Raw genomic sequence first — 58,602 nt, forward strand, 5'->3', positions numbered from 1 at the left:
TAAAAAGACCTAAAGCTCACCCTGAAGCTGAGACTCCCCCTAAACAGATGCTATGCAATGAATACAATGCAGGAGGTGTAAGTGAAAGCATTCAGGGATACAAAGATATGAGCAACATCTAGTCTCAAGCACGTGTGCATCCATAAACAAGACCTGCATCTAGCTCAACAGGGTATATCAAATCAGTCTAGAGCTAGGCAAGTTCAGTTTAGGAGAAAAAAAAGCATCACCCATGATCTAGAACTAACAAGTAGGGAATGAACGGCAGTGCTAATCAAACTCGTACAGGTGAGCCAAACCAGCCAAAACAAGTTGCCAACATTCATTTTTCAAGCAAATTTATAGCAATCAATTCTTAATGCCAGGGGTTGAAAACTTGTCATGCTTTACTTAGCAACGAGGCCAAGCCTATGCCAAAAGACAATCAGAAGCTTAAGGCACTCATTTCAGTCATGCACAGCCTTGCCCGGGTTCTCACAAGTGCAAAGTGAGCCGTCCTGAAAGATCGATCAGTGCGACAAGCAATCACATCTGGATCTTTTCAATCCATTTCAAGAACAGTTCAAGCAATTTTAACAAATTGAGAGCATTTCAAGTATGAATTGCTGAACAAAAGGTTACACTAGCATGAATAAGATAGCAAAGCATATCAACACGCCCTAACATGCTAGTAGCCAAGACAGGGTGATCATGTTTTCAGATTTTCAAATCAAAATAGCTTAACTCAGATGATGTCATATACACAGTGGAGCAAGCTATACATGATCAAATTTATCAACTCACACTAGCAGGTACTAGAAGATCATAGCAGTGTATACAAGAATGTTAGTGCAAGAGAGGCAATGCAAAATGCAAACATGTACAATGCATATGTACAATGCAACTAACCAAGCTAAAACTTAAGAGAAAGACAAAGAAAAGCCAAAAGCTAAGCAACTGAAGAATTCAGCAAATACAACGGCTCAAAGACACACAGGACTAGACCAAATGGATCCAACTGAGTACCATGGAAAAGGCAACAATCAGAAAACCACAAGTCTATCCTGAGAGGAAAACGTAGAAGCCGAACGCTCACATACTTCGATGAAGATCTCGCTGGACCTAGAGCATAGCAAGCTCGAGGTCACCTCCCCTGCGTCCTCAGCGGATCCATCTTCTGCTCGAACAGGTTCTTGTAGAGGTGAACGATCGAAGTGGAAGTAGTGGTACTGGATCGTCCTCCTGAGCTGAGGTAGTCGAAGCAGAAGGGGCCGGAGCCTGCAGCCGGCGCAGTAACTTCGGATCATCATCGGCACCTGAGGTAGAGCTCCTCCTCAACAAGTGATACCTAGCACAAGAGAAGCTAGGACACAAGGAAATAGCAAACACCAAAGATCCAGAGCAAAACTCAAGCAAATGGTTAGGTGTTAGTCAAGCTACATGCAAAAGTATACCAAAAGACACTCTAGAACATATCAAGACAGAAGATATTCCTAGAAAAGTCTAAAGGCACTCAATAGCATGAACCAATGTAGCTAGACGATATGAAGGAGATACTTGAGCTAGCAACTAGAACTAAGAAGCAAAAGCTACACAAGCAGAAGGAAACTGAACAAAGCACATACCCTGAGCTAGCAAGAGTCATGACAATATGAAAATCACAAAAACTAGCATACAGAGTGGCTAGTCCTCCATAGCACAAGCACAGACCTAGCAAGCAAAACAAGTAGAGATGTAGAATCTACAACATGTCACACGCAGACAATGTACAAAGAACTCAAAAGACAAACTCAAATGTACAGAGGATACAACATCCATCATGGGCTATCCATCAGCCTTGGAGAACCATCAAGTCTTGATCAAACCTGCATAAGACCAAGATCCATGGAGCACTTGTTCTCCAGGCCTCCAACCTGCATCACCATCGAAACAAAGGAGGAGCAAACGTCTCGACACTGGGGTTAGCAAAGTGAGAAGCAAACCAGTGACGAGCCATTTGCTCTACAGAAGGGTAAGCAACGTCAGGTAAAGCGTATCCCCTGTCCCGTCTACTGCGAGGCTGACGATCACCACCACGAGGAAAGCGTGGAGCCTCAAAACCTCCTCCAAAGCCTCGGTCCCGTGGTCCATAGCCATACTGAAAACGACCAGGAGCACGACCAGCAAAGCGACCACCCGCTGGAGCACGGTAACCACCACCGTCTCCTTGACCTCCACCTACACGGCGCGCCCTCGCATCTTGCCTACTACCACGCTGAGAAGGACCATGCACCCGAGCAGAGTACATGTCCGCATTCCGTCTCTCCTGCTCTCGCCTCACAGTCCACTTCCTCCTGAAGCAAAACTCCTCCAGGTGACCTTCCCTATCGCAGAACTTGCAGTGGTACCTCACCTCGCGCTTGGGAGGTGGAGGCCTAGCCTGCGGACGCGGAGGAGCAGCCTCCTTCTTCTGGGCAACCTGGGCTGCGGCAGCAGGGAGCGTGTCGAGGGAATTCCTCAGCTCATTGGGCTTTGGAACCCAAACCTGCTTCTGCGGAGGTGCTTTCGGTGGTTCTTTAAGCACACCATCCGCGGGGTCAACAAGCGAAGGCTGTGTGCTCGTGCTAGCAGTGTTTCCAGCAGCCTTGCCAATCTTACCATACAACCTGTCAAAGTCTGACTTCGTGTATGTGTAACCGACCCCAAACCCATCACCACGCTTGAACTGCTTAATCATCATGCCCAACTGCGGCTCACTACTAGAAAACCAACTCAGAATCGCCCTAAGATAGGTATTCTCATTCTTCAGGTTGGCTTTCTCTACTGCAAGATTATCCAAATCAGAGATCAAACCAAGGCAAACAGAGTAGTCAATAGGTGGGCTAGACTCTACGACCTTAGTCTTTCCAAAAGACTTGATCAAAGCGTTCTTTTCCTCTATCTCCAACCTAAGCGTGGGACAAAGCTTGCAAGCGCCAAGCAAAGCAGGCCTAGATCTAAGCTCCTCTAGTTCACAAACAACAGTAGCAAACTTGGAATGCAAAGAAGCTAGATTAGACTTGAAGATAAGACACTCATCGCATTCAAGCACATCACTAACAATGGGAGCGTCCTTGACAAGTTCAAACTCATGCTTGGCCTTGGCTAGCTCGTGAGACACGTCAGAAATCAAAGTCTTAGCAACATCTAAGTTCGCGACGTTCTCATCATGCTTGGCACGGAGAGCAATAAGATCATTCATGTGAGATATGCAGCCAGCGCACTCATCCTCACAAGATTTCTCCCTAGCACAAGCCAGCTCAGCCCTAAGCTTTCTACGCTCTCTAGCTGCTTCCTTCAGCAGCCTCTTCTGGTTGTCGAGAGCGGCGTACAACTCCCTAACCTCTGTATCAAGCAGGTCGATCGTGGAGTTTACCTCTGAATCGCTCTCGGATCCAGGAGAAGAGCCGGAGTGTGTCGGTGTAGCATGTCCACCTGAAGACGCACGAGCACCATCGGCTTCGCCCGCCATGGTGCAGAAGCTCTTGTGCCGACCGGCCGCCAAGCAAAGGCCGATGAAGCCGGTGGCTTCCTTGTCCCGCTTCTTCTTCTTCTTGTCGTCGTCATCGGAGGTCGGTGAAGAAGAGCGGTCGGTGTCGGAGCTCTTGTCGAGGTCGCTGAGCTGCGCCAAGAAGGCCTTCTCCCGCTTCTTGGCCTTGTACTGGAAGCGCTTCTTGAGCGACTCCTTGTCGAAGCGTCCTCCCCGGTCATGACTGCGGTGCTTGTGGCGCCGACGCTCCTTGTTGGAGCCTCCCTCGTCGCGGTCGCGGTGGCGGTAGTAGTCGAAGGAGTTGTTCTGGCCACCGCCGGATTTCTTGGGGCAATCGGCGATGAAGTGGTTCAGATCGCCGCAGTTATAGCACCCGGGGTTCTTCTTCCTCTGCCTGTTGTGGTAGATGCGCTGGAACTTGCTGATGAGGAGGCACAAGTCGTCGTCGCCCAGCGTCTCCAGCTGCTCATCTGAAACAGAAGGCAAAGAGGCAAGAGAAACGCCAAGAGCAGAGTTAGCGTTAGAGCTCGATCCACCACCTGGGCCAGTCACAAGAGCGATGCTCTTGGAAGGAGGAGCACCATTGAGCTTGGCTCGTGTCTGGTTATCCACCTCCGTGGCCTTGAGCTTGCTAAAAAGCTCGTTCACGGTCAGAATCTCATAGCCTGCAGACTCAATGATCGTGTTCACATTGAGATCCCACACAGAACGGTCAAGTGCGTAGAGCAACTTGAGAGCCTTCTCGTGCTCTGTGTACTCAAGGGCACCAGTAGATCTGTTTGCATTGACTTTGTTCACAATCGACTGAAAACGACTGAACATCAAGTCAATGCTCTCACCCGGCTCCTGTGTGAAGTTCTCGTATTCACGCCGGTGAGTCTCGAACAGTCTGGCCTTCACCTGAGGTGTACCCTCGTGATAGTTCTCAAGGTATCTCCAAATCTTGTGGGCTTCCTGAAAACCCTGGACGCGTGAGAACTCCGCACGAGAAATGCCAGCGAATAAGGCATTGACGGCATTGGCGTTAGCCTCGTGCTGGGTCACCTGGAGAGGTGTGGTCCGAACAGCAAGCACCTCGTAAAGCTGATTCGTGGTAATTTCCCAGACATCGGCTCCCATGCTCTGCAGGAAGGCTCTCATGCGAACCTTCCAGTAGGCATAATCCTCGCCGGAAAACACCGGGATCTTACCAAGACTCGCCTTGGTCGCCGAGTGGTTTTCGAACCGGTTAAGGTACTGAAAACCTCAACCGAGCTCTGATACCTATTGAGGGACCGAAGCCGGCGACCAGAGGGGGGGGTGAATGGGAGCCGATCAAAATTTCTTTTGAAATTTAAACCATCGGCCTATATCCCGAAAATCACCCAAGCCCTCAAGCATTCTGGCCAAAGTTTGGAGTAGCTATGGAAAAGCTAAACCAACACAAAAGGCCTCGAACGAGCGAGTGAAACCACGAAGCAAATCGGAAGTGAATTGGGAAAACTGCGGAACTGATCTACCAGGATCGGTCTGACCGGTGCACTGGACCGGTCTGACCGGTCGCGGCTGTTCAAAAACTAGCAGACCGGTCTGACCGGTCTTGCCTACCGGTCTGACCGGTGGCACCCAGAAAACCCCCGAAAACTTGGATTCAAACGATGAATCTCAACCAAACGACCACGAAAATTGATGAAACTTGGGGGATAGCTTCGCCCCTACCCCGTGAACATATCCCTAAGAGATCTCATCCTAAAGATCAACAAATCTTGAGAATTCGAGGAGAGATCAAGAAGGATTGGGGTTTTCTCAAAAACTCAAGAACTCCAATTCTGAAGAGCTAGCGATTCCAGAAGGTTTGGCACAAGGCTAGAAGCAGAGGAACCAGTACAAAGAGCTCATGGAACCATCGCAATCGTGTGCACCAAAAACGAAACCAAAATCCATCACAAACGGGCACAAAAACAACGAGATTGGATCGATTCAAAAGCCCAGAGGGCACAAGGAGGATGGGGCCTCCTTTCCCAATCAAATCCAATACAAAGTCTCACAAAACCATAATCAAATTCTACTCTAACGAGAAGAACAGAGGGAGGGAGACACAGGGGCGGCGGCCTGGAGAACAGAAGAGTTCACGAACTGATTACAAAAGCCGCAATTAACCTAACACAAGTGAAGAGGTATTTATACCCGAGGGGCCGGTCAGACCGGTACGCTGGACCGGTCAGACCGGTTGGTTAGACCGGTCAGACCGGTGCCAGGGACCGGTCAGACTGGTTGGCCTGCAGCACCCCCTGTACACGATCTCATCCGACGACCGAGGTTCTTTCTTCGAAACGAAGTCTTCTCCGTGATGCCGACATCTTGATGAAGATCAGGTCCGCGGTTTTGGAGGGTCCGCGAAACCCGGGTAGGTGACCGGTTTTGAGAAAACCGCCAAAACCTCACGCGCGGGAAGATTCCCGCCTCCACGCCGTGGCCCTAGACGTCGTTCCTGCCTCGGCCTTCTGACGGCCCTAGACGCCACCCGACGCCCGTCACCTCCTTGCCCGCAGCTAGGCCCTAGACGCCGTCGACGCCCGTCACCTCCGTCAGTCCCGAGACCGACGCCCGTGCCTCCACGACTTGGCGTCTTCAACCGCCGTCCGCCTCCTTGGTTTTGTAGCGCAAACCAAGAAACCCGCCTTCCGTCGCCGCTTGCACCCTCGATCCAGGAGTGGACGCCACAGCTCCCACCCGGTCCGAGCTCCGGTCCCGGCTGCCCTTCACCGCCGTCCACCGCACGGTCCATCAGCCACAGCACCTCCACGGCAGCTCCCCGTCGACACTCGACGCCCGTGTACCTGCAATCCAAAGACCAAGCGCACGATCACACCGCACGGTTGATAATTCACTTATCACAGGCAGGATAGAGTACTCACATTCCTCAAGAACACCAATCGGTACTAAAACCTACACATTACCAACTGGTACTAAAGTACATCCTCCCCAATACTAATAGAAAGAAGACCCAATACTAATGCTATTTCTTAAATGTACTGATAAAATGTTTTGTTGTATATATTGTAAGTTTAAAGTACGCAGCTCCTTCCATCTCCTCTTACCTTACCTAGGGTTGGATAACGAGCCGACTCGGCTCTGGCTCAGCTTGGCTCGCTATCTATTATCTTATTATTTGGCCAACAAACGGAGCCTTCACGTTCGCTCTCAAGGCCTAGAAATTCCCATGTTAATCGGAGGAAATAAAAAAAATCAAAATTACCCACCACTGCAATTATGATAAAAATCGACCCAAAATATCTATGTGTCTGACTAAATATAGCCCACCATGCCATTATAAAGAAATTAATCCAACCACTATTATTATGATAAAAATCGACCCAAAATACCCCTCCAAAATACCCCTGTGTCTAACTAAATATAGCCCACCACGCCATTATAAAGAAATTAATTCAATATTTAACATAGTAATGAGACTCCAAACAACTAGCGTTGGGTAAGCTAGGAGATTCTAAAAAATTACGATCATGATTTTTAATTTATTTTTTCTACAGGCATAAACATTGATAAAAAAATTCCGGACAAGCTTCAGAAAAATATTTGCACAACATAGCACCATGCTGGAAAAAATAGAGAAGTTGTACCCTCACAGTGTACTGATATATCTTATTGTTTGACCAACAAACGGAGCCTCCATGATGTTCGATCTCAAGGCCTAAAAATTCCCACGTTAATCGGAGAAAATAAAAAAAAATTAAAATTACCCACCACTGCCATTACAATAAAAATCGGTCCAAAATACCACTGTGTTTGACTAAATATAGCCCACCATGCTATTATAAAGAAACTAATCCAATATGTAATATAGTAACGAGACTTGAAACAACTAGCGTTGGGTAAGCTAGAAGATTCTTAAAAATTACTATCATAATTTTTAATTTATTTTTCTATAGGCATAAACATTGATAAAAAAAAGTTTCCGGACAAGCTTCAGAAAAATATTTGCACACCACAGCACCACGCTGAAAAAAGTAAAAAAGTTGTGGCCTCACAGTTTACTGCGAAATACTATCATTTTAATTGAATAATTGTAATATTATTTTTAGCATACCATCGAAACATGTACAGACAAAGTTAATATGTGTTTTATTTACTAACATTTCAGTCAAAAGTCAGGTTGAAACTAATAAATGGCGCTGAAAAAACCAAAAACAACCTTATGTCAACCATTATTTATCTCACTGCCTTAGTCAAATCAGTTGCAGCATATTTGAATTGATTAAATGAGTACCCAAGGCTAAGAGAGGAACAAAATAGGTACACTAAATCCATATTCCATTGGAAACGATAAGGGGGATGAGAAAAAATAAGAAAAAAGGAAAAGGAAAATGAGATAAAGGAAAGGCCATAAGCCAGCGCGGATACATAGTGGACGACGCGTAGGAGTGGAGTGTGAAGTGTGAAGGAACTATTATTTGATTAGGGGCAACAACGAAGAAATGAATGGTTGGGGGTGAATAGGATTCACACGCTCTATCAATTCTACAAATTGAGCTGGGAATGAGAGAGTAAGCCTCTTCTTTTTGTCTCTCTCCTTGAGCAACCAAGATAATAGCAAACAAGAAGCAGCAGCACCAGTAGGTGAGTACCAGGAAGACGCCTAGAAGCTGCCGCAAATCATTGACTTAGAATCCAAATTAAATAAATAAAAATATTATGCTACAACATTAACTGTAATACATAAACCTAAAAAAATACTCAAAAAATTTCTTATGTCAAAAATAATACTACCTACGAATGAATAATAATCTGTTTGCCATTGACGCGATCCTCAAAACAAAACTTTGAGTACTATTAAACAATTTACACTTTAGTGAAACTAAATATTTTTTAATCAACGTATATAACAACAAACTTAGAACTATCTCAAAATGGTATCCAATTCAAACCTAGGAGTATGAAAATAAAATCAAATTATTGATCCTCAAAATAGCTTTAATAGATCTTGATTTTCGTGAAAAAAAAATTGCTTTATGAAAGCTGATTAAAAAAATATAACCTTAAATATATTTACACCTAGCCGCACAAATTATAAATATAAATAATTAAATAATTTAAAATGTAGCATTAGAGATGGTAACATCTAGCCGCGCAAATGTGCGGGTGGCCTTTCTAGTTGTAACAAGCAAGCCTGCTCGGCTCAGCTCTGTCCGGCTTGCGATGAGCTGCTGCCCACAGTTCCGTCGCTGAGGACAGCAGGGTCATCTTCGCAGCCATCTCGCGCCTATTCCTCGATTCGTTACTAGCCGGGGCCGCTCCTTGTCATCCATGGCGCGCTGTGGACTGGTTAGGCTCGTGAGTTCAAACCAGATGACTTTTTGCTCGTTAGTATGCATGGCTTGTTGTTAGGCTCGTGAGCTGGTTTCGTTGTACTAACGAGCAAAAAGTCATGCTTCGCTCGTTAGAATATTGGACGGAGTCAAGCCGAGCCGAGCTAGCTGTGAGCTAACGAGCCACAAGCATTTTTTTCCAACCTACTCATACCATACCAGATCAATTTATTACCCGAATAAGGCTTGGCCATCTACATTCTAGTCTCAACGTGCACTGCATTCAAACACTGCGTCCCTTGTGTGATAAATATGCTCCTTTTTTAGGTCCATAAAAGAGCGACGAGGGAGAAGCAACACCATTGCTGCATGCCGAGTAAGAGCGCCTCCTTCACATTTGTTCGTTTGGTTCAAGATAGATGATGAACGATTCTTCTTGGGCGCCAGCGCCACACCAGCAATCTGTTTCTGTAGTAAGCTTGGGATGCGTCAGGAGCTCTCCTGGTACCGGTACAGATACGTTTGGATATCGGTGATTAGTTGCTTCTTTGACGACGGCTATGCGCGCAGCATGTGGGCGGCGATGGGAATTTAGATGCTCCAAGAAGGAGAAACGAATGCAGCATGTGGGCGGCGATGGGAAGATTTGTAGTTCTAGTATACAGACCCCACTAGGGTTGTCCCATCCATCCGTAGTAGTACTATTATATTCTCAAGATCTGTATCGATAGCAGACTACTTTGATTTAATGCAAAATGAAGATTTGTAGTTCTAGTATACCCCAATAGGTTATCCCGTCCATCCATATAGTAGGGCCTGTTTGGAGTAGGTAAAGTTGAGCGCTAAACTTTAGAGAAGTATTATAATGGGTGGCTAGGCGACTTATATCTACATGGAGGAGAGAGAAATGAAAAGAGATAAGAGAATGGACAAGATGGGTTAAGATTTCACACTGATACATCACATGATCGAGATCAAGTTTTCTTAATGCACTAAAGGGCACGGATGACCAACTACATTTCTGGTCTAATGACAAAGACACTGATGTGTGTGTGTTATTGAACATTTAACTGAGCTGCAGGTACTCAGCAGTGGGTATATATGGAGTCTAATAGTTCACCCTTATGTGATATGGATCTCTCTTTTGAGTCCATATATATAAAAAAGCAGTATGGATGGGAGCACAACACTATTCCTAGCTACGAGTATAAATGATGCTTCCTTTTCAGACATTTATCTTGAAAAGGGATCGGAGAGATGATCCGGTCATGTAAGGCCCTATTTAGTTGGCAAAAAAAGTTTCTATAGTATCCATTACATTAAATCTTCGGACACATACATGAATCATTAAATGAATTTGAAAAAAATAACTAATTATTACACAGTATAACTGATTCATACGAGATGAATCAGTCTAATTAGTCCATGATTGGACATTAATTGTTAAATAACAATAAAATGTGTTGCGGTATCAAAACCTAAACTTTTTCGCCTGAACCACTCCACTGGCTTGCTATAGTAGGTTTGGGATGCGTCAGGATCTCTCATGCTAAAAATGCCTTTATATGAATCTACCCACACACAGCACTCCGTTGAAGATATATGATGTTCCCAGCGAGAGGGAGGCCGGGGACTCTCTAGACTTATTATTAGTTGGTTGAAAAAATATACTGTTATCCACTACAGGACTTCAGGTCTGAATTGAATGACTGCTGTGATGCGTCCATAAGCACCGCTGTAGCTAGTATGTGCATAGTGTATGGAGCTGTGAAACACTGCATAACTGCACGGAAGAATCAAACAGTAGCTAGGTTGATTCCAACTGAGAGTAAAACACAACCATTATTTTCTACAAAGAAAGGACTAAAAGGAGATAATCATGCATATGTCTATCTATAATGAACTTGCATTGCATGTTTAGAGGTTTCAGGTTGTCACTCTGAATCTTTGATATTAGTACAAATTTCTATCCCATCTTGACCCAATAAAATTAGCAGCCCTATTGTTTACACAATCTCCAGGGAAGTGTTCCATTCAAAACCTGATTAAACATTTACTGGCCCAATTGCATTTTCAAATGATGGGTACATTGTACTTGTCCATGCAGTGTTATTAGGTGCATATATAGAACCAGATATTCCATATATGTCGTAATTAAAGAATTAATTTTAACTTGTTTATAGAAGAGCATACGAGGGAGTAGAAGCCAGCGTTGCATGTTGATAGATAAAGTAGCTAACTAAAGATGCACCGGTGGCTTGGCTATGTCAGGAGTTCCTATATTACCATTTCTTCAGTCAAGTAGTTCTTCTTCCCATCTCTGGCTCGCGCTTTTCATCTTTCTAAGTTTCAGCAAAAGTTAAGTCGACCTGAACATGATGGATGTGTTGTCGTGATCAACGCTGATTGTATTTTTCAGTATCACTAATCCGCTAACCTCGAGTTGAGTTTGAAGGCATTAGGTTCTGCTCTGCCTTGATGGGCTTAATTAGAACCTTTCTTATTTATTATAGCACATTTGCTCGAATTTTGAAACTAGAGAGAAGGATAGATAAGAATCCCCCAAGTTCATTTCACTATGCACGTACAAAAAGAAACAGTGTCTGGATCATCTGTATGGCATAAAGTCCTACTTGCACGGCTGTACTCACACGAACTATGTGCACTATACTCAATGTACATGGACTACAATTGTGTTGACAAATTTCAGATACAGAGCTTTCTGAAGTTCAGAACCATCAAAAGTTCTTGCTGATGAGCTTTGTGCAATTGTGATCCTTCTAGTCCTTACATGATAATTAAGGAGCAATTGTGCATAAGGTGTGTATCCGAAAAAAAAATGTACATAAGGCGTCATGACAAATTCACTGCCTAAAATTGTGGTCCTTCACGATGGTGATGGATCCACTCAGGCCTATCAAAATGGCACGCCAATGACGGTCACCATCTTATTCAACCATTAGAGAGGTGGGGCCATCAGGAGTGCAAGAAACAACGTACTGGTCTTCCAGATATGCCCAAAAGGCTTGAAAGCAACAAGACTCAACAAATTGCACTCCATAGGTCCTTTTACACAAAAACCATCATTCTTACATATAGTGCTATACTAGGCGCTTACAGGTGGACCCAATGAAATTTTGTCAGCAAGAAATGTGAAATTTTGGTTACAAAATTGTCTCTTCTGCTGCTCAGAAGATATGATCTATCTTATTCCAAGATATGTTTGAAAGAAACTCTCTTGTTTGGGTGCAGATCAGCCAGCTCAACACCCAACATATGGATGGATTCACCTCCAAAAAAAGTTTGATACACAGCTGCCAAATTTCTGAATGGCTTATTACCAGTCGAATTTTCCTGGCTGCAATTAATCAAGAAATGCTGAGTTAAACAACGTGTCCCTCAACTGCCATTGGATATTTTTGCTAGATGCCATTTGCAAGTGGTGACTTTAGAGCAACCAATAGAAAGAGTTCAGGGGCAATGGAGGAAGCTGAGTAAAGAGTTGCTGTTGGTTGACGTCGCTGCCAAGAATCTCTTGGAGAGACTTGTGGCCACCTTTCCTTTGCCTATTTGTTTTTTTTCCCCCACTCCAGATGAATTCAGCACGTGAGCTTCTAGATGTTGCTTGGTAGATCGGGCCTCTTGTGAGGACCACACCATAGCACCAGCTCCTTATCTCTGAAGTTTGTACTGTACCATTCTTTATTTTTGCAAAAGAAATTATCACCTGTACAGAGCTAAGGTCAGATTCAGAGCACTGAATCAGTTCAGATTCAATACTCATCAGCTGAACTTGTCCATGTGTCCTTTACATGCATCGTGCATGTGCGTAATGCACAAGTAATGGTACTAGTTGCTAGATCCAGCATGTTTTTTTATCGTGTGTGTGTGGGGGTCAAAGTTCATCTCAGCTTTTTAAGGTTCATGTTTTCAGGGAGGAGAGGACTATGAAAACTGGTGGAGGCAGCATATTCAGTAATTTTGGAAGGTTTTGCTCATGTTCATGCTTGGTTTTGTGCGTGGGCTCTTGCACGCCTGTACTTAGGTCCTTGAACCACTGAAATGTTATCTGATTCTCTTTCAAAACATGTCACTTTTGCCGTTGTCAAAACTCACAGTACACAATATATTCTGCCAGCATCACTACAAGATTATCAAGGATTAATTTCCATTCGCAGTCGGTTTATATCATATTTTTATCACAAATTCTTGCCATTCGCAACCGGTTTATATTATACGGCAACCTCTGATTCTTTTCCCATAATCCGGTTTTCCATCATGAGCACTAGCTGTTGGAGAACCCCGTTCTGAACATGATGGTGCATAGCTGCGTATGCAGTAAACATCCCAACGATGCTACAGTTTACTAGGGCTTTTGACTAAGTTCTCACGGATCTGACGTGAACAGATGTCACACATAATTTTATTGATGTACAACAGCTAAGGTCTACTATCTTGAAATGGAGCCTGAAGGGGCAGTGTGAATCCTCTCAAAAGTTCTTGGCTCACTAGACAAACACCGTGTTCGGCTGGTGTGGAGGGGACTGCTTCCGTCTGTTGCTGGCAGCAGCAGCCGTTCGGGTTGCTGGCTGCTGCTGCCGCCGCCAAGAGCAGCGTCCTCCACACCAGCCGAACACGGTGAAAATAACCTTCAACTGAGGGGAGAAACCCAGAAAAGGACATGGAGTCTGAAGCGACAGCGACACCCTTTTTTTTGTGAGGGCAGCGACACCCTGTTTCTGAGGCCACCACCACCACCAACCAGTATGCCTCCACACCGAGCTGGTACAACGCACCCCATCACCATTCACCTCAGCATTTAACTGAAAGCTTCTGATTTGTTTTACTTTTCTTTTACTAAGGAACAGTATCTTTAATTTTGCTCTGCAAATCCCATAATCGAGACTCTGCGAGCAACGAATCACGATATTAGCGACAGTAACATACACCAAACATTGCATTAGGACTAGATTACTTAATTTTTTTCAGAAAAAAAAACAAGAGAGAACAAATTACACCTCTCTAGAGTTGAAGTAATAAAGGCCCTGAAAACTAGTAAACCCTTTTGCTAAAAAAACTAAAAGAAAACTTCTTTTTCAAAGCACCCAATAATTTCGAAAAAGAAAACGGACAAGAGTTGCCGTCACACTCGCTAAACATGTCTAAACAAATCTGACCGATCCACAGTGATTTCGACACTATGCCACAATAATTCCCTTCAAAACCGTTCTAACCATTCGCCAATCAAAGCAGCTCCCTCGGAAATATTCTACTACATGACCAGTCCCTGTTAAGCCTACGCGGACAAGAAATCACACCCTAAGCGGCGGCGGGTACCATGAACATTGACCTCACGAGTAGCTATCTAACACCACCTTTTAATTTATTTATCATCACGCACACAATTAAGCTAGACCCCTGGTAATAACAGGCCAGCGATCAATCATTCGGCTAAGACACAGAGACGGGTTTGCGGCAGAACACGAGTCCTAGTTGCCATCTTCTTCTTCATGCTCTTCTTCTTCTTCAACTCGCTCCCCCGTTCACTCACAACAAGGCCAGAAAGGCAGGGATGGCCGTGTGCCCTGCCGTGTCGGCTCCGCTGCCGCCTCGCTCCAGGACATGGCAGGTCGCAGCAGCTGCCAATGCGAGACGCACACGCGCGTTCACGTACAGACGGCAGACCGGCAGAGATGGGCGACGGCACGTCACTCAGCTCGAAACCCTCTCTTGTGATGGTGTGCGTGCAAACAAATCAAACGATTCTTCTTGTTCTTCTTGACTCTGCTGGCAGGGTCTCCATTTTCGCCGGTCTTGCTTGCTCGTGGGTTGCATGTCTAGGGGTGTAGGGGTTAGGCAGAGGCAAAATGAGCTAGGTTAGGCCTCGTGTGCTGTACAATATAATCGCACGTTTTGCTACTGCAACTGCCACTACTTTAGTACCAAACTATACGCAAATTAACATGTTCCCCTTCTCCAGGCCATCTTCTTCTCTCCATGGGCAATAATCTCTCCTCTTAATTATACGCGGTCATTATCGCGCACCGTACCTAGTGCTGTTGTCGAAAGATTGTGCTAAACGAGATCAAAAGCAAAAGAAAAGGAAAAATTGTGCTAAACTAACCGTGCTTTCTTCAGTCGTTTCAAGGAAAAAAAATTGTGTTGCGGAGACATTACAGTGCTAGCTAGTCTGTATATTGATGCGCATGTTAGTTGTCATCAGGTTTATAAGCTAGATATTGAGCACTGGTCATGGTACAAGCTCCCTTGCGAAATTCTTAGCCCCCCGGCTCGACATACACAGGTGTTCCATCTAATTAATCAAACCCCGCCGATATTTCACCGCCAGCCTCTAAACCGGTGAAAATGGGTTTAGGGCCGGCGGTGAAAATCAATCTGTAGTAGTGCCGGTTCAGTCGTTCAGATGATGCAGTTATTCGTTCTCACGTTGGCCGCAGTTCTCAACGCCAGTGAACTCATTTCCTCGTGCTGTTATCATGTCCTGTGGGTGTGTGGTAGAGAAGGCCGGCCGGGATGGATAGATGCCTTGTTTGGTTTAGCCAGAATTGTAGCGCTAGTGAATAGTAACAAACTTTGACCACTAATTATAGTGTCAAACAAAGTAAGTTTATAAAACTAACTTCAGAACTCCAGCGCTAGTGACCCAGAAGAATCTAATGAGGCTTTTGACCGCGCGATTAAAGGATAGTTACTGTAGCATCACTATATATAATTATCAATTAATTACCGTCATTAGATTCGTCGCGAAAAGTTACACACATCCCTAAAAAGATTTTACAAATAGACTTCATTTAGTGCTTCATGTATGCGAGATTCTTTTTTCGGGATGTGTGCGTGCTAGAATTCTAGCATTGCCAAACAAAGCCATTATATGGTCAAGGTCAATGACTACTCGGCGGTCGCCAGTCCAAGTTTTTGACCAGGTTCATTGAAGGGAATCAAAAACGCCAAAGAAAGAAAGGGAAATCACAGCTTGTAATCATGGAAAATCGCTCAAAATTTAAATAAAATAGTAGAGACATGGGAAAGCGACTCCTGGATTGCTGCCGTCTCGTGGATGCTGCTGGCATATTCTATTATTATTGTTCTAGCTAGCTGCAAGAAGATAGAGATAGCGAGCAAGCAGTGGCATGGCAGCGAACATATTTTGCATGTGCTCGTCGTCATCTTCGCCGGCCGGCGAGACCAGCGGCCGCGCCCCCTTCATCCGTGGCAGATTGGCCGGAATTATTGGCCGGTCAGGGTGCGTGGAGTTACGGCCGGCGGCCATGGTTATCCCTATCCGGATGATGCTGGCCGGATGGCTAAAAGTTTTTTTTTCTTTTTTTCCTTTTTTTTAAAAAAAAGGAAGGATGGCTAAAAGTTGGCTACGCCTGCACGCGACGAGACTGGTGGCTCTGGCGGGAAAAAATGTGTAGGGTTTTTATTTACATTATAAATTTATTTATTTATTTATTTATTATAGGCTTGAGACGTCAACATCGACGATGTTGGCTAGATATTTTTCATATTGATTAGTCGTTTTTTTTTCTGGATTAATATCGATCTGTTCATGAAGAAACAGCTGGGCCATTTTCATTTACTCCCTAGCAAGGAGTCAAAGAACGGAATGTACACAAGCTTATAGCTAACGTACTCACGTACACACCTTTTGTACTCACGTACACAAGCTTATAGCTAACATACACCATTCTTCTGTTCACATTTGCCGATCGAGATTATATTTACGGGTTTTGACAGGAGACGAAAATCAAACTGCTATATACATGGAGTTTCATATCGACCTCATATTAAATATTTATTTACTTTGTATGTACAAATATAATTGCTAGCCTGGTATATACTCTGGTTTCAAAAAATTGCTAGCTCCACCACCATATTAATATTCCTCCAACCAGATGATTGAATTGGCACCTCCATCCCGTACAATGGGGACAGAGCACTAGCGACTTCTCAGTGCAGGGTGCTTGTGGTCTGATCGAGCCCACCAGAAGTTTAACTCTGTTCGGCTGCGGCTGGCCAGCAGTGTTTTTTCTCTTAAATCAGCACCGGCCACCGGTCACTGGCAGCCGAACAGTATTGATGCTCATTTAAATCTTGGGGTACCCTACTAGTTTGGCACACAAACTACCGGCTATATATACATACAGTAATATATCACACATCACCATATATATATATATATATATATATATATATATATATATATATATATATATATATATATATATATATATATATATATCCTGCACTATCATTTTACCATCTTATAAGGAAAGGGAAAAATTTACGAGCAAGCTAGCTATTGCGATCTATATTTGATTTGTTTCCATTGTTTTTATCTCAGCAACTCTAGTTTCTCGATAACTCTCAGTTTTCCGATAGTATTAACTAAAGCAAACAAGGAAGTTGGAGTCGACCTTTAGGATTGTTAATTAAACCCTAGCTAGTTCCATAACCATTTTAAGCAATATTCACGCTTTATGACATATATAGAATCCTCCCCTGGAAGGGTTAGGGTATATAGTAGGATATGTATGGATAGTTTTTTCATACTTGTTTAAATTATAGTTAGTATATTATATTCTGAACTAAAATATAACAGTAACAAAGGGAAAGTGGCTAATAGAAGATGGGGTCCATGTAAAGGCAGTTGGTAAGATGATGTTTGAAATAAAACTCCATGATTCTACCATGCTTGAAAATCATTTTCTTGTGAAAAGTAGGGATTATATACATTGCTTCTGTTGGTTATTTCAAAGAGTTGGTCTACACATTTATGACATCGAAACTTTAACACACTTATGTTTATTTTTCAGAGAAAGTTGAAATAGGTACATTATATCCAAGTATATTTAAGACGGTTTAATCCAACACGATCAGTTATAACTTTCTCGTATGAAATTTGTTAATGATGATGTATGATAAAAGAGTATGTTTAATAAAAATAACCGCAAAGTCACTAGTGATATGACTTGTGTGAATTCAAGAATATAATGGACCTCTCTCAGAGTCCAAACGAGATATACTTTTATTATAATAAGAATTAATTTATGTTTTCTTCTTCTTGAAGAAGTGCATGTTCTTTATCATATAAAGCTCCTTTTTCATTGAAAAGTAGCAATATGCACGTGCTAGCTTGTGCTTTTTGCTTGTATTGCTGAGAGATCACAAAAGGTAGACAAGGTTTATTAACTTAGCTGATTAACTGTATATACATGGTAATCAATGTGCTCTGTGATGCTCTTGGTCCTCTTCCTTAATTTGCTAGCATAAGATTCCTCATGACATGTACTGACAACGTTGTAGAGCAACTTGTTCTATTGTTATTAAGACTCAAGTTGTTATATTGTTCTATTGTTACTTGCAGTGTGTACTCTTCCGAGTTCAAAACTGTTTCCGTGGTTTGTTGAATATGAAGCCAGAGAGGAACGGACAGGTTTTGAAAAAAGGATCTGGATTTTTGGATATCTACTATCTCATAATAGTAGTTGTATATAGTCCGTGACTCCGTGGATGTGAACGGGTCTGCACTAGCTAGTAGCTACTATGCTCGATTATTGCCTGGTCAAAGGCCATAGCAAGTTTGTTGTGATGCCCATTTAATTGCTCAGGTACATACAGGTAGTGCTATAGTTGTCTCTCAATCTATCCCATACTTTGATGTCCTGCCATCTAATCTTGCTCTTCTTCATGATCTTACCACCAGCCAAAAAAAAGTAAACAGCTACTGATATTTCATACATCATATCCATCAATGCATCTTTGCAACAACCCCATGCTTATTTCTGAATATTTTTAATCAGGGAGCTATGCTGCCGTCATTCATTAAAAAAAATGATATGAGGTTTAGAATTATAGGAGGGTTTTGGCAGGTGACTAAATTATGGAATGTGGATATTCTAAATTAACTTCACATGAGAACAAGCTTCGTATCAAGCACAGGCTAGCTAGCAATGGATGGTGATCGGCCAAATAATAATGAGCAAATGCAAAAGCTAAGCTCTGGCTCCAGCCGCCGGGAGAAAAAAAAATGGAGACCAAATAGGAAGAATAATAGGGTATCAGAGGGTGCCAACTGCCAAGCAGAGGAATTTCTCATTTTGCGAGGAAAGCTCTAGTAACAGATAGGAAAAAAACTTTTTTTTAAAAAAGAAGAAGATAGCGAAGACCATCAACCAAAGGAGAACAACGTCCTCTGGCATTTTAACTCCACCTAGTAACACATCACAATTAGTTATTTCTAGAGGGCTAATTTTTAGCCTGTCCCATCGAATGTTTGGATACTGATTAAGGCCTTGTTTGTTTTCGCTTCTCTGGACCTCGTTTTTCTGAGAATCAGAATTCTGAGATAAGCCAGCTACCTAGAGAATCGGCTGTCTGGATAAGCTGAGTGTTTGACAATTATGATTATTTTGACTCGATTCTCTGAGTTGTGGTAAAATATTTGAAATGCCCTCGATTCCCGGTGGCGGCGGCATGATTCCAAGTGGCGGCGGCGGGCCGGGAGAGGTGTGCAAGGCGCGGGGCTCCCCCGCGGGGCGAGCATGGCGCGCGCGACGACCAGTGCATCAAAGCTCCGGGCTCAGGTCCCCGCATGGGAGGCGCACACGCGTCTCCCCCCGACGGCGGCGGGCGGCGCAAGAGGGCGGTGGTGGCGCGGATCCGGTGAGGGGCGGCGTGCGGGAGGCTCACGCGCGTCTCCCCCGACGGCGGCGGGCGGCGAAGGAGGGCGGTGGCAGCCGGATCCGCTGAGGGGCGGCGCGCGAGAGGTGCACGCGTGTCTCCCCCGAGGGCAGCGGGTGGCGAAGGAGGGCGGTGGCGGCCGGATCCGGTGAGGGGCGGCGCCGAGATCCCGGGGGCCGAGGGGGCAGGAGGCGTATCGGTGCGTGGGGGCGACGGGGAAGAAGGGGTATCGGGGAGGGGGGAATCGGCTCGCTTCTCCCGAGCGCGACTTTTTCGACGCGATGGGAAGAATCGCCTTCCCAGTTGTTTCAGAGATTCTCATGGAAGCCGTTGTTCAGATAAGCGAAAAATAACCAAGGTGTTTGGGTGAGATTTTGGATTATTTCCATCCAGAATTGGATTATAAGCAGAAACAAACACGCCCTAAGAGTATTAAATGAAGACTAATGTTAAAATAAATTATATAACTCCTGGACTAATTCGCAAGACGAATCTAATGAACTTAATTAACCCTAGCCTAATTACTGACGGAGCAACTATGGGTATTTTTACGACGACTTAAGACGATCATATAAATTGATACAAATTAAACACAATCCAAAAGGTGTCGGTCCTATGCGTGTAACTCGGTCGCAGTAAAACGTGAAATTCCTACGCTTTTGCAGTACCTCTGGTTCTTTTCCATCATCAACCTGCTACTATTACTTGTTAGATAGACGACCCAATGCAAACCCAGGGCCAAATAACTCTTCCAAAGTAAACCGAGGTAAGGTCTACTTGCTGCTAATATAAAGTGTGGCCTCTTCCCTGGTCTACTCTACTCCCCTGGTGACGACTGACCACTAACCTCTACCGTGTGAAGAAGCAGCAGTGTAGAAGACTCGGCGGGTGGGCCCGTGTTGTCAGTGACCGGGAGCACATCACAAATAGAATTGATAGTGCAACCATTCGTCTCTACTAATTTGCAATTGCAACCATCAGTATCCTTACGACGACTTAAGATGATCATAGATTTTTTTTTTGAACGAACCTCACAAGGTCATGAAGATGTTCATAGAAATTTATTTTGTTCGGCTGGCTATGACTGATGGCTAGTGTTAATTTGTTAGAGAAAAGTATTGTGCTAGTTGGTTGGTGGTTGATAGCTGGTGCTGATTTAGTGTGAGAAAAAAATATTGCTAACCGGTTGGCTGACAAGTGAGCGGAACAGTGATACAACCCCAATCCAAAAAGTGCGGTCTGATGCATATTACTCGGTCGCAGTAAAACGTGAAATTCCTACACTTTTGCAGTACCTCTGGCTCTCTTCCATCATCAACCTTCAACTATTGTTAGACGACCCAATGCAAAGCCAGGGCCAAACTCTTAAAATCCAAAGTAAACCGAGCTAGCTCAGGTCTACTTGCTGCCAAGTGTGTGGCCTCTTCCCTGGTCTACTCTACTCCCCTGGAGATGACTGACTGACCACTAACCTAAACCATGTGAAGAAGCAGCAGTACTGTAGAAGAGAAGACTCGGCGGGTGGGCCCGCGTTGTCAGTGACCAGGAGCGCCACCAGATGGCCAGATCTGAGCTCCAGCCACCGGCGACCCCCTCCCCGCGGCGGTTGACCCCAACCGCCCGTCTCCCGCCCTCCCCGCCTCCCTATAAACCACCCTCGCTTTCCTTTCCGCCTCCCCCGAGAGGCGAGACCACACGCGACGCCGCCCCGGCTTGGCCGCCCTCCCCCACCTCCTCCACCACGCCCATCGATGGCGACCCCTCACTCACCCAGCTGAACAACTCCACCGCGCGCACGCCGGCAGCAGGAACCAGCAGGAAGGAGGCGAGAAGCGAGCGAGCGAGGTAGTAGCTAGCTAGGATTCAGGCGGCGGCGGCCATGGACCGCCTGCTGCTGGAGCAGCTCGCCGGGGAGGCGCTGCGGGAGCTGCTGGGCGCGGTGCGGGGCACCCTCTTCTGCCGCTCCACCGCCGAGCGCCTGCGCCGGAGCGTCGAGCCGCTGCTGCCGCTCGTGCAGGGCCTCGGCCCGCACGCCCAGCGCTCCGCGGGGGAGCTCGGCGAGCTCGCCGCCCGGGTCCGCGAGGCGCTCGATCTCGCGCGCCGCGCCGCCGCGTCTCCGCGCTGGAACGTCTACCGCGCCGCGCAGCTCGCGCGCCGCATGGAGGCCGCCGACCGCGGCATCGCGCGCTGGCTCGCCCGCCACGCCCCCGTCCACGTCATCGGCGGCGTCCGCAGGCTCCGCGACGAGGCCGACGCGCGGATCGGCCGCCTCGAGCGCCGCGTCGAGGAGATCGCCGCGGCGGCCCAGCCGCCGCCGCCGCCGCCGCTCTCCGTCCCCGTCGCGCCGCCGCCGCTGATGCACAAGGGCGTTCCGATGCACATGGACGCGCCGCTTACCAAGGGCTCGGTGGCCGCTATGCCGGTGGACGCGCCGCCGCTCAAGGGCGTCGCTGCGCCCGCCAAGGCCGGGGTGACGGCCATGGACATGGAGCTCGCCGAGGGCCACGACGACGAGGGGATGGTCGGCGGCGGCCTCAAGGTGGCCAAGGAGAAGGTCAAGGAGATGGTCATGAGCGGCGGCGGCGGCTGGGAGGTGGTCGGCATCTCCGGCATGGGCGGCAGCGGCAAGACCACGCTCGCCATGGAGATCTTCAAGGATCACAAGGTCCGAGGTAAGGAGAACAAGGGCTAAATCTCAACCATCTTTTCCTTCAAATTTTTCCAATCTTCTTCTTTTTTTCTTTTTTCTTTTTTGCGCAAAGAAAGATTGCATCTTTTCATGAATTATTATGGGGTGCGAAAATTCCCCAAATTGGGGGCGCAGCATCTTTGGTGGTTGGCTTGCGTGCGTGTCGTGCAATTAGGTAAAGGTGAGGTTGATGCTTTCGTTTTGCTACACACCACTGGCCTGGTCAAAATTGGCGCTTTGACCAGCTAGTGGCAGGAGTACCATTGTGATGGGGTTAGATTGCTTCTGAATTCTCACATCTATAGCAGACGCTCTTAAATTCTGCTTGGACCTGAGTAACCTTGTGTGGCTATGGTGATTACTTACTCTTAAATCGAGATATGATAGCTGCTTAAGGAACTGCACACCATGCATCTATTTTTTTTCGCGACCTTGCATCTATTTCACACAGAGTAAGCACAAACAGCTAGGCCCTAGTGTGTTATTTCCAGATTCAGATCCAACTAGAACTGCTTTCTGAAAAAACAGAATCTGGAGCTGTGCCAATTTTCAGATCCTCTTTTAGTGCAAAGGGATTGGGATAAGCGATGTTGGTAGCAAAAATCAGCAACCTGTGTTCATATCTCCATCGTCTCTGTATTCAGGATGTAGTAAACATAAATTCAATAACCACCATCTTTGAGAAATAACATATTTTACTGGCTGCTGTCCTGAATCGAGATTTTAAGCATCCACAAATTCTAAATTCCTTTTTTGCAAGGTTTTTTTTGGGGGCTTTGTGATTCTGACATGGTTTCTTTCTTTCTTTCTGTAGCCTACTACAACGACAGGATCTTCTTTGAGACAATCTCACAATCTGCAAACTTGGAAACCATTAAGATGAAGCTGTGGGAGCAGATCAGCGGAAACATCGTGCTTGGTGCATACAACCAGATCCCAGAATGGCAGCTCAAGTTAGGGCCAAGGGACCGTGGACCGGTCCTTGTTATCCTTGATGATGTGTGGTCTCTCTCACAGCTTGAGGATCTCGTCTTCAAGTTCCCTGGGTGCAAAACTCTTGTTGTATCGAGATTCAAGTTCCCAACCTTGGTATCCCGAACATATGAAATGCAGTTGCTTGATGAGGAGGAGGCTTTATCTGTCTTCTGCCGCGCTGCCTTCGATCAAGAGTGTATTCCGCAGACTGCTGACAAGAGATTGGTTAGGCAGGTCTCTGCGGAGTGCAGAGGCCTTCCTCTAGCTCTGAAGGTCATTGGTGCATCATTGCGAGATCAGCCTCCTAAGATATGGCTGAGTGCCAAGAACCGGTTGTCACGGGGAGAGGCTATTTCTGATTCCCATGAGACTAAGCTCCTAGAGAGAATGGCGGCAAGCATTGAGTGCTTACCAGAGAAGGTTAGAGATTGTTTCCTTGATCTGGGCTGCTTCCCAGAGGATAAGAAGATCCCTCTTGATGTGTTGATCAACATTTGGATGGAGATTCATGATCTTGATGAGCCAGATGCTTTCGCCATCTTGGTTGAGCTTTCCAACAAGAACCTTCTTACCCTTGTTAATGATGCACAGTACGTATCATCTACCATATACCTGCTTCAAAATATTCAAGAACTGATGTTATCTCAAAGAACAGGTTTTAACCCTTTGCTGCTCTTTTTGCAGGAACAAGGCTGGTGATTTGTACAGTAGCTACCATGACTACTCGGTGACGCAACATGATGTGTTGAGAGATCTTGCGCTTCACATGACTGGGCGTGACCCTCTGAACAAGCGGAGGCGGTTGGTGATGCCAAGAAGGGAGGAGACTCTTCCAAGGGATTGGCAGAGGAACAAGGACACTCCGTTTGAAGCTCAGATAGTTTCCATACATACAGGTACAACATTAGTCCTTTATTGCTCTTTATTTTTCTGGATATATATTGCCAACAATTTATCATCCAACATCTGTAGTGAAATCTGAACTCTTACTGAGATTCGGAAGAAGAGCCATCGTAGTAATAAACAAGTACACAGCATAATGAGACTTCATGTTTGTTCCATGACTGCTAAGTTCGTCAACAAACTTATCATCATCCCTAAAATTCTATTTTTATATCAGTATTGCAGGAACATGGTTTTGTAGTTCTGTTCTGAAACGTTTTCTTAATAGAGTACTAGAAGTAGTTTCTACCATGTGCTTTCTTCCTTGGGACAGAATGGATCTGACCAGCTGTTACCCAAACTCCAGGTGAAATGAAAGAATCTGACTGGTTCCAGATGAGCTTCCCCAAGGCAGAAGTGCTCATCCTCAACTTTGCCTCAAGTGTTTACTACCTCCCCCCTTTCATCGCAACGATGCAGAACCTGAAAGCCTTGGTTCTGATCAACTACGGCACCACCAGCGCAACCCTTGACAACCTATCTGCCTTCACGACACTCAGCGGCCTGAGGAGCCTTTGGTTGGAGAAGATCACACTCCCACCACTGCCAAAGACCACTATCCCGCTGAAGAACTTGCGCAAGATCTCCCTCGTCCTCTGCGAGCTGAGCAACAGTCTAAGAGGATCGACGATGGATCTCTCCATGACCTTTCCTCGCCTGTCCAACCTCACAATTGACCACTGCATAGATCTGAAGGAGCTGCCATCAAGTATCTGTCAGATCAGCTCCCTCGAGACCATCTCCATCTCAAACTGTCATGACCTCACGGAGCTGCCATATGAGCTAGGCAAATTGCATTGCCTGAGCATTCTTCGGGTCTATGCCTGCCCGGCATTGTGGCGGCTCCCACCGTCAGTGTGTAGCTTGAAGAGGCTGAAGTACCTTGACATATCTCAGTGCATCAACCTGACAGACCTCCCAGAGGAGCTTGGTCACCTGACAAACCTAGAGAAGATTGACATGCGGGAATGCTCACGGCTAAGGAGCCTCCCGAGGTCGTCGTCCTCCCTCAAGTCCCTCGGTCACGTCGTCTGCGACGAGGAGACGGCGTTGCTGTGGAGAGAGGCCGAGCAGGTAATCCCTGACCTCCGGGTGCAGGTGGCAGAGGAGTGTTATAACCTGGACTGGCTTGTAGACTGATGTCACGTTCGGGATGCTTTGGGCTTCCAAACTGACCATGTACATATGATGTTTATATGTTGCCCTGTCTAGTGCAGGAAGAGTAACAATCCAAAATGGCAAATTTTGACATAGTCAGTGTTCATGCACCGACTCAGTTTTGAGAATGGCAAAATTGTAAATTTCTCTAGAGACAGAGTTTGAACTCGTCCCAAAACAGAAATGCACTCAGGAACAAGCTTTCTCTTGGCACAAAACAAAGTTATATACAACTGTCATACACCTTTTCAGTTTCAACAAACAGAGACCAAGAAATGGTTCTCAAAATGAACCTGAAAAGCTATCACACGGTTATACCTGGGCTAGATTGTTGCACAGCATACATACTATACTACACAATAGACAGCGGTAGCAGCAGTACAATAGGAATCAACGGTCTGAAGCAGAAATGGCGACAAACCGATCACTGGGCCATAGCTTTAGCTTACGAGCAAATCACTTCACAAGCTCGAGCTGAAACTGAGCCGCAACCCGACAGATTGATTTATGGAAGGCTGCAAATACGGTTTCCACCCAAGCATGGACATGGTTACAGGGCAACCACTACCTCCCCACTGCTCTCGATGTCCATGTCCAGGTCCTCGTCTGAATCTAGATCCTCCATGTTTTCCTCCACGTCAAGGCCGTCAGACAACAACTGGGCCGCTGTGCGGGTTCCAGCAGGTGGTATTGTTGCCTCTGCCAGTATCTGCATGATGCCGTTCATGTTCTGCATCGGCTGATCCGGCTCCTCATAGCTCACTGTGTCATCATCCATGATGTCAATAGGGAGGTTCTTCAGGAACCAAGGATGGCTTTTTATCTGAGGTATGGTGATCCTCTGCAAAGACCACATATATTATAGGAACCTCACATCTGAATAATCAAGTGACACAGCAAAAAGGAAAATATTCAACAACTCACAAGGTTTGGTTCGACGACAAAAATCCTTGATAAAAGATCTCGGCATTCTGGAGATATATGGACATAGTCTGGAACAGCGTACTGAGCCCCCATTATTCTCTGCAAATTGACATCAGCATTTAGCTGACTGGATACAACTGCAGCCAGTGGAACTGCCAAGGTTGGCCAAAAATACCTCAATTGTCTTTCTGAAATTCTTAGGATCTTCTGGATCCTCGAAAGGATACCCGCCGACCAGCATCACATAGAGGGTCACCCCGCATGACCAGACATCCGAAATCTCCATGCAATGACAAATTATTAGCAATTGAGCATTTGAGTTAATGCACTGTATAAAAAGAGTTGCTCCACAACACCAGACACTATTGTTTTTTTTAAGCAAAGACCAGATACTATTTATGCCATCAAAAGATCGATAACGACTTTACAGCACGAAGACTGACTCCTATTGTCGAGCAAAAGGCATAAGTTGGCAGTGGCTGGTAGCAGCATACTCCCTCCGTCCCTAAATAACTGTCGTTCTCGCTTCTCGAGAAATGACTTTGATTAATTTTATATAAAAAAATATTAATATTTATGATACATAATTAATATCATTAGATAGATTTTTTTTCATCTAGTTTTTTAATAAATTTATTTGGAGATACAAATATTACACATATTTTCTACAAATCAAGTCAAACTTAAAGCGATGTATCGTGTCAGAGGGAGTATGTCAGAGGGCAACTTAAAGCACCAAGGGGGTGGAATGGATAATACCTTGCCATTGTATCGATTCTTCATTAGAACTTCAGGAGCAATGTATGCTGGAGTTCCCACAGTGGATTTCGGTTGTGAATGCAGAAGAGATGACTGTAAAAAAATTCAGAAAACAGCATGACAGTAAATCAGGTAAATGAAGTACAAGTAGTCTTGTTTTTTAATAGTTACCAAACCACTACATTACAGCAATGATCAATTGATCATGTCGTGTTGCATGATGTATGTATATCCAGAATATCACAGCAATCAGACACCATACCAGTAACCATAGTACAGTAAATTTGGCGCAAGTAATACCTTGGAATAACCAAAGTCGCATATCTTAAGCCGGGGCGCGGTGCTTCCGTCCAGCAGAGTGTTCTCCAGCTTCAAATCACGGTGGCATATTTGCTTGACAATACCAAGAGAAAAATCATGTAAATAGGACAATTTAGCCATACACAGAACAGGAACTGCAACAGAAGGGATCGGATAACAAGGAAAGGTTTACCATGGAGTGGCAGTAGCTAACCCCAGAAATCAGCTGCTGGAAGAAGAACCGAGCCTGAACACACACAGGAAGGTTTACCAGAGTCAGCCATCGGCAACACAGTCTACGGGGCATGCAACAATTAACAGGACAGTTTTTTTTTTTGAGAAACAGGACAGGTTTTAGAAGGCGAGGGGATGGATCGATGAGATGGGGCGAGCGAGACCTCGTCCTCTCTGAACCGGCCGGCATTGCAGATGCGCGTGAAGAGCTCCCCGCCGGAGGCGTACTCCATGACGATGGCGAGGTGAGTCGGCGTCAGGATGACCTGGGGAAGAAAAGAGTGTCTTTTTTTTACTGACATCGGAAGAAGAGCAGAAGAGAGGCGGCGATCGCCATCGTCGGTCACCTCTTTGAACTGGATGATGTTGGGGTGGCGCAGCGTCCGGTGGTTGATGATCTCCCGCTGCACGTTCTCGTCAATCTGCAAAGAGAAAAGGAAAAAAAAATAGAACACACAGCTCGGCGTACGGACGAGAAAGGCGGCTTTGGAGGAGGTAGCGGTAGCAGGGCACCTTCTGGCCGCGCTCGATGTACTTGACGGCGACGAGGGCGCCGGTGGCGCGGCAGCGCATGAGGCACGCGACGCCGAAGTTGCCGGACCCGATGTCCCGCACGTGCTCGTACCGGTCCCCGTCGTGCATTATCGGCATCTCCATCGGCAGCAGCGGCGCCGCCGCCGCCGCCGTCCCGTCGTCCATCGCCCACCTCCCCCTGCAACGCCGGCGGCGGCCAAGAAACAGAAACGTCCCCCGGCCCGCTACCTCCTCCCGGCTCCCGTTGATCGAGCAGCCAACCCTCCACGGCCTAGCTCTCGCTTTTTCCCCCCTCTTTTTTTTTCTGCTATTTTTTCGCATTTTTAATCGCTGGGTTTTCTTTTCTTATATGGTAAAGACTTTACAACAGCCGGCCGTATTTTCGGCCTCCCACACGGCCGGCTGCATCTACCGGCGCGGCCAGCGGGCCCATGCACTTCTAACCCCGCAGGCGCACGCATCATTAGTAACGTTGATTTTTCATTCAAAACATCGAATTGCGCGCCCGTTCATTTCCCTGCCCTCCCTTTCTCTCTCCCTCTCTCTCTCGTGGGTTCATTTCTTCTCCTCATCTTCTCTCTCTAGGGTTCCTCTCTCTCTTCCGTGGGGGACATTTTGATCACCCGAATCCGCTCATCTGGGGATCTCACGAGAGCACTCCTGGGGGATCGAAGCACAAATCTATCCAGGTAGGTGTTCTCTCCTTTTTCGCACGCCGATTTGATGGATTTTACTCCCCCTCACCGCTCGAGCGTGCAGCGATTTTTTTGATTTTCTCTGATTTCCTTCGTGGTTGTATTTTGGTGGAGGTTATCATCAAGGTCATTTTGGAATCGAGAGGCCGCAGGAAGTGCAGGTGAGTTCATGCCCCCCTCCCCCCAAATCCATGCCTCTCCTCACTCCTAGTCCAAGCACATCTGCGTTTGATTTCTGCGATTTTGATTTCCTGAGGTTTTTGTGCGAGCGGAGGTTATCCTAATCCATTTGTTTTGTTTTGTTTGGTGGAGCTAACCAGCGAGCATATCTGCGGGATCCAAGCGCAAATCATCAGGGGGTTCGTCAGAAATCCCAGACCCGAATCAGGTGAGCAGCTCACTTGGATCCCCCCTCCCCCCAAATCCATGCCTCTCCTCACTCCTAGTCCAAGCACATCCGCGTTTGATTTCTGCGATTTTGATTTCCTGAGGTTTTTGTGCGAGCTGAGGTTATCCTAATCCATTTGTTTTGTTTTGTTTGGTGGAGCTCACCAGCGAGCATATCTGCGGGATCCAAGCGCAAATCATCAGGGGGTTCGTCAGAAATCCCAGACCCGAATCAGGTGAGCAGCTCACTTGGATCTCCCCCTGATTGGATGCCTCAGTCCAAACCCAACCGAAATTGATGCATGTGTGTGTGATTTTTCTAGCCCCGCATGATCCAAGGCCCCACATGTGCTCTGTGTATGTGCTTCATGCATCCGTAGCATCTATAGGCTAATTTGTGTGTATGTGCTCTGAGATTGTTTTAGGTGGCGATTTTGTGTTTTTTGTGCTGGCCCTTTTTTATTTTTTTGGCAATCTAGTTAGTCTGAACATGTGTTTATCCAGGTAATTATATCTGAACATGTATAGTTATTAGTCTTTTTCCCCCCTATCTGAACTAGGCTGCACATTGCCCTGCACCACAAATCTGAACATGTCTAGACATTTTAGCTAACTAAACCTAAAAATGCTTAGTTTCAGACATTAAAATCTTAACATGTCTTCAGTTTTTTTTCTGAAGATGCAGTATATATGCATGGTTACTTGTCTGAATTTTTTTTTGCCTTTTTCTAAGCGCACACCTGTCCTGTTATGCATCAAGTAAAGAGTGCTAGACCGCACATTGCTCTGCTATGGATCAGTTTTTAAATGAAACTAGACACTACATGTGTTTTTTAGACATTGGCTTGCACACACCACCACCACCAGCACCATTACTCACTTATTCATTTGTTAACACCACCACCAGCACCAGTACTTACCCCTTTTATTTTGTGTAATGCGCAGCTTTTTCTCTCTGAAACACACTCCAATTACAATGCCAAGAGCGGAGAAGCAGCGACATGCCCGTGCGACATCATCCAATGCAGTATGCCCCCCTCCCCTCCCCCACGTTATTTCACGCAATAGCCCCAAGTCACAGTTAGGCAATAATTTCTTTTCAGCACAGCAAATTCATGCATCTCGTCAGGCATTTTTTCTGAATTTCATTTGTACTTTTTATTATAATATGTGTGCAGAACCTTAGGAACAGGGCATCCCCTGCTAGACTTATCAAGCTATATAGATACATTTCTGAGGATCAGCGCGAGATGATTGCTAATGTCAAATTTGATGGCTTGTTGAAGATTGCGTGCACCACAATGCCAGTGGACTTCGCCAATTGGCTGATGTCGGAGTGCTTTGATCCGGAATCATCAGAACTAGTTCTCCCCGGGAGGGGTAGGATTTTAGTGACACCAAAGGCTGTGGCTAATATCCTAAACTTGCTAGACAAAGGTGACGAGGTCAAATATGAGTTGGATGTGGATGCAATCAACTTCATCTACAGCAAGTATGGAATTATCCAAGGGCAAGCACCTAGGATTAAAGAAATAATGGAAAGGATCAAACAAAACAAGCGCGCAGATGAGGATTTTCTGAGATCATAGATGATGATTGCAGTGTCAACCTTTTTGTGCCCGCCCACTGGTTTGGGAATAAGCCCCAGATGTTATCCAGCACTTCTTGACCTTACACGCGTGAACAAGCTGAACTGGTGTCAATTTGTTGTTGACCAGCTCAAGGAGGCAGCCAGAAAAATGAACAAGCAAAATTCTGTGAGGGGTTGCATCTTACTACTTGTTGTAAGTCCTCATCCCTTTTTTTATGCACTGTCATTTTACTATCTGCATCTTATCTTTTTTTCTGCCTTCGACATCTTGTTGTAAGTTCTTTACTTTCTTGCATCTTACACCTTTTTTCAGATCCTGTACGTAGATTCATTAGATGTTGGTAATGTGCAAATCCCTACAACCAAGCTCAGGATTGCAGCATGGTCAAGGAAACTTTTGGACCAGGTAATCAAGCTCGATACAAACCGTGATGGATCATTTGGCAAGCTAAAGGTAATGGGCTAATGCACATTATTCACTGCAGTAAAGTTAGGTTCTGTAAATGGCCTCACTAACCTTTTTGCATTTTTTTCTCCAGCTAAAATTATCAGGGAGTTCGGTGGCCCAAGTTTCATTTTTCCAGATGGATGATGTAAACAGATTTGTAGCATTAAAGGCGCCCCCCACACGGCTACTGAGGTGTGTTTGTGCTCTGTTAAAGTAATTTAGGCCCTCCCCTCATGCAGTTTTATAGCATGTATTGAGCAAATCAGTATACACGCACCGGATTCACTTTTTAATGTCTTGCAGAAGAAGAGAAAAATCGCCAATGCTGTGAGTAAAGTTCTGACTGGGGTATCAGAGTTGCTTGGCACCTTCATACAAGATATGGCTGATGCTGAAGAGACTCCCAAGCCAGAATTGAGAAGATCAAAGCGTAGTAAAACTGCACAAGAATCTGAAAATGATGGCGAAGAAGACATAGACGAAGACCCAGATTATGATGATGGAGAGGAGTGGATTAGCAGCAGCGAGGATGGTTCTGATGAGGATTTTGAGAGTGAAGACAATCAAGATGAAGAAGGGGAAGATGAACAAGAACAAGGCGAGAAAGAAGAAGAAGAAGAAGAAGAAGAAGAAGAAGAAGAAGAAGAAGAAGAAGAAGGGGAAGATGAACAAGAACAAGGCGAGAAAGAAGAAGAAGAAGAAGAAGAAGAAGAAGAAGAAGAAGAAGAAGAAGAAGAAGAAGAAAAAGAAGAAGAAGAAGACCTTGTCCCCATTAGTAGACGGTTAAAAAGGATGCAATCAGCCACAAGCCAAGCAGGCAGGGTGCAAACAGCAACAGCTACTGACAGCTCTGTTGGCATTCCTACACTTCAACCAATGGGTAGCACAGGCAGTCTGATCAGCAGGCGTTCCAGATTAATACTGCCAGACAAGCTGACTAATGGAGTGGATGGGATTAATATGGTTGGTGCAACAGATCAAGGTTGCAGTTCTAGGGACCAAAAACATAGTAACAAAGCTACTTCATCGAAGGCGGTTGTTGGTGATGTCAAAGGGAGTTCATGGGATTTCCCCGCCCCCGATTGTGATATTATGAAGTTCATTGTAGATCTCACACCACCTCAGAAAGTATCCAACACACAAGGCCTTGATCCTATAGGTAATGAGTTCATTTTTTCAGCTTTTTTTGCTGCTACTGCATTCATTTTTTTAATGCATCAGGAACCAAGTTCATCAAACCCCCAGCGTGTGTCTAATCATTTCTTTCTGTCTCTCTCTCTCTCTCAGCAGACCCCGGATCTGCGTGGACATTGGATGGGCTGGATGATGATGTGTATGAAATTCTGGAAGCACGGGCTATTCAGATCAATGAGCAAGCAAAGGCCAAGCATAGGGATGTAAAAGTTGCAGGAACAACTCAAATTATCGGGTCAACATCTTATGCTGCACAAGAGGTTCCAAGAGAAGATTCTAGCAATAGCAATTATTCAGGAGCAGCAGTCAAAGTTGCAGTAACACCGCTACCTCTTGGGACAACTTCTTATGCAGCAGCACCAGCAAAACATGCAGACCCCACCAGCTGCAACATATCAAGAGCAACAGCAAAAGTTGCAGGAACATTGCAAGCTGTCATGACAAGCTCCACCGGGACACCATCTTTTTCTACGCCGGAGGCGCCAAGAGCAGATTCAAGCAGCAGCAAGCATTCAGGAGTAGCGGCAAAAGTTGCAGCAACACCCTCTTATGCAGCAGCACTAGCAAAAGATGCAGATCCCACCAGCAGCAAGATATCAAGAGCAACAGCAAAAGGTGCAGGAACACCACAAGACGTCGGGACAAGCTCTCACACAGCAGCACAGGCACCACAAGCTGTTGGAGATCTTTCCATCACACCAGAGTATGCACCTCCACCAAGAAGAGAGCACAAGCTGCCTGCTGCACTACAGTCCCCTTATCTTAATGGTGCAAGGAAGGTTTCATTCAGCTGCAGTAGAGCCGTGACGAAGACTTATAACGCAGTCTGTATGTTCTCAGGAAGGTCAACGAGGTCCAAGAACAGGAAGTATGTATATCATGCCTGCCACTTAGTTTTAAATTATCATCTAGCATTTTTGCATGCTTAAATTATAAATTGTGTTTGTTTTTACTATATTTTTGCTTCTTTGCAGTGTAGTCATAATCAACTATTTGTCCAACTATGCTACACTGGGACATTTAGTTGATTCAGTTAAACCAGGGAGAAAGCTAACCAACACTATCGCAGAGATTGGCATTCATGTAATTAATGGCAAGAAGAAAAAGGGTGCAACCAGATGGGTCATGCCGCTATACATTACGGTGAGTTTCCTCTCTTTTTTGGGTCCAATAACAATATTTTTGCTTTTCCTCTTTTTTTCATGGATTGGACATCTTCTCATATAACCGAACCAAATGACAGACATTCCTGCAAAGTCAACAAATTTACGCCAGCGCGGTCAAACATGCATTCACAAAAAGTAAAAACAATCTAAACCACCGGCAATTGGTATGGTGCAAAGCAAACCCCCCCACCCCCCTCTGTGTTCTACCATTGTAAGTTCCCTTTTATCCAAAATTATCTTATCATTTTTTGTGACATGCATTACACAGGTATTGTTCCCTGTGTTGCAAAGGCTTGTCCCGAGCGATATACATTCAGGGCACTACTTCCTAATTGTTCTGAACCTTCAGAACAACAGGTTTGAAGTCCTCGACTCTATGAGAACACTGGAGAATGAAGCGCTGTCACAGTGCTGCAACACAATCACCAGCGGAATCAAACAGTTATGGAAAATCTACTATGCTCAGACAACCGAGCAAATAGAGAACTATGAAACTGTTCAAATTCCAGTTCCAAAACAAACAAACAAGTAAGCAAAAAAAAATTGTGTGCTTTTCAATGTATGCAATCAGATGCACAACACAGGACACACTAAATTCTTATTTTTTATGATTTTTTCTACATTTTGCAGCCATGACTGTGGGTTCCACATGTTGATGCATGCTCAACATTGGGATGGACGTTTGGTGTGTGAGCTTCATGGAAATGACATTCCTAACATACGGAAGATCCTGGCGCATACATGACTCAGCTATGAAGAAAATGACGTAGACTGGGAGAGCATCTTAAATGCAGAATAGGTATGATTTCTCATTTTTCTCACACAAGCAAATTAGCATAACCCACAAAGCATCTCAAGTGTATTCATGGAGCAATTTAGTAACTAAATTAGAAAGTTCCACCATCTTAAGCAAATCACATTGCCACACAAGCATCTCAAGTGTATTTGAGAAGCATTTTCCTATGGCGTAAAAGCATTTTTTTGAGGTGCATACTATTCAATATAGCCTCACACACACACCCTAACTATCCCTCCAACCCACCCAAAGCTTGGACACACCCAGACTCTGAAACTCTCTCTCCCATTTTTTCTGGACACCTTGCTGCATAATGCTCAGTGGACTTGCAAATGCTGCACTTGTTCTTCCTCTTTGCCTCTGCATTCATCCCTTTTTTCAGTCTTTTTTCCTTCTTACGGCCTTTCACTTTTGACCTCGGGGGATTGCCCACATGGTGCAATAATGCACCAGCACCAGGGTTTTTAGTAGGTAGACCATCACAACCACCTGCAGACAAAGTATTCAATATTCGTCACAACATTTTTTTCATGCCCGCAGAGTCACCAACCAGCAAATTAATCTAGTGCATAGTGTCAGGTTTGATAGTTTTTGATTTTTTTTTCACACACCTGGCTGGACAGTAGGCAAAACATTTGTAGTTGCAATGACTCCTCCGCTACAGGGAGCAGAATGCACACCAATAACAGGAGCTGAAACCGCGGGTATATCCGCAGCACTTTTAGTTGTAACACTAGGCATAATGGTCCCTCCGGTAGGCTGCGTGTTTGCATGGACCCTCTGTCTGCTTGGTCTTTTCCTCTTTTTGATTTCATCTACTGCAGAGCGTATCATTTTGATATGACTATCCATAAGATCATAAGTTTCCCTCGAAACACTCCCTTCAATAGCTAATCCCGCGAACGCTGTAGACAGATTTGCGAACCACATGGTCTTTCTGTTGTTTAGGGGCATACCTCGAGCAATAAAGTCAGCTTGCACATGTGAATTAGCATTAACTCCCCCATTCTCATTCTCAGGGACTGATTCTTGTGTCCATCTTTTCAGTATGAAATGATTAGGTATTGTCTTCACACCCAGCCAAGTCATTATGTTCATTATGTGGCAACATATCAGACCATCTCTATCAAATTTGCTGCACTCACAGTAATAGCTTTCCTCGTCCTCAATCGCAGTCACGAGATATGCCCGCTTGCCATAGCCATAAACAAATTTGTTGTTAGGCACTAGGTAGTATTGGATTTGCCCTTCAGGCTTCACATCATACTCAGCGGTCTTCTCAAATTCCTTTGAGAATCTGTAAAATAGGTTTTTAGTGTAGACAGTAGATGCGTATTTCTCAATAGGATATCTAGACCATCTTCTCCTGTCTCTATCGTCAGTCTTGAAATCTTGCCCATCTTGTGCAACCAAACACTTGTCTTGAATCTTTTGGTATTGCTTAACAAAGTTCAGCACAGACATGTTTGGGTTTACATATTTTTTTAGGACAGCATTGAACCCTTCACTTCTCTGTGTGGACTGCAAAAAGGGGTAGAAGCAGTGCATGTAGTAAGCTGGTGCAAAGCTACTCCTGAGTGCATACAAGCGCTGAAAATGGACATTGTCAGTCAATCCATGTTTGTTTATCATAGCATCCCATTTTTCTTCAAATTCTTGCGGATTCACAGTGTGGTTCATGCATTCTTTGAAGTCCTCTTCTAGCTCCTCATCCCCATCCAAAACAGGCCCAATTGTACCAGTGAACTTGTCCATAATGTGCCACCAGCAGTTTCGGTGATTAGTATTAGGGAATACATGAGCAATTGCACACCTCATAGCTGCATCTTGATCAGTGATAATGCTCACAGGCGCCTTGCCTTTCATTGCCTCTAGAAAAGTTTCAAATAACCAAGTGTAGCTAGGAGTTTTTTCATCCCTTAGGAAGGCACATCCCAACATGAATGACTGCCCATGCCTGTTGATCCCAATGAAAGGAGCAAATGGCATATCATACATATTTGTCATGTAGGTTGCGTCAAAAGACACGGAATCATGGTATGACTCGATGTAAGCATGCCTTGCTGCACCATCAACCCAAAAGAGGCTCTCAACCCTGTGCTCAGCATCAAGTTTAATCTTGTGGAAAAATTCTGCATCTCCATGTTCCAATTCCCTAAAGTAGTACAATGTCTCCTGCATATCTTTAAATTTTTCCGTTCTTCGAATGTTGGAGCGAAAGTTGCCAACATCCTTTGCTTCATATGGCACTAGCTGCGCAGACCCATAGAACTCATTCATTAGCTGCATTATGCGCCCAGTGCTTAAATTGCAACCATGCAACATTTCAATGAAATCTTTCTCCGCCTAAGGGATGCCTTTGTGAGACCTCATGAACTTTTTCAAGGACGGCTTCACAACAAGGTCGTGGTTGTGATCTGGAGCAAAGAAAATCACATGCCATCTATCACCAATTAACTTGACAATCATTCTTGCTTTGCAATCTGTATGATGCATCTTCTTCCTTTTTCTTTTCTTTCCACCATCCATCTTCTTCTTTTTCTCAGCATTTTCAATGTCATTACCTTCATCGTTGTTCTCAGGTTCAGATTCTCGCACCGTAGAATCACTGTCATCATATTCTACAACTGAATTGCCTTCTTTCATTTTCCTTCCACGACCTTCTTTGTTACAAACAAACAGAATCTTTTGTTGTTCCCTAGTCAAACTTGAGAGGCGTGAAGTCCCTGTACGAACTGAGAACCCAATTCGTTTTGCATAAGAGTTGTAGAACTCCCTCGCCTCTTGTTTAGTGGAAAATGTTTGCCCAATGTATGGCACTGGAGGTGTTGACCAGATCTCTTCCACAACTTGCAAATCTTGGGTGTTCTCATCATTCACTTGCACATTCTGGGCGGCCTCATCTACATTGTTGCCAACAGTAGCCAAATAGTTGCCAACAGGAAATACAGATGGATCTTGCTCTGGAATATGCTCAATATCATGCACTGCCCCCACACACACCCCCATCTTCTGCCTGAGTGCAATAGAGCGGATTTGCATCCGACTCACCAAGGAAATCATAATCAAAATCTGGTGGGGACTTGTTTAAATCCATTCTTTTTCTCAACCTCTTTTTTCCCCTTGCAACTCTGCCCCCTGCACATTTGATTCAGTACCAGATCACAAACCTGATTTAGATAGAAGCACCAGACCATTACAACACATTGTTTTTGAACATGCATCTCCTTTTCATGATTTTTTATATGCATCAAAAAGCAAGTAAATATCATTCAGTAGGCAATAATGTATTGTTCAACAGGTAGATCAGTTATTTTGTTTAGCCTATAATTTTCTAGATAACCTCTGTATGTATATTTTGTCTATCTGCATTCAAGCAAGCTAGTTTGTACTTTGTTCAGCACCACAATCAATCTAATCAAGCATCTCCTTTTCATGATTTTTTATATGCATCAAAAAGCAAGTAAATGTGATTAAGTAGGCAATAATGTACTGTTCAACAGGTAGATCAGTTATTTTTGTTTAGCTTATATTTTCTAGATAACTGTTGCATGTATATTTTGTCTATATGCATTTAATCAAGCTAGCTTGTACTTTTGTTCAGCACCACAACCAATCTAATCAAGCATTTTTCTATACTGATTTCATCAGGCTTTATGGCAGCGGCTTCAAAAGTGGTTCTACAACACTGGACCCAACTACAGCGTATTTGCATCTGTATTTTGGGGAGAAGATCTGCTGTTTTTTTCTTCACATTTTTTTCTGGGGATGATGATGCCACCGCATGTGGATCCATGTGGTTACTGGAACCTAGATGTTGGGGCCTTGGGGGAGGGGAAGAATTGCAGATGATCGCAGTATAAAAGACTTCGTTATGTGTGATGTACCTAATTCGATGTGATCTGCTTTTCTTTTGCCTTTTCGTTGATGCCTATCTTTGCTTCTGTGCCGCCGCCATTTTTTGTTGGAGTTGCATCTGCTTCTGTGTGTGCTAGGCGGCGGCGGCAGTGGTGGAGATCCGAGAAAGCAATTTTTCTGGTGGCTGAGAGAGGGAGGAGGCAGGTGAGGGTTTTCATGCAGGACGGTTTTCGTGCAGGAGGGTTTTGTGGAGCCCGCAATAGTTGTAGCGCGGTCCCGACGAGCGTTGGCGCCAAAAAAAAAAGGGGTAGGCAACAAGGTTGAGGCGGGGTTACCGAAACAGAAAAGCAATAATCTAATATAGTTTCCTAAAAAAGGTAGGCCGTACGGGGAGATTAACTTACGGCCGGCCGTAAGTTAGCCGTCCCCTTCTTATATTGCCGGGACTAGCCCAGGTGGGAAAGGACGACGTTATCCACTTGCGCCACCCACTATTCCCACTGCACACCCACTGGTCAGTGGGCCCGGAGAGCAGCCGGGCCCACACGTCATCGGTTTGCTCCGAGCTGAGGCCCGTCCCCGGCGGCGTTCGGACAAGCTGGATGCGTGGCCCACCGAAAAACCGCAGCAGCGACTGCGGCGCGGGCCCGCGGGCGGGGGAGGCGGTGGGCCCATGCTTCAGAGGGTGAACCAGCCGGGAGCGGCGACGCGGTGGTGGGGAAAAAAAGGCCCAGGGGTATCTGGCGGTGGGGCCCAAAAGTGTGGTGTCGGGGCGGGTGCGGAACTGACGCCGTCGCCGCGAGCGGTCGAGGACGGTCGGATGGGGATCGGACAGCGGGGGAGGATTTGACTCGCCTGCGCGGAGGCCGTCGGGCTGCTGGGGATTTCAACAGCTGCCGTAACGGCCAGCCTAAGAATATTTTTTTCTTTTTTTTTGGAAATAGCTTACCGCCCTGCATATCCATTTAAAAAAATAATTATATAGCTTAATAAAGCAAATTGAGTTTCCATGGGAAACCTGTTAAAACCCATGGGGAGTAGCTAGAGGTAATAAAAAGGGAAAATTCGATTCATGCCACCACAACTCCGTGAATTTGGGTTTCATGTTGAAAATCATGCCACTCAATGGCATGGATTTCAACATGAAATCCAACTTCAAGAAATTGTAGTGGCATGGATCCAACTAACCCTAAAAAAAAGGGGCTGAATGGTTTTGAAGAAGAAACAATACTAATAATAAAGGGCTAAAGGAGGAGCAACGTTTCTTCTGTTGCGTGGGTGGGGAGAAATAAATAAAGGCGCAAAAAGAGGAGAAATTTCCCTCCTATTGCGTGAGCGGCAAAAACATACACCGCACCGAGATCGCGTGTGATCAAGGGAACGGCTATGGCACCGACGATAGTTCCGTGTGTCATCCAAACTCATAGATGCAGTGTACATTAGTGTCGAGAGGTTTGTCGCTTCGGATTGACAAGCGTCATCGTAGTTTGTTTTCGGCGCCACGTGTACAATATGCCTCGAACGGAAGCCAAGTGGACGTACGTGGCGCTACCGCAGGCATCCCCAAACTACACATGGCGTCCACCGCTAGCCAGTGGACTACAGATAAACCTGACAATTAAGGTAGTGCCACTATGGCTACAAGCTACAGGTTGAAGTTGAAGCAGGTTGATCCTAGAAGTAAACCTGTAAATGATGTGGAAATTCGCTTATGCGTGGTGCAATCATGTGAGCAAATTTTATTGTAGTTCCCAACAATCATATTGCATGAGTAGCAACAAGTAAATTTGTAGAGGAGAAGAAACAACATGATTGAACCATATAGCACCGCCGATCGCATGAGGGAACATTATCACACTGATGATCGTTCCGTGTGCTATCCAAACTCATGGCTGGAGTATATGTTATTGCCAAGAAGTTGCCTCTTTTAACTGACAAGCATCGTCATAGTCTGTGTTCGGTGTCATGTGTACAATAGAAGAATACCCTAAGAGGACAAATAAGGGGCTAAATGGTTTTGAAAGAAGTAGTAGTAATAATATTGTAATAATAATAAAGCGCTAAAGGAGGAGCAACTTTTCTTGTATTGCGTGGGTAGGGACAAGTAAATAAAGGCGTAAAAAGAGGATAAACTTCCCATGCATGACCGGCAACCACACTGCACCAAGATCGTGCATGATCGAGTAAATGGCTATCGCACCGATAATCATTCTGTGTGTCATCTGAATTCATGGATGTAGTGTACGTCATTGCTAGGAGGTTTGTCGCTTCAGATTGAAAAGCGTCATCGTAGTTTGTTTTCGATGCCATGCATACAATAGGTCTCAAACGGAAGCCAAGTGAACATGGTGTTACGCAGGCATCCCAAAGTACACGTGGCGCCCACCGCTAGCAAGTGGACTACAGATAAACCTGGCAAATAAGGTAGTGCCACTGTGGCTAGAAGCTTTAGGTTAGGGATGAAAACTAGTAACTACTATAACTTTCGCATGTTGAAGTGGGTTGATCCTAGAAGTAAAAACGTAAATGATGCTGAAATTCACTTCATGCATGGTGCAAATTGTCAGCAAACCTTATTGTACTATTGTACCAACAATCATATTGCATAAGCAGCAACAAGTAAATTCATAGAGGAGAATAAAAACAACGAGATTGAACCATATAGCATCGCGTACCGCATGAGGGAACATTATCACACCGACTATCATTCCGTGTGCTATCCAAACTCATGGTTGGAGTGTATGTTTTTGCCAAGAGTTTGCCTCTTTCAACTGACAAGCATCATCATAGTTTGTTTTTGGTGTCATGTGCACAATAGACTCAAATAAAAGACAAATGGACATGGCACTGACATTGGCATCCCAAAGTACGCAAGTTGTCTAAGGCTGGCAAGTTGACTATATATGATCATGACAAATATGTTTATGTCACTATGGCTAGAAGTTGCTGATTAGAGATGACAACTGTTCAGCACTATATATAGCTTCTATCGTGTCAATTGACCGACGACGACTGCGTGAGTGAACCTTATTGTACTTGCCAATGATCAAGCATGCGTAGGTACAAGTAAATGAGTGAAACTAACATGAGTGAACCATATTGCACCGATGAAGATTGCGCATGAATTAACATTATCACACCGCCAACGATCATGCCATGTGTTATCCAAACTCTAAGGTGACTTGGATTGACAGGCATGGTTGTGGTTTTTTTTTGGGTGTCATATGTGCAATAGACCTCAAACAAAAGCCAAATGCTTGTGGCGCCACCGTTGGCATCCCAAACTACATATGCACCCATCATAGCAAGTTGATTATGATGATCCTGACAAATAAGCTAGTGTCACTACTGCAGTTTGAAGTTATGGGTTAAGGATGAAACTTTTCGATGATATATCTTTCGTGTGTCAATCACGTGATTGATCCTAGAAACAAAGCTACAATGATGCGGGGTGTTACCTCTCGCATGAATTGGGCCGAAGACGTGTTAGTGAGCCTTATTGCACCGATTGCTTATCCATGTGGTATCCAACCATTATAGTTAGAATGAAAATTAAAATGCTTGGAGATTTTCCTCTTTGGAGATCGAGAGAACTAGCGTCAGAAATTGTTTTATTTGGTGTCGTGCATGTAGTGTTCCTTGAACAAAAAAAGACCAATAGATATGGTGCTGATGTGGGCATCTGAAAATCACAAGCACCCACCTTCTTCCCGATGACTATAGATAATCTAGACACTATGTCTAGAGAATGGAAATTGAGAAGACAGTTATGAGTATTGTCGCTTCTGCGTGGCAATAACACAATTGATCTTAGAAGTAAAGTTACAAATATGATGTGGGACATTGCTTTTTACGATGCATGTGAATTGCACCAACGGCCGATCACGTGAGAGAACCTCAATGCACCGATGAATTATGATCATTCCATATGGTACCCATCCATATAGTCGTTAAAATGAACATCAGTTCATAGAGGTTTCCTCTTTTGAGTGGCAACTGTCGCGGTCATTTGTTTCAATGTCATGCTTGTTGAAAGCTAGAGGTGCAAATGGGTGCCCGGCCCTTAGGGTATCCCGTATCCATTCCCCTTTTTTAGTTCAAAAATTTGTAGTAATTTTTCAAAATAAACTCTCACTTTTGAAAAAATTGACAAATTAGTAAAAAAATTTGAACTAAAGAGGGACTGTGGATACCCGTAAAAGCACCTATTTGCACCCCTGTTGCAAGACTCGAAAGCCGAGCAAAGGTGAAAATTAGTGTGGGCTTCCGAAACTACACATGCACCCAACCTTATAGATTATATTGGAATGGACAGCCGTGCCTATAGGTTGCCTCTTTAGACAATGGAGTGGAATCAGTGTCATCAAAGTTTTTTTTAAAAAAAAAAAGAACAAGAAAAAACTTAATGGAAGTGGCTAGTTGACCACGGATCATTTTGAGAACATATATAGTCTCAATCTGGCTAGAAGGTACCAGTTTGAGATGTCAAAACTATTGGTATCACTTATGCATGCATGGCAATCACAGGATGTACAAGTTCAAAAGTACATCTTATTGCACTGACAATCAGGTTGGCTGAGCCTCATTGTCCCGACGATCATTCCATATGTTAGGACGAAAGAAAGAAGAACATATACTGTATATCTTTTTATTTTAGGAGTGCCTATACAACCCCTAATTTTAGAGTTTTCTAATATTTTTTTCATCCATCCAAATTTAAGATCCATGAATTAGATTATATCTAATTGGATGCTAAAAAAATAATTTGTTATGGAAGGTTCTAGCACTGTATTTTTTTTTAAATTACACTAACTTCTAAAGAATACACCCCTAAACTGAATGAAAGTTATGTGTAGATTATAATTAACGGTAAGTTTAATGTAAACTAGCTATAACAAGGTATACGAAACATTAATGCATTGGCGGTCTATAAAACACTTGATTCTTCCTTGCAATATGAACACACCATACTCATCTGATTTTTTTTATCTTTTCCCTTATTTCATCGCATAAATGTTTTTTATTGTTTCTATAGTGTTTTGGCGCCTTACTAAGCGGTTTTTTCTTTTTTATATTTAAAAAAAATTAAAATTTCAAAAATATATGTCCGTTTAGGAAATTTTCAAAAATATACCCCGGTCGCCCTATGGGGGGGTGACAGGGCTCAAATGTAATTTTTTTTCTTGAAATTTGCAACGAAGTCCCTGGAGAAAAAAAAAAGAGGGGGCCTGTCGCCCACCCCAGGGGCGACAAGGTCCCTATTTCCCTTTGTCATTTGAGCCTAAAAATTCAAGAAAAAAGAGAGGGGTAATGAAGCATCGAAGTATAAACATACCATCTATTGTATGTAATGGAAAATACGAGAGTGATCAGTGACGAACGTAAGTGTATAAATAAGCGGTCCACAGCTATCTCATTACAAATAAACATCAGAGATACAAACATCAGATATATCTAACCACCCCTATGGCGTCGGACCCTCTTAGGCCTCTGCTGGGCACGGACATGGCCCTCGGAGCTTTTCATGTCACTAGAATACTAAAAAGCACACATGTAATTAATATAATGATAAGAAATAAGAACTAAGAAATGTATTACGTAATGTGAACTACCAAATTTTACATCATAATACAATGATAATGAAACACACATCACACATGCAGTGGCATGTCAGAACCCGTTGCAAACTACGGTAAACAGATTCCGAACTAACCTAACATGCCTTAGGTAATTTAAAAAAACAGAACAAACACAACGATGCAGCATGTCACTAGCACTAGGGTAGTCCTAGTAGCCGTACCCCCACGTAGCAAACTGCGTTGAGCCTTCTCCGCAGTATCCACCCATTGCAGGTGGTGCAGGCGGTGGTGCCGGAGGCGCAGGGCCCTTCTTCTTGTGACAAGGGCAGTTGCAGTAAGGAATAGTGCATGGTTCATCCTGTGAACCGGCTACATTGCTGTTATCATCAACTTCGTCGTCTTTGTTACCCTCGCTCACTTCCTCATAATGGTTCACCTTGCATTCCAGATCAAAGATCTTTATCTGGAGGTACTCGATGAACTCCTGAACAGAATCAATTGGTCCAGGATCTACCCACCTAGTAAAACCACAGTTTTCTGGAGCATCGGAAGACTGCAAAACAAATTTCATGTAAGGTGTCTCATTGAAGATAAAGAAATGAAACAACCGAGTATTACCCATGCGTGTGGACATTTAAAGAAACGCCGACCGCCATCCATCCCGTCGGTGCACATCTGCACTAAGCAGTCCTCACCATGTCTGCATTTTGGCCACGGTTCTCTACGGTTATCGTATTGTCGAAGAGGAGTTTCATTGGTAAATTCACTCTTGTGCTATGGCGGAAACTCAAGCACTGGTTCCGGAAAGGAATCAGGTCCAAGAGGCCCCTCCCATATTATGGGGTCTCCCTTTCTTCCCCCTTTTCCTTTCCCAAAACCATAGTAATTCTTCCCGCTAGACCCACCTCCAGACATTGGGTATACAATGAGGTTTGGTGTTTGAGTTGTGCTGGGAGTTCACAAACTTGGGAGTATTTATAGGCGCACAAAGGTCTGATACCCGGAGTGTGGAGTGTAAATGCACCTAAAAAACCTATATGACAACACAGTGAAGAGGCTAGCTGACCTAACACTGAAAAGGCTAGATTCGATTCTCGAAATGACTACTCGATGCATCTCTGTGCATGCAGACTCACATCACTGCATTGCTGCCGCTCGGTCGATCGCGCCTAGATGTCGCCTTCCCCACTACACGCCACAGACCTTCGCTATATAATGACAGGTCCGTCATCCTCGCCAGAGAGACTGCTTTGAAGGTGAGCTGGTGTGGTTGCCGTGTTGTCACATCTTTTTGAAATGGTGGAAGAGCACTGCTATTGGGTTGTCGTCTTTTGTCACGTATGTCTGGGCAAAGAATGCGACATTTGGAAAACCCGTGATCGCCGTGCTGAGCAGTGGCAACCTGTGATCTCTTGGGATCTCTCAGCAGCAGACACCGCAGCCCCTTTCGCGTCCTGAGTGACAGGTGAGGTCTCCGGATGCTTTTTAGTATTCTAGTGTCATGAAAATGTGTGCTTTTTAGCAGCAGACCCCGATGTATTTCTTAGTTCTTAATTCTTATCGTTATATTAATAAAATGTGTGCTTTTTAGTATTCTAGTGACATGAAAAGCTCCGAAAATATTAAGGACAAGTTCAAAGATTTCATAGACTCCTGGCTACAACTGCAAATTAATGGTAAAGGCTACAACACACAGAGTTAAGCTCTCAACTTAAAACATAAACAACTAATTGCAGTGGCATTGTGCACGTGACAAGATAATTTCTTGTTGCATCTAAACCTACCATGCCTTATGGAATGTAAAATGCCGATATTACATGGTACTACTCTACTGAGTGCACCTAGGATATTTGCCCTTCCTAATTGCTTCGGGCCCGGCTTCCTTCGCACGACGTGCCCTCTCTCGCTTTCTCTCCCTGTCAGCTTCACGTTCGGCCGCCGCCTTACGATCCACCTCCTCCATCCTCTTGCGGATCTCTTCTTGCTCTATCTTGCGCTTCTCCTCTTGCTGTTCCTCGTGCTTCATTCGGCGCCAACGTTCTGCAGCCCACCTTGCTTTTTGTTCCACAATGTCCTTTGCCTGCTGCGACTGCACGGTGTCGAACCACTGCATAAAATCACAAAGAGGCGGAGGAGACTTTGTCCAACACAAGTTAGAATCATAACTCAATGTTAGGTCACAGAGAAAAATAGCGTATGTTGTCCTGCTACCTTGGCCCGGTCTTTGCCGTATCGCTTAGGTGGATCATATTCGTAGTTCTCACACATAAAGAATCTCATGCCGTAGTCATCTCCTAAAACCTCAGATTGCATGAACTTGCATAACGAACCGCAGAAGCACATTGGCACATCAATTCCTTCGCGTATGGTGGCTTTACACTTGCTCCACAGAATGTAGGTTGATCCTGACGAAGACATTGGCGCTATAGTATGGTGCGCCAAATAAAAAACAATGATTTAAGCAATGCACATATCGTATACCAAATCGATGCGTGAAAAATATAAGTACTTTCATAATTCTATTGTCTTATACTGCAATATCAATAAGGTACTGTCATAATTATATTCTAAAGTATAATTATTTTATTTGAAAAAGTCTGTAATAGTACTCAAATTGTAATACTAAACTAGTGTTTTAAAGCATCAAATCTAATTCAGCTAATCTGCTAATTAAATTAAATTGTTATACAATATCAATGTATTTATACGGAAGTTACCGGTAGATCACAAGTGCGGAATTCGGCAGAGCTTCGCCGCTTCCCTTCTCCTCACCCCTCTTTTTTCTGGATTTTTTGTGGATTTTTTGAGGTCAAATGAGGAGGGAATGAGGGGGTAGGCCTTATATAAGGGTGGCTTGACCCGGTCGCCCGCTGGGGGGGCGACAGGCCCCCCCTGTCGCCCACAGGATGGGCGACCGGCCCCCCTGGCGCCTGTAGGCTGGGCCGCCTGGTTGGTCGCCTGAGGGGTGGGCGACAGGGGCCTGTCGCCCGTTGGGGGGGCGACAGGCCCCCTCTTTTTTTCTCTAGGGATTTCGTTGTAAATTTGAAGAAAAAAAATTATATTTGAGCTCTGTCGCCCCCCATAGGGCGACCGGGGTATATTTTTGAAATTTTCCAAAACGGACATATATTTTTGAAATTTTAATTTTTTTTAAATATAAAAAAGAAAAAACCGCCTTACTAATCCGGGCCATCATGGTATATGGGCCTGAGCCTGGCGGAGTGTAGAGTAGCACCATCTTAGCGGCTTTTTTATTTTTACATTTTTTAAAAACATTTTTTTACAGAAATATATTTTCGGTTTCACATTTTACAGTTTTATACCCTTACCGCCCGGCAGGGGGCGGCAGGGACCTACATGTAAATAAACATAATTTTTTTTGCGCGGAGGCCCCTGGCGGGAGCCTGCCGCCCGGTGGAGGGGCGGCAGGCAACCCGCCCGCCCGGCAGGGGGGCAGCAGGCTCGCCCCCAAATATAAAAGCTGAGCCCCTTCCCTCGCACCCTCATTTCCTGTCCACGAGATCCAGAGAGGGGAGAGGGAGAGAGGAGGGGTGAGGGAGGTAATTCCACCGGTGAAGCCCTGCCGGATTTTGAATCCGAAACGCAGGTAACCAATATTTCTCAACTATTATAGACTTGTTTCTAAAATAATTATGAATTAGAATAGATTTAGTTTTTGGATAGTGAAATATAGAATAGTAAACTTAGAATGACAGTAACTTATTGCTATTGCAGCATAAGGCAATGGCTGCCTCCAATTCTGTTGGATTTTCATGGACCGAAGAAAAATCTAGTATAATTTTTGAGATCATGACACATCTTGTAATCAGTAAGAAGTTGGATCCATTAGCGGATGGTACGATAGAGATGGTGTTGTCTAAATTAGTAGAGTTTAAAGATTTCACATTTTTTCGAGGTATTACAACGCAAGATGTAAAGGGACACCTGCTAGAACGCCGTAAAATGTATATGAGGGTATGTGAACTAGATAATCATCCTAATGTTATTGGTTTCGTACAAAGTACTTCTACGATATGGATGCGGTCAGAGGTGTATGAAATGCACATTAAGGTAACTATCATTCGGATCTAATATCTATAGTCATTTGTAATCCATATTTCGTAAATTTTAAAATTATTGTGTAATTATATGCAAGGATTACCCCGAGGACACGAAGGTGATTAACAAATCAATACCAAATTTTCGTAAATTGGTATGTATCTTCGGTGGACTCATGCCGCAAACAAGATGAATGAGGCGTGGAAGATCTTCGGGTGATAGTACTTGGCCTCCGCAATCACATAGAACCGGAGGTTCGTCAAGTCAAACTGCACCACCTCCAGCACCAAGTTCTGTTAACTGGGATGACGACCTAGATGACTTCATGCCCCCCAAACCATGGCCTCCAAGACCTAATGCTCCTCCCCCTGTACATGAAAGTAGAACCATAAAAGAGAGAAATGGAAAGTCAAGAGGTTCATCAAGTCAAACTGCACCACCTCCAGCACCAAGTTTTATTAACTGGGATGACGACCTAGATGACTTCATGCCCCCCTGAACTATGGCCTCCAAGAAATGACATGATGTGTATCATATGGTGTTATGGTGTTGATCGGTCTAGATTGTGAAGTAAATTGTGACGGGGCGGCAGGCCTCCTCTACCTTTAATTGCAATACTTATATGTTTGCTATGTTTGATTGCAATGATTATATTTTTTGTGAACCTTGAACCTCGTGTGGCTCTATGACTCGGTCAAGTAGAGCTGGCGTTCAGAATTGTTTGATTTGTTTAATTGGTGCTTGTGCTAAAGGTGGCCACAAACCATGTGTCCAAGCATTTGGGGCTGACCAGAAATATTGGTTACCTGCAGTTCGGATCTAAAATCCGGCAGGGCTTCGCCGGTGGAATTACCTCCCTCACCCCTCCTCTCTCCCTCTCCCCTCTCTGGATCTCGTGGGCAGGAAATGAGGGTGCGAGGGAAGGGGCTCAGCTTTTATATTTGGGGGAGGGGGGAGCCTGCCGGGCGGGCGGGCTGCCTGCCGCCCCTCCACCGGGCGGCAGGTGCCTGCCGCCCGATAGGGGGGCGGCAGGCTCCCGCCAGGGGCCTCTGCGCAAAAAAAATTATATTTATTTACATATAGGTCCCTGCAGCCCCCCTGCCGGGCGGTAGGGGTATAAAACTGTAAAATGTGAAACCGAAAATATATTTATGTAAAAAACGTTTTTAAAAAATATAAAAATAAAAAAGCCGCCACCATCTTACTTAAATGGGCTAAACCATGTCATCCTCCTATCTTATGTTGGGCCTAAATAGCAGGCCTGCGAACGTTGAGTATTTTTTTTAAGAGACTTTTTAGTCTTCTGACAAGTGATAGTGCTAAGGCCTTACTCATAGCATCTTCTTTTCTAAAAAAAATGTGGAGGGAAGCTTCTCAAACATGGAGCATGATACTTTGATTTCCTACCCATGGAATTACTTCGTGCAAAACTCTGAAACTAATTCCTGCTTCCCAACCAAACGTCCGGTGTCCCATGATCTCTTCTCTGAGCCCATTTAGGTCTCTACAACTCTGAAACTGCTTGCCCTACATGCTTGTGTCTCTGCTGCGATCGATGGGCACGGCAAATTAAAGGGATAAGGTTTTGTTGTTAGGTGCAGCAGCGCTAGTGGCGTCCAATGTGGAGGTCAGATCTCACCGGATCAGATCATGGTGGCGTCTTCTTTTCCCCTCGCTGGGCTATCGTTTTCCTCTGAAAGGAAACGAGAATGAAACTTCACGAGATTCCCCTCCGTGCTCGCTCGACGCAGAAAAGCCGATGCACTAGCCTTTTCTTTATTTTGCAGTGAGATGGTCGTACTGGCTACTACCTCTGGACTCTGCTACTCGTGGAATCTGAAATCTTGTCCTTGCAACTTGCACAGACAGGAGAGAGAGAGAGAGAGTAGCTAGGTACTACTAGTTTTCGAGGACCTAACCTGCGAGATTCTTTCTGATTTTCTTGCTGCGTTCGGTTCATTGGTTGGCAACGGCGAGAGATTCTTTTCTTCCTCATCACTCGTCAGATTCCACGAACCGTGAAGCCTACAGCTTGTGGAGAGACGGAGAGAGACCACACAGTTTTGCGTAGCACTCTGCAGATGAGTGATGAGTAGCACTCTGAAATCTGGAATTCCTGGTTCTGATTCTCCTCTGAATTTCATGTACTGATCCAGAAGCTAGCACCACACACACACACTGTCCCTCGAATCACACAACTCACAAAAGACGTCTGGTCCATTGCATGCCCATCAACGTTGGCGGCTTCGAATATTCTCCTCAACACTGAAGAATTTCAAAGCAGGAAACGCAACCAAAGTTCTTTCTCTGAATGTTTGGGCTCATCAGTTGTGTTGTTACCATCCAAATGGTATGCTAATCTGACATGAAAATAGATGCTCACTATTAGCAGAAACATACAAAGAGATCTCCTCTCCAGCCACTGCCTACAAGTTAGTCCAAACTTACGAGTTAGACTTGAGATTCAGTCGAAGTTCTTTTGAAGGATACGGTTAACTTTCAGCTGAGGTTTCAAACAGTGCAGGTACAGTTCATACAGTATCAGCATCTCCTTTGCCTTTTGGGAAATTTCAGTGATTTGATGAACGCCTGGCTTGTAGTAATATTCTTCTTTTCTTTTTATTCCCAAGCTATTTTGTCTGGCACCGATGTGTGATATTCCTCCTTTCTTTCTGCGGCCGAAGTGGTGGGCTCCTCTATGCGGCGAATCGATGCCTCTGTCTCACTGACAGCTGGCCACGTCAGCATGCTGGAGGGAGACCGACACCAGCAACGTGCCCTTTAATTTTCCTCTCCTTTTCCAAGGGAACAATACAAATTTCTCAGTCCTGGAGAATCTTCCAAGGAATCATAATTTGACACTTTAGTTTCCAAATGATTTTTGGTTAGTACAATCATCTCTCTCTCTCTCTCTCTCTCTCTCTCTCTCTCTCTCTCTCTCTCCAAAACAGCACAAATAAATGAATGCTGAGTTTTGGTCTCAAACGGCATGGAAATTTAGCACAAATGGCGGTAGTATTCCGTCGAGTGTTGGACTTCATGGAAATTTTACTTGAATTTTAGCTATGTTATATGTGAATCAGGTCATGTCAATCTTTTACTTGGGTGCAACCACTACAGCTTTGCTTTTCAGCAGTTGGGTTGGCAATGGTTGATCCCCCTTGTTTCTTTAAGACCCTGCTTGCCAATTTGTGCCAACTGCTAACAAAAGAGGAGATGGACTTTGGCATAAACTCCACACTGAGTTTGTACTATGCAAATCAGCTGGTGCCCTGTCACAATCTTGTGAGAATCTTGAGTGGTGAGTGCCCCATGGCAACACCCTCACACTAAAAAGGAGAATGAATATTTGGACTGCCTGCATCTGATCTCCAAGCTTTCATGGCCCAACCAAAAGCAGGAGATTATTGGGATCTGATCTTACCTCACCACTCCCCATTATAAAAATCTGCAGGGGTTAAGATAGGATAAGATAAGATACTAATCCCTTGCATAATGCAATGTGGGAGGGAGGGAGTCAGTCTAGAGAATAAGAGGACAAGATGAACAAGTCTTCGGAGTAATCTCCGGGGATCTCAAAGATTCTTCTGCCCCTTCAAGTTGGTCCAAAAATTCTCTCTCTCTCTCTCTCTCTCTCTCTCTCTCTCTCTCCTCTCTCTCTCTCTCCTCTCTCTCTCTCTCTCTCTTGTTGATGTTTTTCGTGTGAAGCTGAGATTGCAACCAAGTCAAGATGTGGCTCTTGGGATCTATGAGGGGGCAATAGGCCAATCAGTCAGTTTCCTGGTCCTTGCTTCAAGCTTTTAACTATGTGCTGTTAGGACTTTGAATGTCTCCTTTTTGGACCCTGGTCCTTGGCATCAACTTTGAATAGAGCTAGTAGTAGTAAGAAAAGGCATTTTGTTCATGGAAGTTTTTGGTGCAGGTTTATCTTCCAGAGCCAAGAGAATTTATTTGAAAACCCACTTGAAATGAAAAAACCATGAGGTTTACCTACAACACCAGCCCATCTTGGAATGAAAACCCACTTTGTTTTTGAGAAAAAAGGTAACTGTTGAATAGTAGAATATTTTTATTATATTAAAATATTTCTTTTAAAAAATTAAATATGCCCAGGAGACAGGCCTGCAATTCTAGGAGTGATGGCAAGAGATAAGATGGGCAGGCATGCAGGACAGCTTTAGGGGGACAGCAAAAGGCAGTCTTGAAATCTGGCTCTCTCTCAAGTTTGCAGCTGCAGCACCACCCAACAGCACCACGAAAGGAGAGAAGAGACGACGGATAGGTGGTAATCTAGTGCCCTGGGGCTGCAACCCACCATTGATCTCTGGAGATCCGATAAGGATCTCGATAGCTGCAGGCCGTGTGTACGGTTTGTGATAACCTAGTACAATGATACCCCATTTCTTCTTGCATTGGTGTATACCATATTTTTTCCCTTTTCAAGCATCACCCTATTATCATTTTTTTTGCAAACGGTTGCTTACTTGATGAGTCTGATGCCCATAATTCAAAGTTTGGTCATAATTCAAAGTTTAGTTCACAGTTTAACAACACAGTACATCATTGTAAGTTCATGACCGTTACATATGTCAAAAAACCACCACCTTAGTTCGACGTGGCCGAGCCCTTCTTATAATGTTCTAGGAACGGTAAGTCTAGATATTCCGGTGGCACAAACACGCTCGGTTTCGCCTCCTTGCCATCTTTTGTGAGTTGACAAACTACAACAGACAAGAGTGAGATGTTTTCTTTCTAGAGGATTACAAAAGGAAGCAACAATCCCATAGCAAAGTGTCAAGTGGCCACGCTTGATACCCGCAAAAAAAAATTGGCCACGCTTGATCATTCCATCGATCAGCTGCTTTGGTCCCAAGGAGTCCCTCGTCTCCCTGGCCTTATCACTATCACTGGCAACAGCAGCAGCCAGCAGCCAGCAGCAACAATGGTTTCACTGTGGCAGTGCGCAGCCCACGGCATCCCTGAACCCGGTGAGCCCCTGACCCCTTTCTACCAAAAGCCACGGTCCATGTAAAGGGCGGCAGCATCTAGTTGGTGTGGGGCATCAACAATGGCATCCACCACCTATCCACACTTCTTGTGCATGATTCCATGGTTCATCATCCATTCAAGGGGACCACGGGATGAGGAGACACGGAGCAGCCCTCCATGGTTTGATGAGAGCCGTCCGATCCGGAATAGATGCATATGAACGGAAAGACGGCGAGCAGAAAAAAACCATTGATGTATAGAAGGTTGTTACAAAATTATTGATATGTCTCATTTTTTGGGCGGAATGAAGCATTATGAAGTTCTTGTTGTATTCATCTCTTTTTGTAAAAATAAATAAATTACATTTATAGCACGAACACCGATAGCTCTTGCTTTATTAGTTTTCAGTTGTGCCAATATATCACTTTGGATGTGACAGTATGCCTTCGTGTTAGTAAAGCAAATACTAGTGCTCTAGTAGGCTATCTAATTGGTTGGCAAATATATATTGAATAGGGCAAAGTCATGCATGCCTATTTTTTAATTGTTGTGCCATACAGTATTCTTTTGTATCGATGCACGTTTCATGTGCCCCATAGTTTTAACTATACAACTTTGGGAGTTTTGGTTTTATAAAGACTGTTTTTATTTGAGTAGTGTATAGAGGTCCAAATAGATGGTAGGACCACTATTTGTAAAATGTATTGATCATTTATATATGGCATGCGCCACTATATAGTAATGCCGCCACAGCCCACAGGTATACGTTTGGTGAAATAGCCAATGATGTTGAAGTCTTTGGCATGTGGACACACAACACGGAATCAACGACAGCAAATGACAGTTCATACAATTTTATTGTGCTTTAGGTTATGTTGGGATGTTGAAGCATTTAAAAAACACCGACAACTAGAAAAGCATTCAATTTTTTCCATTTGTTATACTTGTGGGCACAATACCACCTATTTTTATTACGACATATTAAAAGAGAATATTCAATCTTATTGTCATAAGGTCAGTCTCAGCGGAGAGTGTCATAGGAGTGTCATGAGCATTAAATATAACGACATATCAGCAAATTTACTGACATGAGAGGAGTGTCATCACCAGGACACTCCGCTAGCACACAGTTCTCAAGTTTTCAGTCTTGTTAATTGTGTGATGACATTCTCCACTGAGACTGGCCTAACCAAGTAAGGTATATCATCTTTTTTTCGATAATAGTAATACAAAAATATCTAAAAATAATCCAACAAGTTTTTGAACAATGGAAATGGTATTATCTTTCTCCCTTCTCTTCCCCACAAAAAAACTATAGTATTGTTTTCAACGAAGCTTGCAGATTCGTTTGTACGGCAAGATACACTCCTTGGAACAAGAGCAAAGAATCCAAGGAGAATACAATCTCACTCAATTGATCAAAACACATGCATGTGTCCAGTTCAAAAAAATAAAAAATAAAAACATGCATGTGAACACGATGGCTATTACCTACACGGTCTCTTGACCATTTGATCGAGACCCATGCATCTCTCGATATGCCATCCTTGCGTCGTCCAAAGGCAGGCATGTGGGGCTCGTCAGAATCTCCTCAGATCCAAGGCTAATCATAGCATTCCAAACGGGTGCTGCATTGCTTTGCTTTTGGGTTAGGTTTAGTCCTTGCTATGCCCTTCTTCCTTAGAACCAAAAAGTCAGTTCAGAAAGCAGTCACAAATTATAAATACAAATTAACAAATTGAATAGTTATGCGTTAGGTAGCAACTAGCAAGTCAAAAAGGAAGTTGCTGACATATAATGCGCAAAACCTTCTTAAATGTTAATCAAAATAAATTTCCTGTCCGCTTAAATTTGATCTATCCAACTATCCATTTTTTTTCATCGGATCGTTGTAGTGAACGAGAGAGAAAAAGAGAAGAAAGCATACACACCAAATGGAGATGTCATGCCAGAAAGAAAAATAGAAACCAACAATTATGTGGTTTTTGCGCTTGTGATATGATGGTATATATGATGCCATGGGAGCAGATCAGACGGATTCCACAAATCAAGTGGGACATGTGACCACAATATGCTTGGATCTTTTTTTCTGTACCGGCCAATGGGTATTTCTGTCAATATCTTTGGCTTTGAATGTGGAATAGTGGGAGCATTCAGCATTGTTCTCCTCATCTTTTCCATTGACAGTGAGGGCATTAGGTAGTTTGCACAAATGGAGAAAATGTAATAGAATATGGAACTCTAACTTGTTCTAGTGTAGTTCAACACCATGGCACCATAGGGAAAATGGTGCAGACAATACTAATTGTATTTTCCCAAATACCCTTGTGAAGGTAGGGAGAGTGGATTTGGGATTAGAAACTAATTGTACTTTCTTATTGCTTTCCAGTGTTCAGTGAGCATCTCCAAAAGATTAGCCAAAAAACGCCAAATTTACTGATTTAGCTACTCTCTAAAATAGATGTGACAAGAAAATACTAGACTAGTCCAACAGACTCGTAATTCTAAGAGGCTAAATGGCTAGTGAGGTAGGCTACCTAAAAAATAGAGAGTGAATGAGGTGGGATAGAGAGCTACTAATTTGGAGAGTCTGTTGGAAAATATCTTTATAAAGATAAATTTAGTTATTATTTTATAAAGATATTGTTAGCCTACCTGTTGGAGATATTTTTCTTTAATAATAACTAAATTTATCTTTATAAAATAATTTGACTAATCTTTTGGAGATGCTCTCTTTCTCTATTCTTTTATTGAAAGTGGCTAACAATGCTGTTTGCATCAACCTTATTGCTTTTTTACCTTTTCCATTAACAAAAATAATTTTGTCTCAAATACAACTTAGAAATACAAGTCTCACCCTATATGGTGCTTGCATATAGGAGCGGAGCCAGGTTGTAAGTTCTAGTTGCGGCCGCACCCAGAAAAAAAATTCATAATCCCTTGTCATTTTCAAATTTCCACCATATTTCATTGAATATATACTATAAAGTGTCGCACCCTCAGTTCTTCTCTGGCTCTGCCCCTACTTGCATACCAGCACTATTGATGCCTGCCAAAACTATGTTTTACCCCGAGGCATCTATTGACTAAAAAAATTAGTAGAGTTAATTTGCAACTTGCAAGACATAGATTAACTAAAATCAGCAAAAAAAAAAAGGCTCTAAGCATTAGAATTTAGAATCTTTAGAGTGGTTCATCCTCTTCTTCTGAGCTCCAAGCCTCTGCGCGAGAGGGGGAGAATCTTTGTAGCTTGGGCAATGTGACGTTGGCTTGTCGTGTTGCCCCTTTGAGAGGAGAATCTCTCCATCTCTCCTTGCCGTGTCCTTTCAGCAATGGCAAAAACAAAATCCCATGGAGATCTCATCTGACCCGCTCCACTCTGGCCCACTAATACATGGAATCCTTATCCCTTGCCAATAATTCTTCCACAGCTCTGCTCCTGCAGAAATCTTTCGTATTAGATGCCTAAACCACTGCCACATGGAGGAAACCCATTGGTTGGGTGGAGGAACAAAATCTTGTGTTAGATCTAGGAGCATGGTATAACTTACCAAACTTACTACATGAAAGGATGCGCATGTCTAGTGATGGACAGATTTACTGCACTTCTGTTGCGAGTAAAACTCTGCTGTCCTTGTTGATTACTAGTACTGTATGAGTACTTTGTAAGAGTAATTCAACGTTAAGTGCTATTAACTTTTGTGCAGAGTGCTTGACGTCCTATGTGATTGTAGCTTTGTTAATAAGGCCGTACATCCCTTTCATCATGTTTGACAGATTCTGAAGTTTGATTTGCACTAGCTCGTTCAAGAGGAATGGATAGGACAGGAAATTAAACCTCTCACTGTCACGGCATGATGACATGAAGATACCCCGATCTATCTTGTACCGCTTTGATGCATACTTGCTCATAGAAAATGTAGCAATCAGTCCTTCGTTTTGAGAGAAAAATGGATAATTTTAAGCGGAAGCAACTAGATAGTTTGTACCATATATATCGTCATTTAGAATTCATTTAATACTATGATGCTTACACATGCTCCCTTTCTCGATAAGCTTCGGTGTCTACTCAACATTCCAAGCGTGAGGTGTGAATTGTTAACCACATCACAATTCTTAATACACTTCTATCCACTACTACAGAATAGGCCTTTATTTCAGGCCATTTGTCCCGGCAGCCTTTGAGCCCGGGACAATAGGTGGCTTTTGTCCTGGGTCCAACGGCTAGCCGGGACAGGGGGGACAGGGGCCTTTTGTCCCGGTTGGAGGCACCAACCGGGACAAAAGCCCCCCCTCTTGTCCCGGTTGGTGCCTCCAACCGGGACAAAAGGCCTTGGCCCCCTTATCCCCTTCCCTCTCCCCCCCGCCCGAGCCATTCAGCTCACTTGTTTTTTGCTGTTTTTGGCTCGGGAGAGAGGAGTTCTTGCTCATTTCTTCACCACATTTGTGAAGATCTTTGATTCCCCGTCCATCCATCGGCGCTAAAGATTTGGGGCTTGTTTTTCTCTTCTTCCTTGGCTTGTATAGCTCATTTCATGCTTTAGAAATAGAGAAAATGTGTAGCTAGCTCATTTCTTAGACATTTAGCTAGATTGCATATGTAAGTGTGATTTTCTTTTAGATTTAGATGAGTATGTGGATAGTAGAAATTTTTAGAATGAGTGTAGACACTTCATGTGATGTACTTGTATATATGACCATATTGTGGATAGTTGATTTTTGTATTCATGAATGAATTAATGAAATGAGTATATTAGAATTTTTTGTATTATGAATGGATTATTTTGACACTATAGTGATGTATTTATTCAGGCTCACATTGAAACCATCTAGAAGCAAATATGATAATATACACGTATATATGTAATTAAGAACGAATATACCTATGTAAATATATATGTGTGTGTATGTATTAAATTTCTATTTATGAGTATGTATGTATTATATATATAAGCACTCCAATAATATATATGTGTATATATATATTTATATAATATTGGTCCTAGACATTTTCATATGTAAAGGAATTCACATGTATAGATATGTGTGTGTGTGTGTATATATATAAGTGAATTAATTTATATATGAAAACTATCTAGGACAAATATTATATAAGTAACTATATATATATGTATATATTAGTGGAGATCATACATACTGAATTCCAATACATAAGTTTAATTGAAATGCAAAAGTATAATTGAAATAGAAAAAAAATTGAGAAAAGGAAAACAGGAAAAAAAGAATCTTTTGTCCCGGTTGGTAACACCAACCGGGACAAAAGGTGCTGCCAGCGGTTGGTACCAACCGGGACACGGTTGCCAGACCCGGGACCTTTTGTCCCGGACTGGCGTTCCCGGTTGGGAAACCGGGACAACAGGGGTTTCCCAACCGGGACAAATCAATATTTTTGTAGTAGTGATTGCTCGTGGAAAGTTCTTAAATTCTAGTGGGAGTAGTAGATAGGGCGGTTGACTAGGATAACACGCAGGATTCACATCTTCAAAACCAGACCTCATCGCCTCAATTAAAAAAAAGTCATTTGCAAAACTGACCTTATTTTGAAGTTCAACTACACGTTTGCCCCTTTTTTTCAACTTTGCATGTTTGCCTCTATTTGTAGTATTTCAGTTGCATGGTTGCTCCTGTTTTATTGCAAAATTCCCTCTGTTTTGAGGTCGAATTGCACGTTTTAGGGGCAACCATGCAACTGGAAGACTAAAAAATAGAGCAAACATGCAAAGTTAAAAAAACAGAGGCAAATATGTAGTTGGACTTCAAAACAAGGGTATTTTTTCAATTTGTCCAAAAAGAAGACCTCTCAT

The 58,602-nt window shown here is 44.1% G+C and overlaps 3 protein-coding genes and 2 long non-coding RNA genes across 5 annotated transcripts; 4 read left to right on the top strand and 1 right to left on the bottom strand.

The window, feature by feature from the left end:
- The first annotated feature begins 21,177 nt into the window (after positions 1-21,177).
- Positions 21,178-25,417, top strand: LOC120699943 (putative disease resistance protein At5g47280). Its single transcript, XM_039984057.1, has 4 exons — positions 21,178-22,172; positions 23,004-23,754; positions 23,849-24,060; positions 24,414-25,417. Exons 1-4 carry the CDS (start codon positions 21,380-21,382, stop codon positions 25,244-25,246), a joined length of 2,589 nt encoding a protein of 862 aa, XP_039839991.1. The 5' UTR covers positions 21,178-21,379; the 3' UTR covers positions 25,247-25,417.
- A 33-nt stretch (positions 25,418-25,450) lies between these two features.
- Positions 25,451-28,297, bottom strand: LOC120699944 (serine/threonine-protein kinase SAPK9-like). The gene is made up of 9 exons (XM_039984058.1): positions 27,995-28,297; positions 27,829-27,903; positions 27,646-27,747; positions 27,441-27,494; positions 27,248-27,340; positions 26,948-27,040; positions 26,364-26,468; positions 26,189-26,287; positions 25,451-26,105 (listed from the first exon to the last, which is right to left on the bottom strand). The coding sequence occupies exons 1-9, from the start codon at positions 28,178-28,180 to the stop codon at positions 25,815-25,817; spliced, it is 1,098 nt and encodes a 365-aa protein (XP_039839992.1). The 5' UTR covers positions 28,181-28,297; the 3' UTR covers positions 25,451-25,814.
- Positions 28,298-28,378: 81 nt separating this feature from the next.
- Positions 28,379-33,711, top strand: LOC120701114 (myosin-M heavy chain-like). Its single transcript, XM_039985271.1, has 12 exons — positions 28,379-28,704; positions 28,825-28,871; positions 29,031-29,098; positions 29,266-29,333; positions 30,043-30,124; positions 30,276-30,881; positions 31,015-31,142; positions 31,228-31,328; positions 31,440-32,295; positions 32,424-33,198; positions 33,305-33,473; positions 33,574-33,711. The coding sequence occupies exons 9-12, from the start codon at positions 31,518-31,520 to the stop codon at positions 33,709-33,711; spliced, it is 1,860 nt and encodes a 619-aa protein (XP_039841205.1). The 5' UTR covers positions 28,379-28,704; positions 28,825-28,871; positions 29,031-29,098; positions 29,266-29,333; positions 30,043-30,124; positions 30,276-30,881; positions 31,015-31,142; positions 31,228-31,328; positions 31,440-31,517.
- A 55-nt stretch (positions 33,712-33,766) lies between these two features.
- On the top strand, positions 33,767-38,183 carry LOC120701583. Its single transcript, XR_005686166.1, has 3 exons — positions 33,767-34,024; positions 34,127-34,295; positions 37,944-38,183. It is a non-coding gene; the product is annotated as an uncharacterized LOC120701583 (long non-coding RNA).
- A 12,983-nt stretch (positions 38,184-51,166) lies between these two features.
- Positions 51,167-52,226, top strand: LOC120701584. Its single transcript, XR_005686167.1, has 3 exons — positions 51,167-51,387; positions 51,711-51,832; positions 51,902-52,226. It is a non-coding gene; the product is annotated as an uncharacterized LOC120701584 (long non-coding RNA).
- Positions 52,227-58,602: the final 6,376 nt, after the last annotated feature.

This window comes from Panicum virgatum, chromosome 3K, assembly GCF_016808335.1.
Source record: "Panicum virgatum strain AP13 chromosome 3K, P.virgatum_v5, whole genome shotgun sequence".
NCBI classification, from domain to species: Eukaryota; Viridiplantae; Streptophyta; class Magnoliopsida; order Poales; family Poaceae; genus Panicum; species Panicum virgatum.

Excerpts from the sequence above, each read along its gene's own strand:
- LOC120699943 (XM_039984057.1), top strand. The coding sequence starts at position 21,380 with ATGGACCGCCTGCTGCTGGAGCAGCTCGCCGGGGAGGCGCTGCGGGAG. Across the intron at positions 22,173-23,003 it reads CAAGGATCACAAGGTCCGAG|CCTACTACAACGACAGGATC; the intron begins GTAAGGAGAACA and ends TTCTTTCTGTAG. Across the intron at positions 23,755-23,848 it reads ACCCTTGTTAATGATGCACA|GAACAAGGCTGGTGATTTGT; the intron begins GTACGTATCATC and ends CTCTTTTTGCAG.
- LOC120699944 (XM_039984058.1), bottom strand. The coding sequence starts at position 28,180 with ATGGACGACGGGACGGCGGCGGCGGCGGCGCCGCTGCTGCCGATGGAG. Across the intron at positions 27,748-27,828 it reads ACATCATCCAGTTCAAAGAG|GTCATCCTGACGCCGACTCA; the intron begins GTGACCGACGAT and ends TTTCTTCCCCAG. Across the intron at positions 26,106-26,188 it reads TTGTCGTCGAACCAAACCTT|AGGATCACCATACCTCAGAT; the intron begins GTGAGTTGTTGA and ends TGGTCTTTGCAG.
- LOC120701114 (XM_039985271.1), top strand. The coding sequence starts at position 31,518 with ATGGCTGATGCTGAAGAGACTCCCAAGCCAGAATTGAGAAGATCAAAG. Across the intron at positions 33,199-33,304 it reads ACGAGGTCCAAGAACAGGAA|TGTAGTCATAATCAACTATT; the intron begins GTATGTATATCA and ends GCTTCTTTGCAG. Across the intron at positions 33,474-33,573 it reads TCATGCCGCTATACATTACG|ACATTCCTGCAAAGTCAACA; the intron begins GTGAGTTTCCTC and ends ACCAAATGACAG.